Source organism: Triticum aestivum, chromosome 7A (genome assembly GCF_018294505.1).
Source record: "Triticum aestivum cultivar Chinese Spring chromosome 7A, IWGSC CS RefSeq v2.1, whole genome shotgun sequence".
Lineage (NCBI taxonomy): Eukaryota > Viridiplantae > Streptophyta > Magnoliopsida > Poales > Poaceae > Triticum > Triticum aestivum.
In genome coordinates, this window is record NC_057812.1 from 360107073 (window position 1) to 360179161 (window position 72089).

Genomic DNA, 72089 nt, shown 5'->3' on the forward strand with positions numbered 1-72089 from the left:
ATCTAGGGTTTGACGAGGGGGATCCGGATTTCGGGGAAGGGGTCTATATATAGGCATTGGAGGAGCTAGGAGAGTCCAAATGAGGTGTGGTTTTCGGCCACGCGATCGTGATCGAACGCTCTAGATGATGGAGCAGAGTTAGGTGGGTTTTGGGCCAAATAGGAGGGGTGTTGGGCTGCAACACACACGAGGCCTTTTCGGTCCCTCGGTTAACCGTATGAGTATCAAACGAAGTCCAAATGGTATGAAACTTGACAGGCGGTCTACCGGTAGTAAACTAAGGACGCTTGGCAAGTCTCGGTCCAATCCGGAAATGTTTAATCCCCACACACGAAAGAAAGCTAGAAATGATCACCGAAGGAGAACGAAGCGCCGGAATGCAAAACGGAGAAAGGGGAAAATGCTTGAATGCATGAGATGAACACGTATGCAAAAGCAATGCACATGATGACATGATATGAGATGCATGACAACAACAACAACACACGGAGATAAAACCAGAACCCAAGGAAATAAATATAACTTAACGCCGGAAACGGCAAGAGTTGGAGTACAAATTGGGAAAGTTACATCCGGGGTGTTACAACACTCTACCACTACGAAAAGATCTTGTCCCGAGATCTAGGACTGAAAGAACGCCGGGTACTCAGAATGGAGGTGATCCTCGCGTTCCCAGGTAGCGTCACGGTCGGAATGGTGTGACCACTTGACTTTGAGAAATTTGATTGACTTGTTGCGAGTCTTGTGTTCAGTCTCTTTGAGAATAGCAACTGGGTGCTCACGATAAGAGAGATCTTCTTGGAGCTCAATATCCTCGAAGTTGACGATGCGGTCAGGAGTCTTGAAGCACTTTCGAAGCTGAGAGACATGGAACACGTCATGAACATTTGCAAAGTTTGAAGGAAGCTCGAGTTGATAGGCGAGGTCACCTCTCTTGCTGAGAATCTTGAAAGGTCCCACGTATCTCGGGGCAAGCTTCCCTTTGATACCGAAGCGACGCGTACCTTTCATAGGAGAGGCGCGGCGGTAAACATGATCTCCGATCTCGAAAGCCAAATCACGGTGCTTACTATCATAGTAGCTCTTCTGGCGGGATTGGGCTCCTTTGAGGTTATCACGAATGACTTTGCACATTTCCTCTGCCTCTGTGATTAAGTCATTACCCAAAAGCTGACGTTCACCGGTTTCGGACCAGTTGAGAGGGGTACGGCACTTCCTGCCATACAGAATTTCAAATGGGGCCTTGCCCGAACTTGCTTGAAAACTGTTGTTGTAGGAGAATTCAGCATAAGGAAGACAATCCTCCCACTTCATGCCGAAGGAGATCACACAAGCCCTGAGCATATCTTCAAGAATCTGGTTGACACGCTCGACTTGACCGCTAGTTTGAGGATGGAAAGCTGTGCTGAAGCGGATGTTCGTGCCCATGGCCTTCTGAAAAGAATCCCAAAACTTTGAGGTAAAGATGATGCCACGGTCTGAAGAGATCACTTGTGGAATACCGTGCAGAGAGACAATACGAGAGGTATAGAGTTCCGCCAATTGAGCTGCAGTGATCGACTCTTTGATAGGCAGAAAGTGAGCCACTTTGGTGAGTTTGTCGATGACAACGAATATAGCATCATTGCCACGCTTGGACTTTGGGAACCCAGTCACGAAGTCCATTTCAATGTGGTCAAACTTCCATTCTGGAATGGCAAGAGGTTGGAGGATAACCGCTGGCCTTTGGTGTTCTGCCTTCACTCTTCTGCAGACATCACATTCATTCACGAATTGAGCGATCTCGCGCTTCATTCGAGTCCACCAATAAGCTTGCTTAAGGTCCTGATACATCTTCGTGCTCCCAGGGTGGATGGAGAGGAGAGAATTGTGAGCCTCGTTCATGATCACTTTACGGAGGTCACCTTTGGGTACAACAATATGATCCTCGAAGAAGAGAGTGTCCTTGTCATCAAGGCGGTAGCACTTGTACTTGGGCTGACTCTTGGCAATCCCAATCTTCACCTTTTTCACCATAGCATCAAGAAGCTGGGCTTGGCGAATCTGGTCTTCCAAGGTAGGAGAGACTTGAAGGTTGGCGAGGAAACCTTGAGGAACAACTTGCAGATTAAGTTTGCGGAAAGCTTCACAAAGCTCAGGTTGATAAGGCTTAAGAATCAGACTGTTACAATAAGCTTTCCTGCTCAAAGCGTCAGCAATCACATTGGCCTTGCCTGGAGTATACTCAATACTCGGATTATTCTCTTGAATCATTTCGACCCATCGAGTCTGTCTGAGGTTGAGATTAGGCTGAGTGAAGATGTACTTGAGACTCTTGTGATTAGTGAAAATGTCCACTTTTCTTCCCAATAGAAGATGTCTCCAAGTCAAAAGAGCATGCACAACTGCCGCCAACTCAAGATCATGAGTGGGGTAGTTCTTCTCATTAGGCTTCAACTGGCGAGACATATAAGCAACAACTTTCTTCTCTTGCATCAATACTGCGCCAAGACCTAGGAGAGAGGCATCACAAAAGACCTCGTACGACTTGGATTCATCAGGCGGAGTCAGAACTGGAGCAGTGATCAATTTCTCTTTCAAAGTGTTGAAAGCAATGTCACACTCCGGAGACCAAACGTACTTCACGTGCTTCTGAAGAAGATTTGAGAGAGGTTTCGCGATCTTAGAAAAGTTTTGAACGAATCTTCGTCAATAGCTTGCGAGACCGAGGAAGCTACGAAGTTGCTTCACATTCCGAGGAGGTTCCCAATTTACAATTGCAGACACCTTCTCAGGATTCACGGCAAAGCCCTTGGCGGAGATGATATGACCAAGATAAAGAACCTCATCAAGCCAAAATTCACACTTGGAGAACTTGGCGTAGAACTGATGTTCTCTGAGCTTATCGAGTACCAAACGCAAGTGCTTGGCATGATCTTCCTTATTCTTGGAGAAAACCAGAATGTCGTCGAGATAGACCAAAACGAAGTCATTGGTGTAGGCGTTGAAGATGAAATTCATCATGCAAGAGAACGTCGGAGGAGCGTTGACGAGAACAAAAGACATTACAGTGTATTCATATGAACCAAAGCTTGTCCTGAAAGCCGTCTTGGGAATATCTTGCTCACGGATTCGAATCTGATGATAGCCCATACGGAGATCAAGCTTGGAGAATACTTGAGCACCTTTGAGTTGTTCGAACAACTCATTGATGTTGGGAATTGGGTATTTGTTCTTTATGGTCTTCTCGTTCACTGGACGGTAATCAACACAAAGTCGGTCCGTTCCATCCTTCTTCTTCACAAAAAGAACACCACAACCCCACAGAGAAGAACTAGGCCGGATGAGACCCATTTTCTCTTGAATATCGAGTTGCTTCTTCAGCTCCTTCAACTCTTCAGGTCCGAGCTTGTAAGGACGTTTACAAACAGGTTCCGTAAGGCTCAATATCAATAACGAATTCAACTGGCCGGTGCGGAGGCATTCCTGGAAGCTCTTCTGGAAAGACGTCTTGATATTCGCAAACGACTGGAATATGAGAGATAGCATCCAATTCACCCTTCTCATTGAGAGAAAACAGACAAATGGTATTATCCCGAGCGGCAAAGACAATTACATCCTCAGACGAATGAGTCAATTGAATCTGCCTAGCTGCACAATCAAGCTGAGCCTTGTGCTTAGAAAGCCAATCCATTCCGAGAATAAGATCAATATCCGAGTTACCAAGGATCATTGGAGAAGCTAGAAACTTGAAATCACCCATCGAGATAGAAATATCCGAAACTTCATAGTTAGCAAGCAAGCATCTACCCGAAGAGACAACTGCTAATGGCTTATGCATAACTTGAGAAAACCACCCATGCTTAGATGTAAAAGGTCTCGAGATAAAACAATGCGATGCACCCATGTCAAAAAGAACTTTTGAAGGAACATCATTAATAGGAAGGTTACCCATGATCACATCTGACGAGTCCTCTGCCTGAGCTGCATTCACCATATTGACCTTGGCGTACTTGGGGTTATGCTTGACCACAGCTGTACTTGCTGATCTGACGGGAGGAGGAGGAGGAAGACGCCTTTGGTTGAAACACTTGTTGGCATAGTGACCCTTCTGTTGGCACTTGTTGCACGTGACCTCTGAAAGCGGACGGTGGTACGGAGCACTCGATCTTGGAGCTTGAGATGAAGTCTTGTTTTGAAAGCCAGGGTTGGGGGGGTGGGAAGAACCACTGCCACCTTTGCTCTTCTGCTGATACGGCTGACGGAACGGAGGAGGAGGAAGCCAATACTTCTGTTGCTTGGTCACTTGAGTAGAGGAAGAAGGAGTAGCATCTCTGACTCGCTTCTTGGAAGCATCACAGCTCAACTGAGCAGCCTCTTGCTTCAGTGCCATGTTGTAGAACTCATCGTACCTCAAGGGCTCGAAGAGAACAAGAGCTAGCTGAATTTCTTCTCTGAGACCACCCCTGAACTGGTATATCATGCTCTTCTCATCAGGGACATCCTTCTTGGTAAAGCGGGCGAGCTTCTGGAACAACTTGTTGTAGTCATAGACAGACAAAGAGCCTTGCTTCAGATTGCGGAATTCCTCACGCTTGCTTTCAACCACGCTCTGGGGAATATGATGAGCTCGGAAATCTCGACGGAAATCATCCCAAGTGATAACACGTCCACCTCTGGAGTCCTTGTACTGCTGAAACCATTCTGCAACTTGATATTTGAGTTGGAAGGAAGCAAACTTAACAAAGTCCTCAGGCCTGACGTTACTCCACTCGAAATGCTTGCACAGATCCACAAGCCAATCGTCAGCATCGGTTGCCTCAACACAATTGCTGAAAGTCTTTGGTCCGTTAGCAAGGAACTGGTTGAGTGTAGCAAAGTGATTCTGATTCTTGCCTTGATTCCCTTGGTTGCCTTGATTGCGCTCTTGAAGAATTTGCATGATCAACTATGTGTTTGCATTGGTTGCGGCCATCACAGCTTGCCATGCCTCTGGAGGAGGTGGAGGTGGTGGCAGATCAGGATTCGGAGTCGTGCGCGTTGGAGGAGCCATCCTGAAGAGGTTGACCACCATTAGCACATTGACAGACAATTATTGAAGCTGAATCCAACGGAATGAAAATTGCAACATATAGTCTTCACATTCGAACAAAATGAACGAATGCATTCCTCTTGAAATGGTCACATATCCATAAATTGAGAGGCCACGTAGAATTAAGGTAAATCAACAAGGTATGGATCAAGAACGAATAATCGGTAAGAAATCCCAATCTCAAACCAATATCCGTGGAAAAAGAACTAGAGCTACTAGAATTCCCACCTATGAAACTCCCGAACCTTTCCGGTTATGCAATCAGGTGTTGGGGATACAGGGGAAGCATAATATCTCACCCAAACTAGCAAATCCTACATCCAGCTGTATCCATCCTTCAACACATAACCAAGAAACCTTCGGAAACCATCTACCTCAACCTTAGAAAAGCATCCGTTATACGAGTTATGGCGATACTCTCGAACTCCCGCCCTAGTACTGGGTGGCGTCGAGGTTATCTCACCAACGAACTGCATAAAAGAGATTTTCGATGTCGGCGTACTAAACTCAGGTATTCCAGAACTGCAACGATAAAATTATGATGACAACACCTCAGAGCTCAACTCCCCAGGACACTTCCACTAAACCCCTGACAGGAGGCACCAAGCCAATGTTCTCATCATAAAACCATCGGAACGATTCCAAGATACCCGCGTGATCCTAAATTTTTTTTAGTGAAATTTGAGAAGAGAAGAGTCAAAACTCTACGTCAGGATGCCTTACCAGAGCGATGAGTAGACCGGGAAGTAAAAATAATTCCTAAACTCTCCGATATATAATTCCTAATTGACTCAAAACATTTTTTCTAGACACAACTCGGCCGCTAAAAACGATCAAGCAATGGGGCTCCTAAGGTCGGGGAAGGCTTTGATACCAACTTGTAACACCCTCGATGCGACTATATCTCCCACGTGTTGAGGCATGACTTAGAGGCATAATCGCATTGAAGGCATATGTCGCAAGTTAGGCAATCTTCACAACATCCCATGTAATATAAATCATAAAGGGGAGATTACATAGTTGGCTTACACTCGCCACGTCAATCAAGTACATAGATAACATTACATCATCCAAACACTCATGGCCCGACTGTGGCGCCAAAATAAAAGAGAACCCAACATGCAACAACGGCCCCAATCACCCCCAACTGGGCGCCACTACTGATCATTGGGAAAGGAAACATAGTAACGTTGAGAGTCTTCGTCGAACTCCCACTTGAGCTCATACGCGTCTCCTGGAGCGGAATCATCAGGCCCTGCATCTGGTATAATAGTAATCTGTGAGCCACAGGGACTCAGCAATCTCACACCCTCGCGATCAAGACTATTTAAGCTTTAGGTAAGGCAAGGTTAATATATGTGGAGCTGCAGCAAGCGACTAGCAAGTATGGTGGCTAACTTATTCGCAAAAGGGAGCGAGAAGAGGAGGCAAAGCGCGAGCGAGAAACTAGAGAACCATCTGCGCAAACATTACTCCAACACCGTGTCCACTTCCCGGACTCCGCTAAGAAGAGGCCATCACGGTAACACACTCAGTTGATTCATTTTAAATTAACTTAAGGTTAAAGTTATCTACAACCGGACATTAACAAATTCCCATCTGCCCATAACCGCGGGCACGGCTTTCGAAAGTTCAATCGCTGCAGGGGAGTCCCAACTTAGCCCATGACAAGCTCTCACGGTCAATGAAGGAATAGACCTCCTCCCAAGACATTCCGATCAGACTCGGTATCTCGGTTCTTCAAGACACTTCGATAGGTTAAAACAAGACCAGCAACACCGCCCGAATGTGCCGACAAATCTTGATAGGAGCTGCACATATCTCTTTCTCAGGGCACACTCAGATTGTCTAAACTTCCGGTAGGCCAGCCTAGAGTTGCCCCTGGTAGCCACCGGCGGCTGACAGTTTGACCAACACTCAGAGGAGCACTGGCCCGGGGGGGGGGGTAAAATAATGATGACCCTTGAGTCCGCAGAACCCAAGGGAAAGAAAAGGCTAGGTGGCAAATGGTAAAACCAAGGTTGGGCATTGCTGGAAAAGCTTTAATCAAGGCGAACTATCAAGGGGTTCCCATTATAACCCAACCGCGTAAGGAACGCAAAAACCAGGAACATAACACCGATATGACGGAGTCTAGGGTGGCAAGAGTGGAACAAAACACTAGGCAAGAGGCCGAGCCTTCCACCCTTTACCAAGTATATAGATGCATTAAGATAACATAGCAATATAATGATATCCCAACAAGTAAATAAAAGATGTTCCAACAAGGAACGGCCTTCAATCTTCACCTGCAACTAGCAACGCTATAAGAGGGGCTGAGCAAAGTGGTAACATAGCCAATCAACGGTTTGGTAGGACAATGGTGGGTTAGAGGTTTGACATGGCAATTTGGGAGGCTTGAAAGCAAGTGGTAGGCATCGTAGCAATGGCATAGCAAAAGAGCGAGCAAACTAGCATAGCAATGATAGTAGTGATTTCGAGGGTATGATCATCTTGTCTGCACAGTTGTCAAAGTTGACTGGATCCTCGAAAGCAAACTCAACGGACTCCTCGTTAGCGAACTCGTCTCCCGACTCTACCCAAACAAGACAAACAAGCAACAAGGATACAATCAACCACGTGCAAACTCAAACAACACAATGGAAAGATGATATGCTATGCGGGATGCAAAATGCAAGATATGACAGGAAATGCATGAATCTGGCCTCAACTTGGAAAACCAAGTGTGCCACTGGAAAGATGAGATGAAATCGCTTGAAAACGATATAAAGAACGCCGGAATCGGAGTTACGGTTTGGAAATGGCAAGCGATTCAAATATGACACCGGTCTGCGATTTACAGCAAGTAGGCATCTAAATGCAATGAAATGAACATGCTACAGCACCCAAACATGACAAAAAAATACATGGTAGGGATGCACACAAGATGCTTAACAAAAGTCTAGCACTGAGCTATGGCCAATTCATTCATTAACAGGTTCAAACAAGCATGGCAAAAATGCATATGACAAACAGATTTCAGACTTAGTGAAATTAACACTTGTCTGGAATTTCAGATCAGGTAGCCCTATTCGGAGCCACAAAACTACATGCTACAGGACGTAAACATGGAAAAGTAAAGCATGGCATGGAGCTACTCAAAGATCTTAACAAAAGTCCCTTAGTGACCTTGAGCCAAAAGGGATCAGAAAATACAATTGCAAGCATGTGAACATAGCAAAAACATAATCAGTTCACATACTTAGTGAAAACTGACACATGCTGAAATATAACTCAAGTAGGCATGTTTACGAGCACGATGCACTCACTATGGTGCAAGTCATGGCAAGAAAAGCATACACCCAGCAAGAAGGCACAAAAAGCAATCGAGACATGGCAAGAACAATGGCATAGCATGCACGGATCAACTACAACATCATCGGCAAAATTGCAAACAAGTTGACAATCTTCCCAGATTCACAAAGTAGCAAAAGTAGAGCTCGATTGACTCAAGCTAGGGTGCTCCATAATTGCAAAAAAAGACATCGATGGCTAGAGCACTACAATATTAACAAAAAATCCTTACTGATCATCCTCAAAAGAGGCACGGATCACTAGGAAACAACATGAACATATGGCATCATGAGCTAAACAGATCAAGGACTTGGTGGAATTGCTAAGTCCTTGAAAACAGAATTACTAAGTGCACCACTTTGCAAGCTTGCACTAGTCACCACACACATCCTAAAAATACATGGGTTGCACCTCTGGAAAGATGACAAAACCCTTAACAAAACACATGTAGAGCATCAGGGCATATCATGCACGCATTAATCATGGCAAAAATGACAAAACCTAAATGGAGTAGCAGATCTGACAATTATCTGAAGTAGCCCTCTTCTAATAGCATTTCGGGCATCAAGATGAGCTCGAATGAAAATGATGCAATGGAATGAAATGATGTACTCTCTGAGATGAACATTTTGATATGCTATATGCATGAATGGGAGCTACGGATGCAAAGTTACGGAGCTATGAACAGGGGCACTTGGACTGAAAATATCAGGGACAGAAAAAAACAACCCTCGGATCTAGGGTTTGACCGGCGCGCGAACTGAGGTGGGATCCGAGCTCGCCGGAGATGCCCTGTTCGCCGGAGTTGGAGGGGGTCACCGGACTTGGAGATGCCGCCGGATCCGGGAGGAGGACGGGGCGGCGCCGGGCGTCGGGGCGCGGGCGGGGCGAGGCGGCGACATCGGCGGAAGCGGTGGCCGGGCGAGGCGGCGGCGGCGGCGGCAGCTGGGCGAGGCGGCGGCGCGGGGCGAGGTGGCGGCGGCGGCAGCTGGGCGAGGCGGCGGCGCGGGGCGCGGCGCCAGGCGGCGGGCGGCTACGTGCCGCGGGGGCCGTCCCTGGGCCTTGCGGGCCGCGGCGGTGGAGGCGGTGGCTGCGCCACGTGGCAGCGCGTGGGTGGCGGGCGGCGGCGTGTCCGGCGCCGGCGGACAATGTCCGACGCACGCGAGGGGTGGATCTAGGGTTTGACGAGGGGGATCCGGATTTCGGGGAAGGGGTCTATATATAGGCATTGGAGGAGCTAGGAGAGTCCAAATGAGGTGCGGTTTTCGGCCACGCGATCGTGATCGAACGCTCTAGATGATGGAGCAGAGTTAGGTGGGTTTTGGGCCAAATTGGAGGGGTGTTGGGCTGCAACACACACGAGGCCTTTTCGGTCCCTCGGTTAACCGTATGAGTATCAAACGAAGTCCAAATGGTATGAAACTTGACAGGCGGTCTACCGGTAGTAAACTAAGGACGCTTGGCAAGTCTCGGTCCAATCCAGAAATGTTTAATCCCCACACACGAAAGAAAGCTAGAAATGATCACCGAAGGAGAACGAAGCGCCAGAATGCAAAACGGACAAAGGGGAAAATGCTCGAATGCATGAGATGAACACGTATGCAAAAGCAATGCACATGATGACATGATATGAGATGCATGACAATGACAACAACACACGGAGACAAAACCTGAACCCGAGGAAATAAATATAACTTAATGCCGGAAACGGCAAGAGTTGGAGTACAAATTGGGAAAGTTACATCCGGGGTGTTACAAAACTCCACCACTATGAAAAGATCTTGTCCCGAGATCTAGGACTGAAAGAACGCCGGATACTCAGAACGGAGGTGATCCCCGTGTTCCCAGGTAGCTTCACGGTCGGAATGGTGTGACCACTTGACTTTGAGAAATTTGATTGACTTGTTGCGAGTCTTGCGTTCAGTCTCTTTGAGAATAGCAACTGGGTGCTCACGATAAGAGAGATCTTCTTGGAGCTCAATGTCCTCGAAGTTGACGGTGCGGTCAGGAGTCTTGGAGCACTTTCGAAGCTGAGAGACATGGAACACGTCATGAACATTTGCAAAGTTTGAAGGAAGCTCGAGTTGATAGGCGAGGTCACCTCTCTTGCTAACAATCTTGAAAGGTCCCACGTCTCTCGGGGCAAGCTTCCCTTTGATACCGAAGCGACGAGTACCTTTCATAGGAGAGACACGGAGGTAAACATGATCTCCGATCTCGAAAGCCAAATCACGGTGCTTACTATCATAGTAGCTCTTCTGGCGGGATTGGACTGCTTTGAGGTTATCATGAATGACTTTGCACATTTCCTCTGCCTCTGTGATTAAGCCATTACCCAAAAGCTGACGTTCACCGGTTTCGGACCAGTTGAGAGGGGTACGACACTTCCTGCCATACAGAATTTCAAATGGGGCCTTGTACGAACTTGCTTGAAAACTGTTGTTGTAGGAGAATTCAGCATAAGGAAGACAATCCTCCCACTTCATGCCGAAGGAGATCACACAAGCCCTGAGCATATCTTCAAGAATCTGGTTAACACGCTCGACTTGACCGCTAGTTTGAGGATGGAAAGCTGTGCTGAAGCGGATGTTCATGCCTATGGCCTTCTAAAAAGAATCCCAAAACTTCGAGGTAAAGATGCTCCCACGGTTTGAAGAGATCACTTGTGGAATACCGTGCAGAGAGACAATACGAGAGGTATAGAGTTCCGCCAATTGACCTGCATTGATCGACTCTTTGATAGGCAGAAAGTGAGCCACTTTGGTGAGTTTGTCGATGACAACGAATATAGCATCATTGCCACGCTTGGACTTTGGGAACCCAGTCACGAAGTCCATTTCAATGTGGTCAAACTTCCATTCTGGAATGGCAAGAGGTTGGAGGAGACCCGCAGGCCTTTGGTGTTCTGCCTTCATTCTTCTGCAGACATCACATTCATTCACGAATTGAGCGATCTCGCGCTTCATTCGAGTCCACCAATAAGCTTGCTTAAGGTCCTGATACATCTTCGTGGTCCCAGGGTGGATGGAGAGGAGAGAATTGTGAGCCTCGTTCATGATCACTTTACGGAGGTCACCTTTGGGTACAACAATACGATCCTCGAAGAAGAGAGTGTCCTTGTCATCAAGGCGGTAGCACTTGTACTTGGGCTGACTCTTGGCAATTCCAATCTTCACCTTTTTCACCATAGCATCAAGAAGCTGGTCTTGGCGAATCTGGTCTTCCAAGGTAGGAGAGACTTGAAGGTTGGCGAGGAAACCTTGAGGAACAACTTGCAGATTAAGTTTGCGGAAAGCTTCACAAAGCTCAGGTTGATAAGGCTTATGAATTAGACTGTTACAATAAGCTTTCCTGCTCAAAGCGTCAGCAATCACATTGGCCTTGCCTGGAGTATACTCAATACTCGGATTATACTCTTGAATCATTTCGACCCATCGAGTCTGTCTGAGGTTGAGATTAGGCTGAGTGAAGATGTACTTGAGACTCTTGTGATTAGTGAAAATGTCCACTTTTCTTCCCAATAGAAGATGTCTCCAAGTCAAAAGAGCATGCACAAGTGCCGCCAACTCGAGATCATGAGTGGGGTAGTTCTTCTCATTAGGCTTCAACTGGCGAGATGTATAAGCAACAACTTTCTTCTCTTGCATCAATACTGCGCCAAGACCTAGGAGAGAGGCATCACAAAAGACCTCGTACGGCTTGGATTCATCAGGTGGAGTCAGAACTGGAGCAGTGATCAATTTCTCTTTCAAAGTGTTGAAAGCAATGTCACACTCCGGAGACCAAACGTACTTCACGTGCTTCTGAAGAAGATTTGAGAGAGGCTTCGCGATCTTAGAAAAGTTTTGAACGAATCTTCGGCAATAGCTTGCGAGACCGAGGAAGCTACGAAGTTGCTTCACGTTCTGAGGAGGTTCCCAATTCACAATTGCAGACACCTTCTCAGGATTCACGGCAATGCCCTTGGTGGAGATGATATGACCAAGATAAAGAACCTGATCAAGCCAAAATTCACACTTGGAGAACTTGGCGTAGAACTGATGTTCTCTGAGCTTATCGAGTACCAAACGCAAGTGCTTGGCATGATCTTCCTTATTCTTGGAGAAAACCAGAATGTCGTCGAGATAGACCAAAACGAAGTCTTTGGTGTAGGCGTTGAAGATGAAATTCATCATGCGAGAGAACGTTGGAGGAGCGTTGCCAAGAACAAAAGACATGATAGTGTATACATATGAACCAAAGCTTGTCCTGAAAGCCGTCTTGGGAATATCTTGCTCACGGATTCGAATCTGATGATAGCCCATACGGAGATCAAGCTTGGAGAATACTTGAGCACCTTTGAGTTGTTTGAACAGCTCATTGATGTTGGGAAGTGGGTATTTGTTCTTTATGGTCTTCTTGTTCACTTGACGGTAATCAACACAAAGTCGGTCTGGTCCATCCTTCTTCTTCACAAAAAGAACACCACAACCCCACGGAGAAGAACTAGGCCGGATGAGACCCATTTTCTCTTGAATATCGAGTTGCTTCTTCAGCTCCTTCAACTCTTCAGGTCCGAGCTTGTAAGGACGTTTACAAACAGGTTCCGTAAGGCTCAAGATCAATAACGAATTCAAATGGCCGGTGCGGAGGCATTCCTGGAAGCTCTTCTGGAAAGACGTCTTGATATTCGCAAATGACTGGAATCTGAGAGATAGCATCCAATTCACCCTTCTCGTTGAGAGAAAATAGACGAATTGCACTAGTCACCACACACATCCTAAAAATACATGGGTTGCACCTCTGGAAAGATGACAAAACCCTTAACAAAACACATGTAGAGCATCAGGGCATATCATGCACACATTAATCATGGCAAAAATGACAAAAACCTAAACGGAGTAGCAGATGTGACAATTATCTGAAGTAGCCCTCTTCTAACAGCATTTCGGGTATCAAGATGAGCTCAAATGAAAATGATGCAATGGAATGAAATGATGTACTCTCTGAGATGAACATTTTGATATGCTATATGCATGAATGGGAGCTACGGATGCAAAGTTACGGAGCTATGAACAGGGGCACTTGGACTGAAAATATCAGGGACATAGAAAAAAACAACCCTCAGATCTAGGGTTCGACCGGCGCGCGAACCAAGGTGGGATCCGAGCTCGCCGGAGATGCCCTGTTCGCCGGAGATGGAGGGGGTCGCCGGACTTGGAGATGCCGCCTGATCCGGGAGGAGGACGGGGCGGCGTTGGGCGTCGGGGTGTGGGCCGGGCGAGGCGGCGGCATCGGCAGAGGCGGCGGTCGGGCGAGGCGGCGGCGGCAGCTGGGCGAGGCGGCGGCGCGGGGCGCGACGCGAGGCGGCGGACGGCTACGGGCCGCGGGGGCCGTCCCTGGGCCTGGCGGGCCGCGGTGGTGGAGGCGGTGGCTTCGACACATGGCAGCGTGTGGGTGGCGGGCGGCGGCGTGTCCGGCGCCGGCGGACAATGTCCGGCGTGCGCGAGGGGTGGATCTAGGGTTTGACGAGGGGGATCCGGATTTCGGGGAAGGGGTCTATATATAGGCATTGGAGGAGCTAGGAGAGTCCAAATGAGGTGCAGTTTTCGGCCACGCGATCGTGATCGAACGCTCTAGATGATGGAGCAGAGTTAGGTGGGTTTTGGGCCAAATTGGAGGGGTGTTGGGCTGCAACACACACGAGGCCTTTTCGGTCCCTCGGTTAACTGTAGGAGTATCAAACGAAGTCTAAATGGTACGAAACTTGACAGGCGGTCTACCGGTAGTAAACCAAGGCCGCTTGGCAAGTCTCGGTCCAATCCGGAAATGTTTAATCCCCACACACGAAAGAAAGCTAGAAATGACCACCGAAGGAGAACGAAGCGCCGGAATGCAAAACGGACAACGAGGAAAATGCTCGAATGCATGAGATGAACACGTACGCAAAAGCAATGCACATGATGACATGATATGAGATGCATGACAACGATAACAACACACGGAGACAAAACCCGAACCCGAGGAAATAAATATAACTTAACGCCGGAAACGGCAAGAGTTGGAGTACAAATTGGGTAAGTTACATCCGGGGTGTTACACATGGCCTTGTCTCCGGCAAGATCCATCCGTCCCCGACGCCCTTGCCTGGATCCAGTCGTTCCCGCCGCCTAGTCCCCGCTGCCAGGGCCACACCAACCGCAAGCCATCGCTGGAACCTTCTCCATCGACTTCCGTTCGGCGCGCCGCCGCCGGGATCCGCTCCCACGCCTTGCCTGCTCGTCTCAGCCGCGTTGACCGTGCGTTCGCCCATTGCCTTGCTGGGCCGCTGCCAAGGCCCAATCTGTTTTCCCTAAGAGCCGGTCCCATCGTGCCCGCATGGACCGCATCCCGCAGCAAAGCCCAGCCGAAGCCAGCCAACCTCAGCCTCCGCCCTCACAAATGAGCCGAAGAACATGGGTGAGCTGCCCCAGTGCCTGCTTTGTTCGGCCCTATTCTAGATCCGGCATGTGTAGGTTTTGTTTAGGGTCTGTGATTTAGCTATTTTCCAGAGTTTACCAGTTTTACAGAAAAGCCCTTCTAGATCATGCATTTAATTACTCCACAACCATGCATCGGAATTAAACAAACTTAATATGTAAAGTGCTTAAAATTTTGTGTAGTTTAATAATTTCCAACTTTCATGCATGTTTAAAATGCGGTTTGTTTTAATTTGCTGAAATGCCATGTTAAAATGATTTAATTCATAACTAAATAACTGTAGCTCCAAACTTAATAAACTTTATATGGAAATGGGGTAGAAAAATGCCTAGTTTAACATGGTAGCACTACTTTGCATGTTTAACAACTCTAAAATATGCTTTAGGGCAGAATAGTACCAAATCTAATATATGCTCATGAGGATTTTTCTGGACTTGTTGCTTGTTGTTCCGGCCTCATTTAAACTTGCATAGATAGGTAGTTTTAATTTGCTTCACCCCTTGCCATGTTTAAGAACATTTAATATTGATGGGTACATAACCGAGAGAGAACTAAATAAGTCATGTGTGTCGGGGTATGGGGTCCTGACAAACCCTTAGGGTTCGAACACTGGGGTCCGCGCGAAGTCTTTCCCTTCAACCGATCTATGCTCTAGCTTGCTAGGATCTCGCGGACGAACTCGACGAACTCACAACACAGATGGACACAGGGTTTATACTGGTTCGGGCCACCATTGTGGTGTAATACCCTACTGCAGTGTGGTCGTGGTGGATTGCCTCTTGGGATGATGATGAACAATACAAGGGCAAAACGGCCTCCTGAGGCTAAGGCGTTCTTGCGCTCGGTGAGCTTGTGTGTGAGGTGGTCTCTCTCGAGCTAAGATGATATCGTCCTCTCTCTCACTCTGCTCCCATCCCCTCTCCATTGTGGTGGCTAGTCCTATTTATAGAGGCCCTGGTCCTCTTCCCAAATATCGAGCGGGAAGGAAGCCAACAATGGCGGGCTAATTTGAAGGGGGATAGCTAGTACAAGCTATCCTGACAAAAGTAGTCTTCGCCTTCACAAAGTTTTGGTGGTGACGCTGTTCTGGGCTCCACGGTGACCTTCGTCTTGCAGTCCATGGTCTTGGTCTTGTTGCACCGAAATGGCAACCTTTTCCTGAGGCCTCGGTACTCCACGGCTGCGCTTGCCCCCTTTGCACCAAAGAGGAAACAAGAATGCTGTGCGCGCTGGCGCCTGCCTGGTGTCGATCGTCACGGCTCATGTCACGAGAACCTCGTGAGGTTCGCCTCGCCTTGATATCTCTTCTCCTCGTGAGCCTGCCTAGCTAGGCCACTCCAAAGGAGGTCTTGCATCGTCTGCCTCGCGAGGCTTGGCCCCTCGCGAGGGTCTTGGGTGCTTTGTTGGTGAAGATGGGCCGTACGGCCTGCTGGGTCAGCCACGCCGCAGGCCGCAGGCAGGCAAGTCTGGGGACCCCCATTCCCAGAACACTGACAGTAGCCCCCGGGCCCAAGGTGGCGTGGGCTTGAATTCGCAGCGAAGACAAGGGTCGAGCTCGAAGCACCGCGGGCCCCAAAAGCCTGCGGACTTGGTTGACGCGTGCCGGTTGATTGGACGTGGGCGTCTCCGCTTCCCCACGTTGTTTCGGCAACTGCTTGACCTGACAAAAGGCTGGTGCGGGCGGCCCTTGCCTTCATTGCTTCTTCCTCGCCTTGCTCCAGATCGCCTTTCTTGCTCTTTGCCGCCGCTACCTACAGATCTGCTTCAGCCTTGCTCTGCATCTGCCGCCCATGATGCCTCGCAAGGTCAAGACTTCCTCGTCCCCAGCTTGGTACGAGCCCTCTTGAGGGAGTCCTAGATTAGGGGGTCTCGGGATAGCCGGACTATATCCTTTGGCCGGACTGTTGGACTATGAAGATACCATATTGAAGACTTCGTCTCGTGTCCGGATGGGACTCTACTTGGCGTGGAGGGCAAGTTAGGCAATACGGATATGTATATCTCCTCCTTTGAAACCGACCTTGTGTAACCCTAGCCCTTTCCGGTGTCTATATAAACCAGAGGGTTTTAGTCCGTAGGACAACATACAATCATACCATAGGGCTAGCTTCTAGGGTTTGGCCTCTCCGATCTCGTGGTAGATCAACTCTTGTAATACTCATATCATCAAGAATAAATCAAGCAGGACGTAGGGTTTTACCTCCATCAAGAGGGCCCGAACCTGGGTAAAACATCGTGTCCCCTGCCTCCTATTACCATCTGCCTTAGACGCACAGTTCGGGACCCCCTACCCGAGATCCGCCGGTTTTGACACCAACATTGGTGCTTTCATTGAGAGTTCCTCTATGTCGTCGCCGTTAGGCTTGATGGCTCCTATGATCATTGATAGCGATGCAGTCCAGGGTGAGACTTTTCTCCCCGCACAGATCTTTGTGTTCAGCGGCTTCGCACTGCGGGCCAACTCGCTTGGCCATCTAGAGCAGATCGAAAGTTACACCCCTAGCCACCAGGTCAGGTTTGGAAGCTTAAACTACATGGACGATATCCGCGGAGACTTGATCTTCGATGGATTCGAGCCCCTACCATGTGCGCCACGCGGCCACGATGAGTACGATTTAGCTCTACCATTGGACCGTATTCAGGAGATCACACTGGCAGCCGCTCTGACCCTCAATTCGGAGCCAGTTTCATCCGAGGGCGGGTGGATAGACACCGTCACGGAGGCCGTACCCTCTGCGGCGATCGAGCCGAATATCGACCTTACCCTTCACGAGAGCCGTGTTGCCAAACTGCCGAATCCTTCTCCGGCCACGGACTGCGAACCGCTTGCGCCCGCTCCTATCAAATTCAATTGGGCACCGATCATGGAGTTCACCTTCGCGGATATTTTTTAGCACTCGCCCTTCGGCGACATACTGAACTCATTAAGGTCTCTTTCCTTGTCAGGAGGATCCTGGCCGAACTACGTCCGGCAGGATTGGGATGCGGATGACGAAGAAATTCGCCGCCCACCCACCACCTACTTAGTAGCCATCATCGATGACTTAACCAACATGCTCGACTTCGACTCCGAAGACATCGACGGTATGGACGACGATGCGGGAGTCAAAGAGGAACCACTGCCCACAGGGCACTGGACAGCCACCTCATCATATGATATATACATGGTGGACACACCAAAAGAAGGCAATGGCGACGAGACAACGGAGGATGACCCCTCCAAGAAGCAATCCAAGCGCCGGCGTCAGCGGCGCCGCTCTAAGTCCCGCCAAGGCAAAAGTGGTGATACTGGTACTGGAGATAATAGCACTCCGGACAGTGCCGAAGACAACAACAATCCCCTCCAGTAAGATTTAGAGCAGGAGGATGGAGGAGCCAGCGCTCCTGAGAGAGCGGCAGATGGAGAGGCGGAGGATGATAATTACACACCCCCTCCGAAGACGAGGCAAGCCTCGGCGATGACGAATTCGCCGTGCCAAAGGATCCTGTCAAACAAGAGCGCTTCAAGCGCAGGCTTATGGCCATGGCAAATAGCCTTAAGAAAAAGCAGCAGCAGCTTCAAGCTGATCAAGATTTGCTAGCTGACAGATGGACTGAAGTCCTGGCGGCCGAAGAGTATAAACTCGAACGCCCCTCCAAGAGTTATCCAAAATGCAGGTTGCTACCCCGACTGGAGGAGGAAGCACCAAAACCCACATCCCCGGCGTATGACGCGGCTGATCGGCCACCTCGTGGCCGCGACAGAGAGACATTCCAGCCAAAAGCTCAGCCCGCACCCGGACGTCATTCAAATAAAAAGGCATGGGGAAATACGCCAGACCTGCGAGATGTATTGGAGGACAAAGAAAAACATGCAAGATCAATCTACGGATCACGAGGGCGCGCCACTATGCGATACGATAATCGTCACGCCGAATACAGTAAAAGTAAGTCCGGCCGGGCCGAACACAGCGGGCAAGACTCATTCGAGCTGCGTCGTGATATAGCACAGTACAGAGGCGCCACACACCCCTTATGCTTCACAGACGAAGTAATGGATCATCAAATCCCAGAGGGTTTCAAACCCGTAAATATAGAATCATACGACGACACAACAGATCCTGCGGTATGGATCGAGGATTTCCTCCTGCACATCCACATGGCCCGCGGTGATGACCTACACGCCATCAAATACCTCCCACTCAAACTCAAAGGACCAGCTCGGCATTGGCTCAACAGCTTGCCACCGGAGTCCATTGGCTGTTGGGAAGATCTGGAAGCCGCATTCCTCGACAACTTTCAGGGCACTTATGTGCGACCACCAGATGCCGATGACTTGAGCCACATAATTCAGTAGCCAGAGGAATCGGCCAGGCAAATCTGGACACGGTTCCTAACAAAGAAAAATCAAATCGTCGACTGTCCGGATGTAGAGGCCCTAGCAGCCTTCAAGCACAACATCCGCGACGAGTGGCTAGCCCGGCACCTTGATCAGGAAAAGCCGAAATCTATGGCAGCCCTCACGACACTCATGACCCGCTTTTGCGCGGGAGAAGACAACTGGCTGGCTCGCAGTAATAACATATCAAAGAACCATGGTACTTCAGATACCAAGGACGGCAATGGCAGGTCACGTCGCAACAAACATAAGCGCCGCATTAATAGCGACAATACCGAGGATACGACAGTCAATGCCGGATTCAAAGGCTCTAAACCCGGTCAGCGGAAAAAGCCATTCAAGAGAAGCACTCCGGGCCCGTCTAGTTTGGACCGTATACTCGATCGCTTGTGTCAAAATACACGGCACCCCCGACAAGCCAGCCAATCACACCAACAGGGATTGTTGGGTGTTCAAGCAGGCCGGCAAGCTAAATGCCGAAAACAAAGATAAGGGGTCACATAGCAATGACGAGGAGGAGCCCCGGCAACCGAACACCGGAGGATAGAAGAGGTTCCCCCCACAAGTGCGGATGGTGAACATGATATACGCAACCCACATCCCCAAGAGGGAGCGGAAGCGTGCGCTCCGGGACGTATATGCGTTGGAGCCAGTCGCCCCAAAGTTCAACCCATGGTCCTCCTGTCCGATCACCTTCGATCGCAGGGACCACCCCACTAGCATCTGTCATGGAGGATTCGCCACACTGGTCCTAGACCCAATCATTGACGGATTTCACCTCACTCGAGTCCTAATGGACGGCGGCAGCAGCCTGAACCTGCTTTATCAGGACAGTGCGCAAAATGGGTATAGACCCCTCAAGGATCAAACCCACTAAAACGACCTTTAAAGGCATCATACCAGGTGTAGAGGCCCATTGCACAGGCTCAGTCACACTGGAAGTGGTCTTCGGATCTCCGGATAACTTTCGAAGCGAAGAGTTAATCTTCGACATAGTCCCTTTTCGCAGTGGCTATCATGCACTGCTAGGGCGAACCACATTTGCAAGATTCAATGCGGTACCGCATTATGCATATCTCAAGCTCAAGATGCCGGGACCTCGGGGGGGGGGGGGGGGTCATCACAGTCAATAGAAACACAGAGCGCTCTCTCCACACGGAGGAGCACACTATGGCCCTTGCAGCAGAAGCGCAAAGCAGCCTCTTAAGGCAATCCACTAGTTCGGCGATTAAGGACCCGGACACCTTCAAGCGCGCCCAGAGTAATCGGCAACAGGACCGCCTGGCACGTCCCGAGCTCGCATAGCAATGCGGCCCCCGCCCCGGTCCCAGCCAAACGGCGAAAGCCATGCCACACGTACATAATTACCCATTAAAAATATCATGGGCACAGGCGGGGAGGGGGGCACGACGGCGGCACGCCCCAAGTCGCGGCTTAAACCGCAGTAGGGGCTTCCCCCTTTGTTATTTTTCTCTTTCAGGACTTTAATCTCTTGAAACCCTGTCTGGCAGTGTGATTGCCGAACACATGATGAAGCAACCAAGGAGGCAGAAAGCTACGTCGCACCATGAAACTCCCAGATAGATTACGATAACGAGTGAAATATTTTCTTTAATACTATTCCTCAGCTTGCCCTTGGAAGGGACATGTCAAACAGTCCTACTTTCTGCTTCTCGCACTACTTGTATTATTCTGCTTTAAATGCACCTTTTTGAATAAAAATGCATAGTATTAAGACTATTATTGCATTGTTCCTTTTTATATATATGTTCATTCATGACATCCAGCACCCGTACACTCTGGTACGGCCAATACGCTAGGGGCTTAAGCATACCCCATAATACAGCGTGAGAAGTCCGAACACTTTCGACAGCGCGGCACCCCAAACTTATAGCATTATATGCATCAGCTCCGAATCATGTCTTGGGTCAATAGTTGGGTTTGCACGGCTCCCATGTTTTGGTACCTTACGTTCCGCTATATCAGCTAAGGTAGCACTGGGAGAACTACTGCGATTGTGCCCCAATTCTGCTAGGCTAAGCACATCAGTAGAGAAAGCTAAAATTGACTGTCATGATAAGGCGAGAGACTAGTCACTGTTCGAGATGTTTTGAGTCCCTAAAGGCTTATGCCGCTTAGAGTGAGGAGTCGGCCCTGTCCACCTTAAGGAGTGTATCGCGCCCCGAATTCGGCCTTCCAAATACTAGGGGCTTCGCCGAAATTTAAAATTATAGAATTCTATGGCTAAGTGAGAGTGATAACGCATTATAGTCTGATTGCCTTGTTCGTTGTGCTGAGCACCTCCCTCGAAGGACCCAACAATGGGAACAAGAGTGCTCAGGTTTATCCCGAACACCCCAACACTCATGGCGTGGGGGCGGAAGCCGATGACTAGCCATCTCTCAGATTTGATAAACAGCCGAACAAAAGGTAATATTTTAAATTCAAACAAGCATTGCATAGACATATGAACAAGTTTTCATAAATACAGGATTACAGGAGCGAGTTCACTCGAATATTATATCTTTCATACACTCGTCCACTACAAGACGAGCACCCTTCAGGACACCCTCATAGTACATCTCGGGGTGGCGATGCTCCTTGCCCTCCGGCGGCCCTTCCTTAATCAGCTTCACGTCGTCCAGCTTGGCCCATTGCACCTTCACACGGGCGAAAGCTCGGTGTGCACCTTTGATGCAGGCGGACCGCTTGATGAATTCCAGCCATGGGCAGGCATCCACAAACCGCCTCACCAGGCCGAAGTAGCTGTTGGGAAGGGCGTCTCTAGGCCACATCTGGACTATAAAGCCCTTCATGGCCTGTTCGGCCGCCTTGCAACTCGACCAGTTGCTTCAGCTGGTCGCTCAGAGGCATCGGGTGTTTGGTCCCAGTATACTGAGACCAGAACAGCTTCTCCGTTGAGCTTCCCTCCTTGGCCTGGTAAAACTGTGCGACATCCGACACGCTGCGGGGAAAATCTATGAATGCTCATGGAGAGCTCCGGATTCAGGTAAGTAACAGGTAATTTACTTCCACATGCTTGCTTTGCATATAGAATGCCTTACCCGTCGCTATCTTCTTCATCGCATCAATCTCCTGGAGGGCCTTCTGTGCTTCGGCCTTGGCACTCTTGGCACCTTCACGGGCGGTGGCAAGCTCGGACTCTCGCGTCTTCAAGTCAAGCTCCAACGCCTCGTGCTTCATCATGAGAGCGTGGAGCTCTTGCTGCACCTCGCGCACCCGTGCCTCATGCCTTTCCCACTCGGTGCGCTCCTTGGCTGCTTCGTTTTCGGCCTTGGATAGCGCTTGCTTCAGGGTCGCCACCTCGGTCGTGGCCCCTGGCAAATTTATGATGATCCTGTCATTTTGCAATCGCATTCTTTTTATATATATCCATAGACTAGGTACTACTTACCTTTGTTCTCCTCGAGATGCCTCTTGGCAAGGCCGAGTTCTTTCTTGGACCCTTCGAGGTCCTGCTTCAGTGTGGCGACCTCCGCAGTCAGTGCGGCTAAGGCCAACAGCGAAGCCTGCATACGCATATAGACATACTTATATCAAGACTCCTGTGATATTGTTTGATCCTCTGTTTGGCTTTTCTTTGTGAACACCGAACAAAGCAACAGGGGCTACTGTCTATGCGGTAATATTTTTCCTATAAACTTACCTCAAAGCCTGTTAGATGGCTAGCACAGGATTCAGTCGATGGAAGCGGTGCGAAGCGCTCCCAGCAGACTGTCCGGTACCTCTAGATGGACAGAGGTCACCGGCACAAGCGTCTTGCCCCTTTTAGATGGAGGCCGCCTGCCTGAGTCCGGAACCACTAGGGGTTCCGGCGCGGTGTTCAGCTGAGGGACAAACTCGGAGCCCTCGGGAGCCTTGCTCCCTCTGCTCCCGGAGTCCGGAAGGTCACCTTGAGGCGCCTTCGGGACTGTCTCCCCTCGACCCGGTGCCTCTTGAGACAATACCTCAGCGTTGTACGTAGGGCAGGGGGAGGTGACGGTCAGAAGTGGATCGCTATCCGTATCCGACGAGCCCAGGGAGCCGTCCGACGATACGTCGATACGGGCTCGTGGCAGTCTGCATAATCATAATTCGGCGTTAGAAGAAATAGTGCGACAAATGAATGCTATGAGTTACTCTGGCATCCCAATACTTACGACTTTGCCAGGGGCTTGGCCCTGAGCAGCCACTCGTCTTCGCCTTCGATGGCGGTGGTTGAGTAGTCCGGATTGAGAGTGCTTCCCTTCTTGGACCCTTCGGCCCCCCGGTTGGGTCGGCCTTCCTTTTCTTGTCTCCCCTGACTGGAGGCATAATATCTTCGTCCTCCTCCTCGTCTTCGGGGGAGGAGTGCATCGCGGAGTTATCGGACGATGAGTCCGATAACACCTGGCATCGGGAACTCTTTCGTGTTCCCTTGGCCTTCTTGGTCTTCTCCGACACCTTGTAAGGAGCCGGATTCAGCATCTTTGTTAGGAGAGCATCCGCAGTGTCTTAGGGCAGAGGGGCCGGACAGTTAATCTGCCCCGACGTCTCCACCTAGTCCTGTCAAAGGCATGGAGCTCAGACCCCGCACATGATTAAGCTAGGGAAGATAAATATCCTATCGGATGTATAGAACTCACCGAATGCTCTCGACGCTTCGCGCTTAGCCCACGGTCCTCGGTGAGAGAGGGAGGGACCTCGGCACCCTTGAACAGCACCCTCCAGACGTCCTTGTGCGTCGTGTTGAAGAGCTCGCTTAGAGTCTGGTGCTGGGCCGGGTCGAACTCCCACAAGTTGAAATCCCGTTGTTGGCACGGGAGGATCCGGCGGATGAGCATGACCTGGACTATGTTGACAAGCTTGAGCTTCTTGCCTGCCATATTTCGGATACATTTCTGGAGTCCGTCCAGCTCCACCGATGGACCCCAGGACAGGCCCTTCTCTTTCCAGGAGGTGAGCCGCGTGGGGATTCCGGATCGAAACTTGGGGGCAGCCACCCATTTGGCGTCGCGCGGCTCGGTAATGTAGAACCACGCCGACTGCCACCCCTTTATGGTCTCCACGAAGGAGCCTTCAAGCCATATAATGTTGGCCATCTTTCCCACCATGGCTCCGTCGCATTCTGCTTGTTGGCCACCCACCACCTTCGGCTTGATAGTGAAGGTCTTTAACCACAGGCCGAAGTGGGGCCGAAGGCGGAGGAAAGCCTCACACACGACGATGAACGCCGAAATGTTGAGGACGAAGTTCGGGGCCAGATCATGGAAGTCCATCCCGTACTAGAACATGAGACCACAGAAGAATGGATGGAGGGGAAACCCCAGTCCGCGGAGGAAGTGGTGAAGGAAGACTACCCTCTCGTGAGGTTTAGGGGTAGGAACGATCTGCCCCATAGCGGGCAGCCGATGCACGATATTCGCGGCCAAGTATCCGGCACCGCGCAACTTCTTTATGTGACCCTCCGTAACGGAGGAAGCCATCCATTTGCCTCCCGCTCCGAACATGATTGGGGAAGGTTGAGGGGAGGATGTAGGCTTGGGCGTTGGAGCTCGAGAGCGCAAGAGTGTATGAGCAAGGAGGAAGAAGGCATGGGTAGAAAAAGGTTAAACCTTGTCCCTTTATAAGGGCGGCCTAAACTATCCGCCCCCACTAGCCTGGTAAAACTCTCTTATCCCCCAAGCGCCGTAATCGATGGCGCGGTTGGGTTACCCACGCCCGTATTGATGAGAATCTCGTAATAAGGGGGACACGATCTCTGCTTTGACAAGACGTGTCAAAAAACTGCCTCGCGTTATGTGTGGGGCTAGTTAAAGGAAACGGTTCAAATAATCGCCGGGCCATGGCATAATGCCGTGTTGCCAAAACAAGTCAGCAGATTAGATTTGTGGAAATATTATTCTCTCTATGGTGGTATGTGGAACTTATTTCGCAGGGTCGGACACTATCCTTGTATGCAAATTCTTCTGTGGTGTATTCGGAGGAGGAACCCGCCTTGCAATGCCAAAGACAATACTGCGCGCCGGACACATCGTCATTGAAGCCTGGTTCAGGGGCTACTGAGGGAGTCCTGGATTAGGGGGTCTCCGGACAGCCGGACTATATCCTTTGGCAGGACAGTTGGACTATGAAGATACCAGATTGAAGACTTCGTCTCGTGTCCGGATGGGACTCTACTTGGCGTGGAGGGCAAGTTAGGCAATACGGATATGTATATCTCCTCCTTTGAAACCGACCTTGTGTAACCCTAGCCCTTTCCGGTGTCTATATAAACCAGAGGGTTTTAGTCCGTAGGACAACATACAATCATACCATAGGGCTAGCTTCTAGGGTTTGGCCTCTCCGATCTCGTGGTAGATCAACTCTTGTAATACTCATATCATCAAGAATAAATCAAGCAGGACGTAGGGTTTTACCTCCATCAAGAGGGCCCGAACCTGGGTAAAACATCGTGTCCCCTGCCTCCTGTTACCATCCGCCTTAGACGCACAGTTCGGGTCCCCCTACCCGAGATCCGCCAGTTTTGACACCGACACCGCTCTTGAGGCGCCCACTATCACGGAGAAGAGCCTTGCCTCCGTGCGCCTGCTGACGGCAGTCGAGATCAATGAGTGGGGAAAGACGGAGCTCCGGCTTGCCTCCGACGAGCCGGAGCCTGAGGGGAGCACCTTCCTCCCCTTCTTTTTGAGCAGCGTTGCTGTCAGGTTGGTTCCTCCCTTCTCTGATTTCTTCTATGAAGTCCTCGACCACTATGGGCTGTAGGCGTTGCATCTCCAACCCAACTCTGTCCTTCTCCTATCCATCTTTGCCTACTACTGTGAGGCATATCTGGGTGTGATGCCTTCCGTGGCGCTCCTGCGCCACTTCTTCTTCCTTCGTGTCAGCGAGGGTCACATCTCTGGATGCGCCAACTTCGTCGTGTCCGGCAAGGCCAACTCTATCTCGAGCACCAGGAAGACGGCCGATAACATTTGATCCAAATGGGTCATGGTGGACACCAAGCTCGCCCATCCGTGCCTGGCATTGCCGACGGAGGCGCCCCGGCAAGGCAAGGAGTGGCCCAGGGTGGAGCTTGTCGATGATCGGGCATCGCCAGTGTTGGAGCAGATGATGGCTGACCTGAAGCCGGGCAATGCAAGGGCGGCCAAAATAACGGGAGCGATGCTCCTGAGGGAGTTCTTGACGCTGCGGGTCGCCCCACTCCCACCTGAGGCCGGGGGACCTACCTGACGACGAACTAGACGCCATCCTGTGCCTCATAGTTGGAGAGAACCAGGAGTACCCGCCTAGCGCCTTCATTCCCCTGTTCCAACGCAGGGACCGGGAGGAATTCGTCGCCTCCAGGCTATCGGGAGCTCCATCGACACAGAAGCCGGTGGAGGTGTCTTCTGGCGAGTCCCGCAGAAAGGGCGAGGAGGAGGAGGACTCTGAGGAGAACCCGGAAGAGGTGGAGGAGACCTCCCCTCCGAGCAAGGCCGAGATTCTCCGCGCCCTTCCTAATGATGCCGAGGCCAACGCCTACCAAGGAGGGAAGGAGCAACCGCTTGCCCCGACGAAGGGTAGGTCGTCGCTGGTGGATCGCGGTGCCGCCTCCACCCCAACACCTCCTGGGACTGGATCCGGTTCCGCCTCCGCACCGCATGGCGCCACCGGAGCCCGAGCGCCCGCCCCCAGGCCCCGAAGATGTCGGGCCTCAAGCTCCTCAAGCGAAAGGTGGAGTATCTTGCGGTGGACCGGTAGGTGTTTTGAACTTCGCTTGGTCCTCGCTGGTGCTTGTTTTTTCCTGACGCTCACCCTTGGTTGATCAGGCCGACATCTTCGGCGAAGAAGAGGAATGAAGGGAAGGCAGCTGTGCCTCCCTCCAGAGAGCCAAGGGGCAACATCGCCCGTGTCTCCCCAGCCTGGTCGTCTTCGCGGGGCCAAGAGGAGCATCGCCGCGTGGAGTCAGCCCCCACGGCCCCGACGGCTCCGAAGGTGCCAGTGCTTGGCACGGCTGATGAGGTCCCAGCTGGTCCGGAACCCGCGGTCTCCCAAGCCTTGGTGATGATGTCGCTTCCTTCCGCTGCTGCGTCTCCACTTCCTGAGCCTTCTGCTCCCGCCGCTGTCCTGGAGCATGCCCTTTCGGAGATGACCCAACTGCGGGCGGATCTCCTGAGCGCTGACCCGCGCTCGGTGGCCGGGCGTCTGGAGTTGGCCTCCGACTGGCTTCATTCCGACCTGGGGGTACGCAAGGCACTGGGCCAGGCCATTGCAGCTTCCGAGAGGGAGAAGCAAGGAGCCGCCAGCGCTGCAGCCTATCATGAGGAGGCGCTGAGGGACGCCAAGGCCGCCCGTGACCGCTGCCAAGTGCTGGAGGGCGAGTTGAGGAGCCTGCGCGACAAGCACGCTGAAGAGGCACGCCGCCATCAGTCAGAGGAGAAGGAGATGAAGGCCCAGGAGGAAGCCGTCAAGAACCGTGATGCTGAGCTGGCGGAGCTGGGGAAGGAGCATGCCGCCGAGCGCAACCGGCTGGAAGAGATGGAGCAGAAGATAGGGGCGAGGGAAGCCGATCTTGCCACTAAGGCGCGAGTCCTGGCCAAAGACTGTGTGGCCTTCGCCGATCTCGAGTAGAGATCTCGCGAGGTGCTGAAGACGCTGTACGAGCGTGGCCTGGAGAAGCCGCTGGACACTGACGAGGACGGCCCTGCCCAGCTGCTTCCTGTCGTGGTGAAGGCGCTTGAGGAGGTCGTTGAGGGCCTTGATCCCATGGCGGAGCCAGAAGCTCAGGTTCTGTCCGCCGCCACACTGACTCGCATCCTGAGCCATCTGCACCTCCGCGACCCCAACACCCGCCTTGACGAGCTGCTGGAGCCTGTAGCTGAAGACCTCTGCGAAGCCATCGCCGCAGCTGTTCAAGGTCACGTGGAGGCTTTGCTGGGGAAGTTCTGCATCTTTGTCTCCGATCCTCTGTCTGGTGATGGCGCGGATCCTGCGGCTGGTGGTGAAGGCGAGCACATCGTCGCCCGTGGGGAAGCACCTTCCGCAGGCGACGACGACATCCAGGGGTGACCTGCGGCTATTCTTCTCGTTCCATTCCTGCGACATACATCAGGCCTTGTGGAGGCGTTTAGACTTTCCATTTGATATTGTGAGAACAATGTGCTTGTAATATTTGCTTCGAGGTTTTGTGTTTTCCTTCCTATTTGCTTTGTTCTGCGTCGGCAGAGCCCGGCCCTGCGCATACCTCAACCGTCGTTGGGCCGACCGGAGACCAGGATGGACCAAGGAGTGAGGGGCTACGTGACCAGTTAGGCTCCCGAGTCGCGATGCTCTAGTCCCCCTTGACGTGCGAACAACATATAGCGAGAGTTCACGAAGATAGATTAATGTTCTACGTCGGCAGAGCCCAGGCCCGCGCATACCTCAACCACCGTTGGACCGACCGGAGACCAGGACGGGCCAAGGAGTGAGGGGCTACGTGACCAGTTAGGCTCCTGAGTCGCGATGCTCAGGAGTCCCCCTTGACGTTCAAACAATTTCCATACCTACCCTCGCCGAGGCCTCGGGAGGGGTGCGCGATGCCCAGGTCCGGGGGACCTGGTTGGGTGGCGTGTGCTTGGGCGTGACCCGAGCGCAGCCCCCGTGCCTAGCCCCCTCACGCGACTCTCCTGAGGGGAGGTGCCGTGGTGGGACTGGGCGTTGAGTTTTGGGCTCCCTAAGGTTGGTACGACCATGGGGTCGCCCTCAGTTGTTTATCACCAGCGTGGAGCATAGTGCTTCTGCTTGTGCACGGGCATATCCGCTCCTTGGCAGCGTCGACAGCCAGCATGGAGCATGGAGCTTCCACTTGGGCGTGGGATGGGGCCCCCCCTCCGGGAGGAGCCCCTGGGGCGTGTACAGCCCCGCCCTGACACGTGGCTTGCACGACAGGGCTGCGAGGTGTATCTGGGCACTTGTGAGCCATCGCGGGACTCACGAGGCCCTACCTCAAGGCGGGTTGTGCCTGGTCTTGATTCTTGGTGACTGTATGTCCTTGCGGGGTGGTTAGATGCAAGCACTCTACGTTCTTAGGTCCCGGCCCTCGAGCAAGCTCAGCCGCCGCGGGTATGCCAGGTCGCGATGCCGTGGTCTAGGCCAAGGGGTGAGGGCTGGAGAGCCAGTAAGAGCTCCCGAGTCGTGATGCTCAGGAGCCCCCTTTTAACGTGCAAGCAAATTGCATGGGGCGAACGGACCCGTGGCGGGCGGTGATCAAATAGGCGATAGCGGTTCGGCGGGTTAGGCATGAAGAGCAGATCGACTAGGATAAATGCAGGAAGATACATGCCACTAGGTCTGGCCCGAGCGGCGTGGGGATGATGCAGCCCGAGGGGCGCCCCCAGCAAGGTAAACTTAGGAACATAAGCAAAAGGGATACATGCCACAGGGACGGACCCACGTGGCCTGGGAATAGTGTAGCCCGAGGGGCGCTCCCAGCTTAAATGAACTTGGAAGATGTCACCTGGGTCTGTAGACGAAGTAGAGCTGGTGCAGCTGAAGCCACGCGTCGAAGGAATGACTCCTCATGAGCCACCGGGACCCTGAGCTTCGGGAGGCTCTGGGGGCTCAGGAGGTTCCCTGAAGGCCGCCGCCATCTCCTCCAGAACAGCATGGAACCTGGCCTCCTGAGCCGCCTAGACTTGCCGCATATTGCGCCGATGGGCCGACGCCACGCTCGGCAAGCCGAAGGGCATGCGAATGAAGCTGTGTGGTGGACCCTCACAGTGGCCCGTGCGTGATGGCCAGAAGCGTTCCTGAGATGCGGCCCTGTTGAGCCCGAGGATGTCGATGCAGGCGCGCAGCTCAGCACCCTCGCCTGGGTGGTGACCCACACTCTATGAGCGGCTGCCGCCACGCATGGTCTTGCGTCTTGTAGCTCTTGGGTGGTCTTGGTGATGAACTCCTGGGTGGTGGGCATTCCTTGCCCCATGCTATCCTGAGGAACACATGTCGCGAAGCACGCTTCCAAGTCGTGCCCAACCGCCTCCCTCATGAGATTGGCAAGGTTTGAGGCCCTTTAGAAGAGAGCCCCCGAGCCTTGCTTGAGGAGGGCGCCGGGCACGCTTTCCTATGCGGTGGAGGGACGCGCCCTTGGAGCGGGCGCTGATCCTGACGAGGCTCCTAATGCGATGCCATCTTCCTGGGGTCCTGCACGGCGCGGTAGCTTCTTCTTGGGGATGGTCTCCGGAGGGCCTTCACTTCTACTGTCAGGGTTGTCGATTGCCGCGGCTTGGAAGGCGCGCTCAAGGGAGCACACCGCATCCCTTTCTTCACATGGGACCGTGATGACCCCCCCGCTTCCTGGCATCTTAAGGACGTTGTAGCCGTGGTGAGTGACTACCATGAACTTGGCCAGGGCTGGATACCCGAGGATGGCATTGTACGGCATGCAGATGTGCGCGACGTCGAAGTCGATGAGCTCGGTGCCGTAAATCTTGCGCTCCCAGAAGGTGACAGGCAGGCGGACTTGCCCTATTGGTGTGGTGGAACCGTCAGTCACTCCTGAGAAAGGCTTGGTTGGCTGGAGCTGCTAATAAGGCACTTGGAGGTTGTTGAACGTGTCGGCAGATAGGACATTGATCCCTGCGCCGCCGTCGATGAGAGTCTTGGTGACTTGCACATTGCTGATGACTAGGGAGCACAGCATAGGGAGTGTGCCAGCGGTGGCTGCACACTTGAGCTGGTCGGCCGAGCTGAAGGTGCTGGCGTATTGGGACCACCGGAACGGGCGCGTGGCCTCGAGCTTGGGGAGCGCCGCATTTATTTCGCGAGTGAACTATTTGAAGATGCGCTGGGAGGCTGGGGCCTAAGCGCCGCCCAGGATGCAAGCGACTGCGCGCGGCTCCTAGAAGCCCCCAGCCCCCTCGTCCTAGTGGTGGTCGTCGTTCCTCCTTGGCGGAGGCAACGGGGGAAGACCAGCGTCGCCCTGGGGGAAATCCTCATGAGGCGGGTCCCTCCAGGTGCCCTCGCGAGGTTGGTCCTGCCAGCGGTCCTCACGAGGCCGGTCACGCCACTCTTGGCGCGGGCCACAGTCGTCCCAGCGTCTGCCTCCGCGTCCTCCTCCATGGCCGTAGCCCCGGTCGTTGCACTCGGGGCATCGGCCGAAGCGTCCTTCCCGAATAGCTCTGAGCTCTTGACAGTCGCTGGTGTTGTGGGTGTTCAGGTTGTGGAAGGCGCAGAATGGGTGGCCGTTCTTGGATGACTCGGGCTAATCTCTGCCTCGCTTGGTGTCGGGCTCTTCTGCGAGCACTACTGCCTCCTTGTGCTTCACGTCCTTGGCCTTGGCCCTCTTTTCCTCCACTCCTGCAGCTGGCAGCTCAAGGAGAGAGAGGCGCCCCTCCTCAGCTGTTGCGCACCTGGTTGCCAGATTGAACAGCTCCTGAGATGTGCAAAGCTCCTCATGGGTTGCCAGCTCTTCCTTCATCTTGACATCGCAGACGCCATCAGAAAACACGGAGATGATGGCCTTCTCCGTGACCTTGGGGATCTTGAGGCGGGTGCTGTTGAAGCGCTGGATGTACTTCTGGAGGGTCTCTCCTGGCTGTTGCTTGATGCGGCGTAGGTCGCCCGCAACCGGTGGGCGGTCACGAGTGCCCTCGAAGTTGGCGACGAAGCGGTCGCGCATCTCGTCCCAAGAGGAGATCGAGCCGTGCTGCAGGTTCAGGAGCCAGGAGCGGGACCCATCCTTGAGAGCCATGGGAAACTAGTTCGCCATGACTTTTTCGTCGCCGTTGGCTGCTTAGATGCTCAACTCATAGAGCTGCAGGAACTCCGTGGAGTCGGCGGTGCCGTCGTACCGAGGAGGCAGATCTGGCTTGAACTTGCCCGGCCAAGCAACACTGCGCGGCTCAGGGGTGAAGGCGCGGCAGCCTGCCATGGTTGCCGGGCCCGCTTCGAGGGCGGAGCTTGGTCTTGGCGAGGTCCGCGCTGTGCCACTGCAGGCAGCGTGCGATCTTGACGAGGTGGCGCGGGAAGCACCGGTGCAGCTTCACGCGGCCGCAGGATTTCTTGGCAGCTCCTTTCTTCACGCGCGGGCGCCGGGCGCGGCGGATCGCGCCGCGGAGGCGCGCGCCTTGGCGCCAAGGCACCGTCTTGGGGTCGAGGTGGTGGAGGCGCGCCACGAGCCCTGCTGCCCGTGGCCTGATGAGGGGGAGGCAGAGACGGCGCCAGGGAGCCCCCCGCGACACGGACGAGCTCGGCGACGCGGTTGAGCCACTCCTCATAGACGTCATCGACCGGGCGGTAACACAGGAGCTCGTTCGCCGCGATGAGCGCAGCCCGCGCCACCAGGGGAGCGCGGTGCACGTGGGATGAAGAGCCAGCAGGAGTGAGTGATGGAGTAGCGGTGCGGCCGTCTTGCCGCACCGAAGGATGTTCCGAGGATGCCTGCTGCTCGTTTCCCACCGGGCCGGTGGCTGCGTTTGCGGCGGGGGACGGAGAACGACGAGGCAGCCCGCTGACGGGAGCCGTCTGAGTGACACGGGCGGCGAGGGCGGCCCGACGCTCAGCTCGAGCGCGGCGAGCGTCCGACATGGAGACGACGGATCGACGGAGCGATGAACTGATGGAAGGGAAGCTACGGTGCACCCCTACCTGGCGCGCCAAATGTCAGGGTATGGGGTCCCGGCAAACCCTTAAGGTTCGAACACTGGGGTGCGCGCGAAGTCTTTCCCTTCAACCGATCTACGCTCTAGCTTGCTAGAATCTCGCGGACGAACTCGACGAACTCACAACACAGATGGACATAGTGTTTATACTCATTTGGGTCACCGTTGTGGTGTAATACCCTACTCCAGTGTGGTGGTGGTGGATTGCCTCTTGGGCAGATGATGAACAATACAAGGGCAGAACGGCCTCCTGAGGTTAAGGTGTTCTTGCGCTCGGTGAGCTTGTGTGTGAGGTGGTCTCTCTCGATCTAAGATGATATCATCCTCTCTCTCACTCTGCTCACATCCCCTCTCCACTGATAGAGGCTAAGGTGTCCCGATGTTTCGATGAGATGGTGGCTATCGTTTTCTGTGGGAGTCGACCTTGACGATCCGACTACGAACGTGCGAGACGTCGTGCCTTAGCAATCGCTAAACCAACTTCTGAGGGTTATTATCCACGCCGGAGCACGATCAACCTGACCACGAGGGTCTGTTTCCTGCGAGCAAACGAAGAACAAGCAAGAAACTGAGATTGCAATTGGGATATTGCGAATATAAGATGAAAGCTTTATTGATCAAGGTGGGGTTCTGTGACGTCTTGGTCTGGTCGTTGGACACAAACGAAGTACGCGAAGTTGCAGCTATGGCGAACTTTTAATCTAAACAAAACCCAAAGTCTAAACGACGCCCTAAGGGCTGTATATACGGAGGAAGAGGGGGGAATTTCGTGGCCCTTGAGGGTGGGGTCCGAAACCAACCCTAACTCTTGTTTCCCCACACATACGGACTCTAAAAATAGCCTATACTTAAGTATTTCGAAATTACATGGGCCTGGCCCATTAATAAGGTGACGCAGCACCTAGAATAGCCTATGGACGAATATTATGAAGTGGCATCTTGTATATTTCGTCCAAGGCTTCATGCACTCCTTATGGCGGCTTCAAAGTCCTGAAATCATCACTTGTAACTCCGTTCTTGATCCCCTTGCGCATGCCATCAACTCCATGCGTGTTCTTGCTCCAATGTTCATCCTTCTCCAAGCTAGGCCCTTCATTTGTAAGCAAAACAAATGTATCCAATTTAGGCAGCATCATAATCTCATGAACATTAGAATCATTACCAAGAAACGAAAGTACCTGGTAATTTAATTGGCGTGCGCGAGCTCTAGTAATTGGTCCAGTATATGTAACAGTAGGGGCTGTGGGTGTAACAATGGTATTGATGTCCTCATCATCCTCCCCTTCTTGAAATGAAGTCGTCCTCGACGGAAGCGCATCTTCCTCACCCAAATAAGGCTTCAAATCTGCAATGTTAAAAGTGGGACTAACCCCAAAATCTACAGGTAGCTCAAGTTTATATGCATTATCATTTATTTTCTCTAACACCTTAAAAGGACCATCAGCACGTGGCATTAGCTTTGATTTGCGCAGATTAGGAAATCTATCTTTACGCAAATGTAACCAAACAAGATCTCCAGGCGCAAACACAACATGTTTTCTACCCTTATCTCCAGCAAGTTTATATTTAGCATTCATACGCTCAATGTTTTCCTTAGTTAACTCATGCATTTTTAAAATCAATTCAGAACGTTCTTTAGCATCAAAATTAACCTTCTCTGAAGATGGAAGAGGCAACAAATCAATAGGTGCACGAGGTAGGAAACCATACACAATTTCAAAAGGGCACATCTTAGTAGTAGAATGCAATGAACGATTATAAGCAAATTCAATATGAGGCAAGCATTCTTCCCACATTTTCTTGTTATTCTTCAAAACAGCCCTAAGCATAGTAGACAATGTTCTATTGACTACTTCAGTTTGTCCATCAGTTTGGGGGTGACAAGTAGTACTAAAAAGCAGCTTAGTCCCCAACTTAGCCCATAAACATCTCCAAAAGTGGCTAAGAAATTTAGTATCACGATCTGAAACAATAGTATTTGGCACACCATGTAAGCGAATAATTTCACGAAAGAACAAATCAGCAACATTAACAGCATCATCGCTTTTATGACATGGTATAAAGTGTGCCATTTTCGAGAACCTATCCACGACAACAAATATGCTATCCCTCCCCTTCTTTGTTCGAGGTAAACCTAAAACAAAGTCCATAGATATATCCTCCCAAGGAACACTAGGTACAGGCAAAGGCATATATAAACCATGAGGATTGAGTCGTGACTTAGCTCTTTGACATGTAGTGCAGCGAGCAACAAAACGCTCAACATCCCGTCTCATCTTTGGCCAAAAGAAATGTGTAGCAAGTATATCCTCCGTCTTCTTGACGCCAAAGTGTCCCATTAATCCTCCTCCATGCGCCTCCTGCAACAACAAAAGACGAACGGAGCTAGCTGGAATGCATAGCTTGTTAGCACGAAACACAAATCCATCGTTAAGAACGAACTTGTTCCAAGTTCTCCCTTCCTTACAATTCTGCAATACATCTTTAAATTCAGCATCATGAACATATTGATCTTTGATGGTCTCCAAACCAAATATTTTAAAGTCAAGTTGTGAAAGCATAGTATAACGACGAGACAAGGCATCAGCAATAACATTTTCTTTACCCTTCTTGTGTTTAATGACATAAGGGAAAGTCTCAATGAATTCAACCCATTTAGCATGTCTACGGTTCAGTTTTGCTTGACTTTTAATGTGTTTCAAAGATTCATGATCAGAATGTATAACAAATTCCTTGGGCCATAAATAATGTTGCCATGTTTCTAAGGTCCGAACAAGAGCATATAATTCTTTATCATAAGTAGAATAGTTCAGACTAGGCCCACTCAATTTTTCAGAAAAGTATGCAACAGGTTTTCCATCTTGTAATAACACACCTCCTAATCCAATTCCACTAGCATCACATTCAAGCTCAAAAGTCTTATTGAAATTAGGAAGTTGGAGTAAAGGAGCATGTGTCAACTTATCTTTCAATACCGTGAAGGCTTCTTCCTGTGCGGTACCCCAAACAAAAGGCACATCCTTCTTTGTAAGCTCGTTGAGAGGTGCAGCAATGGTGCTGAAATCTCTCACAAAACGCCTATAGAAACCAGCGAGGCCAAGGAAACTCCTCACTTGTGTGACCGTTTTGGGCTGCGGCCAACTCTCAATAGCTTCAATCTTGGCTTTATCAACTTCAATTCCCTGTGGAGTAACAACATAGCCAAGAAAAGATACTCGGTCGGTGCAAAAGGTGCACTTTCCAAGGTTTCCAAACAAACGTGCATCACGTAGAGCAATAAAAACAGCACGTAAATGTTCCAAATGTTCCTCCAAAGATTTGCTATAAATCAATATGTCATCAAAGTAAACTACCACAAATCGTCCAATGAAAGCACGTAAAACTTCGTTCATTAACCTCATGAAAGTACTAGGTGCATTAGTTAACCCAAAAGGCATGACTAACCACTCATATAATCCAAACTTAGTTTTAAATGCTGTTTTCCATTCATCACCCAATTTCATACGAATTTGATGGTATCCACTACGCAAATCAACTTTGGAGAATATTGTAGAGCCACTCAATTCATCAAGCATATCATCTAGCCTAGGAATAGGATGACGATAACGAATAGTAATATTATTAATGCCTCTACAATCAACGCACATACGCGACGTACCATCCTTTTTCGGCACTAAAATGATAGGAACAGCACAAGGACTAAGGGATTCGCGTATATAACCTTTGTCGAGCAGTTCTTGTACTTGACGCATAATCTCCTTCGTCTCCTCTGGATTGGTACGGTATGGTGCACGGTTGGGTAGCGAAGCACCGGGAATTAAGTCAATTTGATGCTCAATCCCTCGAATAGGTGGTAATCCCGGTGGCACGTCTTGTGGAAAGACGTCAGCGAACTCCTGCAAAATGTTAGTGACAGCAGGGGGCAAAGAGGAAGGCACGTCCTCGAATGAAAATAATGCCTCTTTGCACACAAAAGCATAGCAAACAGATTTGCTAAAATCTAGCTCATCAATATCAGATTTGGTGGCAAGTAAACATGCACTTTTCAATTTAATTTCAGAAACAACAGTAGATGGTTTATTATTAGGCTTCATTTGGTGCTCAAATTCTTTTGCCACAATCTGATTTTCACTCTTATTTGTCTCCTGTTTTGCTTTATTAGCTCTATTAATATCATCTTTCAAAATGGAATCAGGAGTCATAGGAAGCAAAGTAATATTTTTATCGTTATGAACAAGAGTATACTGATTGTTTCTACCATGGTGTACAGAATTTTTATCAAATTGCCATGGTCTACCAAGTAATAAGGAACATGCTTGCATAGGTACCACATCACAATCAACATAATCAGCATATGTAGAGATACTAAAATGCACACGAACAGTACGTGTTACCTTAACCTTGCCGCTGTTGTTGAACCATTGGATGTAGTAAGGATGTGGATGTGGTCTTGTGGTGAGAGATAGCTTCTCCACCATCTCCATGCTAGCCAAGTTATTGCAGCTCCCTCCATCTATGATCACGCGAACAGAACGTTCCTTCACAACTCCCTTTGTATGGAACAAATTATGCCTCTGATTTTGCTCAGCTTGTGTAACCTGCACACTCAAAACACGTTGAGCAACTAAACATTCATACCTGTCAGCATCTTCAGGAGCCATGTATTGCGTCTCATGATCAGAATCGTCTCCACCGTGTTCTTCACGTGTAATAAGAGCCAAAGTCTCCTCATCATAGTCACTAGCGGACTCATACCCACCATCCTCAGTAACAATCATCACACGCTTAGATGGGCATTCTCTCGCATAATGACCTCCACCCTTGCAACGTCGACAAATAATATCATGTGTTTGCCCTGTTGATGCCATGGATGAAGAAGAGCTCTTTGCAGGCCCAGAAGGTGTGCTCTTGGCAGATAGTGGTGATTGTGCCTGCTTTATTGTATCACGGTTGGAGGTGGCAGCCGACGGAGGCGCCGGTGTAGCAGAACGTGTGGAAGTAGATGATGCACGTGGTGTCCATGATGAAGGTCGACCTGCAGAAAAGTTAGTCCGCGCCAATGCCTGTCGATCCTGCACTTCACGTTCAGCTTTACAAGCAAGATGGAATAAACGAGTGATATTAGTATACTCCTTATACTCTAGAATCGTCTGAATCTCTCTATTTAATCCACCCATAAAACGTGCAAGCATAGCTTCATTCTCCTCAACAATACCACATCTAATCATGCCAGTTTGTAATTCCTGATAATATTCTTCTACAGAATTTTTTCCCTGTCTTAAGCGCTGCAATTTTTGAAGTAATTCACGTTGATAATATGGTGGAACCCAACGAGTACGCATAGCAGTTTTCAAAGCAGCCCAAGTAGCCGGAATAGGATATAATCTACAATGCTCAGACCACCAAACACATGCAAAACTAGTGAATGCACAAACAGCAGCAGGAACACGTCTCTCCTCGGGATATTGTAAACATGTAAATCGTTGTTCAGTTTCTAACTCCCAAGTAAGATATATATCAGGAACATATCTACCCTCAAATGGTGGAATATTCAATTTTAGTTTAGGGAGATGGTCATGATCTCGTACCTGAGGGTGAGCCCTACCATTGCCATTATTTGCATGTGGACGACCTGGTGGTTGCTGTGCTGGTGGTGGCACGTAGTTCTGATTTTGATCAACCTCATCCTCATAATCTCCCACATAATCATCCTCCTCCACATCAGCAGTAGGAGCCACAGAAGTATCAACAGCAGCACCAGCAGTTTGGCCCGACTGAAGAGGGACACGGCTCGCTCGGCGGAGGGCTGTTTCCCGACGTGGAGGTAGTCGATGTTGTTGCTGTTGTTGCAGAGGTGCGGCAGGAGCAGCCGGTGGTGGTGGTGGAAAACGCGAAAGCAATTCAGCAAACTTGTTATCGAGCTTTGTTTCAAACGTCTTCTCCATGCCATCTATCTTCTCCATGGCCTCTTCAAATCTGTTTATCACATCTTGCACCTGTCCACTCATCATTTGCTGAAACGTATCATGAAGCTCCTTGTTCGTCAAGTTCTCCCAGTCAGTCTCGTCGGCTTGTGATCCTGGCATGGTTAGCAGCAATAGAAACACACAAGAATATGATCCTACAGACTACTAACAAGTGGTGGTGGTGGCGGGTGTCACAAATCCGTCAAGCAAATCTCAAATTCTTACCAGTTCTTACCCAGCAGCAGGCGGTGATCGGCAACCGTTGTAGTCAAAACTCTCAAAAGCTTGGATAGAGCGATTGCCAGGGAGAGTCAAACGCACGACGTAGATGTATGTGGAGCTGGGAAGGCTTATAGTATGGTAGCAAAAAGGGTCAGCAATAATCAATTCAGAGATGCAAAGTTGAATAAACGCTCAACGACGGTACTGTGCTGGTCCTAGGCTAGACCGTGCTAGAGACGCGAGCCTAGAACACTAACAAAATCACGGCGCTGCACGTAAATAAGGGAAAAGCACACTCTGGAACTCTTTTTTTTTCGCTCTTTTTTTTGCGCTCCTCTTTTTTTTGCGAAAAATCACTATAATGGCGAGTGTCTCAAAACTCTTCCCTCGTCAAACTGATAGGATGGGCACGAATTTTTTTTCACTTTTTTTTCGGAAATCAGGGCAGCGACGACGAAAAAGTGCGACAAAAAATCACTATGATGGCACGTGGCTCAAAAGACTCAGAAAAGCCTAAAAATAGGATAGGGAAAAAAATTGCCCGTGAAAATTTTGGCCTAAAAACTGCCCGGGGGTCTCCAGACTCTTTTTTTTTCGAGACCTACGCAGACAAGGAAACACGAATCAGAATTTAGATTGATCTCAAGAACAAACCTAATATGAGAAGAACTCGGATTGGTGGTGGATATATGGTTGTGGTATATGGCAGCGGTGGTGGTATATGGTAGCGGTGGTGGTATATGGATACAGATTGGTGGTGGTATATGGATACGGATTGGTGGTGGTATATGGATATGGATTCAGAGCGGTGGCGGATAAGCAAAAGTGGTAGATGGGCGATGATGATGGTGCGGCGGCGGCGTGACAACTTATGACCAGAACTCGAAACTCTAAAAGACTAGACTCTAAGACCAGCAACTTGACACGACGATGCAACCGCAAATTCAACAAAGCAAAAACCCTAAAAAGATTATGCAAAGGCTCAGATTGGTTCGGATATGATGAACTAACCCTAATTTTTTTTCTGGCTTTTTCGTGGACTGTAGGTATGAAGAACAGACTCGATCTAATCTACGAAAAACTGTAAAATCTCACCGAGCAACCTGGAAATCTGATACCACTTGATAGAGGCTAAGGTGTCCCGATGTTTCGATGAGATGGTGGCTATCGTTTTCTGTGGGAGTCGACCTTGACGATCCGACTACGAACGTGCGAGACGTCGCGCCTTAGCAATCGCTAAACCAACTTCCGAGGGTTATTGACCACGCCGGAGCACGATCAACCTGACCACGAGGGTCTGTTTCCTGCGAGCAAACGAAGAACAAGCAAGAAACTGAGATTGCAATCGGGATATTGCGAATATAAGATGAAAGCTTTATTGATCAAGGTGGGGTTCTGTGACGTCTTGGTCTGGTCGTTGGACACAAACGAAGTACGCGAAGTTGCAGCTATGGCGAACTTTTAATCTAAACAAAACCCAAAGTCTAAACGACGCCCTAAGGGCTGTATATATGGAGGAAGAGGGGGGAATTTCGTGGCCCTTGAGGGTGGGGTCCGAAACCAACCCTAACTCTTGTTTCCCCACACATACGGACTCTAAAAATAGCCTATACTTAAGTATTTCGAAATTACATGGGCCTGGCCCATTAATAAGGTGACGCAGCACCTAGAATAGCCTATGGACGAATATTATGAAGTGGCATCTTGTATATTTCGTCCAAGGTTTCATGCACTACTTATGGCGGCTTCAAAGTCCTGAAATCATCACTTGTAACTCCATTCTTGATCCCCTTGCGCATGCCATCAACTCCATGCGTGTTCTTGCTCCAATGTTCATCCTTCTCCAAGCTAGGCCCTTCATTCGTAAGCAAAACAAATGTATCCAATTTAGGCAACATCATAATCTCATGAACATTAGAATCATTACCAAGAAACGAAAGTACCTGGTAATTTAATTGGCTTGCGCGAGCTCTAGTAATTGGTCCAGTATATGTAACAGTAGGGGCTGTGGGTGTAACAATGGTATTGATGTCCTCATCATCCACTGTGGTGGCTAGTACTATTTATAGAGGCCCTAGTCCTCTTCCCAAATATCGAGCGGGAAGGGAGCCAGCAATGGCGGGCTAATTTGAAGGGGGACAACTAGTACAAGCTATCCTGACAAAAGTAGTCTTCGCCTGCACAAAGTTCTGGTGGTGACGCTGTTCTGGGCTCCACGGTGACCTCCATCTTGCAGTCCATGGTTTTGGTCTTGCTGCACCGAAATGGCAACCTTTGCCTGAGGCCTCGATACTCCGTGGCTGCGCTTGCCCCCTTTGCACCAAAGAGGAAACAAGGACGCTGTGCGCGTTGGCGCCCGCCTGGCGCCCGCCTGGTGTCGATCATCATGGCTCATGTCACGAGAGCCTCGGAGGTTCGCCTCGCCTTGATATCTCCGCTCCTCGTGAGCCTGCCTAGCTAGGCCACTCCAAAGGAGGTCTTGTCTCGTCCTCCTCGTGAGGCTTGGCCCCCCGCGAGGGTCTTGGGTGCTTTGTTGGTGAAGATGGGTCGTACGGCCTGCTGGCTCAGCCACGCCGCGGGCCGCAGGTAGGCAAGTCTGGGGACCCCCATTCCCAGAACGCCGACAATGTGGTGTTTCGTCAATATGCAACTCGTTGCATATTGAGCTCCACTTAATTTGTAGTATTGTTTGTTGAACTTTGCCATGCCCATTCCTCATTAAACCGGACATGCATCATACTTGGTTGTGCATCATGCCATGTTTATGTGATGGTTGTTTACTATGCTGCTTGCTTCTTTCCGGGTTGCTTCTCTCGTTAGCTTCAGTTGCGTTCCGGAGTTGTGAGGATCAGTTTGTCTACGTCCGTTTGTCTTCTTCATGGGCTCGTTCTTCTTCCTTGCGGGATCTTAGGCAAGATGATCATACCCTCGAAATCACTTCTATCTTTGCTTGCTAGTTGTTCGTTCTATCGCTATGTTGCGCTACCTACCACTTGTTTTATCATGCCTCCCATATTGCCATGTCAAGCCTCTAACCCATATTGCTATGTTACCGCTTTTTCTCAGCCCCTCTTATAGCATTTCTAGTTGCAGGTGAAGCTGAAGTTTGTTCCATGTTGGAACATGGATATGTTGGGATATCACAATATGTCTTATTTAATTAATGCATCTATATACTTGGTAAAGGGTGGAAGGCTTGGCCTTATGCCTGGTGTTTTGTTCCACTCTTGCCGCCCTAGTTTCCGTTATACCGGTGTTATGTTCCTTGATTTTGCGTTCCATACGCGGTTGGGTGTTATGGGGACCCCTTGACAGTTCGCTTTGAATAAAACTCCTCCAGCAAGGCCCTACCTTGGTTTTACATTTGCCTAACAACCTATTACCCTTCCCTTGGGTCAGCCAACCCCAGGGTCATCTTTATTTTAACCCCCCGGGCCAGTGCTTCTCTAAGTGTTGGTCGAACCAGATCCACTTGTGGCGCCACCTCGGGGAAACTTGAGGGCTGGTTTTAGCTGTACATAGTGTTCATCCGGTGTTGCCCTGAGAACGAGATATGTGCAGCTCCTATCGGGATGTCGGCGCATCGGGCGGTTTTGCTGGTCTTGTTTTACCATTGTTGAAATGTCTTGTAACTGGGATTCCGAGACTGACCGGGTCTTCCCGGGAGAAGGAATATCCTTCGTTGATCATGAGAGCTTGTGATGGGCTAAGTTGGGACACCCCTACAGGGTTTGAACTTTCGAAATCCATGCCCGCGGTTATGTGGCAAATGGTAATTTGTTAATGTACGTTTGTAGAGAACTTGACACTTGACTTACTTAAAATGCATCAACCACGTGTGTAGCCGTGATGGTCTCTTTCCGGCGTTGTCCGGGAAGTGAAGACGGTCTTGTGTTATGCTTGAACGTAAGTAGTTTCAAGATCACTTCTTGATCAGTTCTAGCTTCACGACCGTGCGCTGCTTCTCTTCTCGCTCTCTCTTGCGTATGTTAGCCACCATATATGTTTAGTGCTTCCTGCAGCTCCACCTCACTACCTTCCCTACCCATAAGCTTAAATAGTCTTGACCTCACTGGTGTGAGATTGCTGAGTCCTTGTGACTCACAGATACTTCCAAACAGTTGAAGGTGCCGAAGATATCAGTGCAGGTGACGCAACCCAGCTCAAGTGGGAGCTCGATGAAGATCTTGATCGTTGTTTTGTTTCGTTTTCTGTTGATCAGTAGTGGAGCCCAGTTGGGACGATCGGGGATCTAGCATTTGGGGTTTTCTTCTTTATTTTGGTTCCATAGTCGGACCTTGATTGTACTCTGGATGATGTATGTTTAATTTGTATTTGTGTGAAGTGGCGATTGTAAGCCAACTCTTTATCCCTTTCTTACTCTGTACATGGGATTGTGTGAAGATTACCCTTCTTGCGACAAACCTACCATGCGACTATGCCTCTAGGTCGTGCCTCGACACGTGGGAGATATAGCCGCATCGTGGGTGTTACAGTTACGTAGCCCAAAGGGCATGAATGTGTAGCAGTACACCCCGCACGGGGTCAGGAAGGCCGTCTTCTCGACATCTTGTACCGCCATCTTGATTTGGTGATACCCTGAGAATGCGTCCAAGAAGCACAACAGGTCGGACTCAGTGGTGGAGTCGACGATATGGTCGATGCGTGGTAGCAAAAAGGGGTCTTGAGGGCATGCTTTGTTAAGGTTGGTGAAGTCGATGCACATGCGCTCATTCCCCCCTTTCTTGGGCACGACGACTGGGTTTGCCAGCCACTCCCGGTACCGCACCTCGCGGATGACACCAGCTTCCTGCAGTTTGTGGGTCTCCTGGGATGAAGGACTGCTTCTCCGTGGACTCCCGCCGCGCCTTTTGCTTTACCGGGCGTACATTGGGGCACACATTCAGGTGATGCTCGATCACGCCCCTTGGGACTCCAGCCAGGTCCTTGGGCTCCCATGTGAACACCTCCTTGTTCTCGCGCAAGAAATCGACCAGTGCCTTTTCTTGGTCTGGGGTGAGGTTGGCTCCTATGGTGAAGGTGGCTCCTGATGCCCCATCTTGGATGACCGACACCTGCTTCGTCTCAGCCCGGCCTTGAGAGAGCAACTTCTTCTTTTTTGCTGGAGCAGCCCCCGGAGCCCCCGGGGTCCCTTCCTGCACTGGCCGCGTGGCAGCTGCTGTCCTGAAGGCGAGCTTGAGAGCCGCCAGCGCTTCCTTGGTGTCCCCAGCCACTGTGAGGATGCCGCTACTTCCTGGCATCTTCATGAGGTTGTTGGCGGGGTGGGTTGCCGCCATGAACTTGGCTAAGGCCGGGTACCTGAGGATGGCATTGTACGACAGGCCGATACGGGCGATGTCAAAGTCGATGAGCTCGGTTCAGTAGTTTTCGTGGGTGCCGAAAGTGACTGGGAGGCGGATCTGTCCCAGAGGGCTAGTGGAGGTGTTGACGACCCTAGAGAACGGCTTGCTGGGGCAGAGCCGACCGTGTGATATGTGAAGCAAGACAAAAGCTTCCATGGAGAGCATGTTGAGCCCGGCCCCACCGTCGATGAGAGTCTTGGTTACCGCCACATTACAAATGGTGGGGGTGCAGAGCATCGGGAGCGCACCTGTGCCCGCGGTGGTCACATGATGGTCTCTTGAGTTGAAGGTGAGGTCGACCTCAGGAGCTGCCCATCCTGGAGGAGCTCCCTGTTGCACGCACGCGACACCCGCTTGACGAAAGAACTACTTGATATGGCGGTCCGAGCGCGTTGCCTGAAAACCACCGAGGAGGGCTGTGACTGTGTGGGGCGCCGATGCCGCAAAGTGCGCGACGAAGAGGCCGCGTAGCTCCTCCCAGAAGGCCACAGAAGACTCCGGCAGGCTGAGAAGCCAGGTGCGCGGTACGCCAGCGAGGGCCACGGGTAACCAGTTTGCCATGACCTTGTCGTCGCCTCCTTCCACCCAGACAGCCTTCTTATACGCCTAGAGGAAGCCTGCCGGGTCCGCCGCGCCGTCGTACCGGGGCGGCAGGTCCGGCTTGAACTTGGGCGACCACCGCACTCGTCGCAAAGCAGGGGTGAAGGCTCGGAGGCCCTCGGTGCCTCCGTGGATGCCGGTCGATCCAGCCGGAGGGGCGGCGCCTGCCATGGAAGCCGAACGAAGGGACAAAGCGACCAGAGAGATGAAGCGGACAGAGGGGTGAAACTTCAATGCACCCCTACTTGGCTCGCCAAATGTTGGATTCGGGGTTCTGCAGACCCTTGTGAGGTTCGAACACTGGGGTGCGTGTGAAGAACTCCCTCTTCCCAACCTATCGGCTCAACGAATCCACAACCTAGCTCGACAAACCCGAGGGACAAGGGACATAGCAGTTTATCCTGGTTTGGGCCACCTTGCGGTGTAATACCCTACTCCAGCTTTGTTGTGGATTGCCTCTAGGGGCTGAGGATGAACTAGTACAGTCAACGAACATCCTTAGGAGTTGAGGTGTTCTTGAGCTCAATGAGCTAGCGAGGTGGTCAGGGTGGAATGGATCCCCCCTCTATGGTGGTGGCTAGGTCCTATATATAGTGGCCTTGGTCCTCTTTCCAAATGTAGGCGGGAAGGGATCCCACAACGACCAGATTTGAAGGGAGACAACTAGTACAAGCTATCCAGACAAGAGTAGTCTCCGCCTGCAAAGGCTTTGGTGGTGACGCTGCAGTAGGCTCCGCGATGACCTCCGTCTTGTCGTCTTGGCAGTCTTGGTCTTGTTGCACCAATATGGAAAACCTTTGCTTGATTCCTCGAGACTCCGCACCTGCGGTTGCCTCCTTGGCACCAAAGGGGAAGCTGGTACCCTGCGCCCGCTGGCGCCCGCTTGGCCTTGGTCGTCATGGCTCACATCATGTGAACCTCACGAGGTGCACCTTGCATGGATATCTCCGCTCCTCGAGAGCCATCCTAGTGAGGCCGCCCCTCAAGGAGGTCTTGGTGTCGTCCGCCTCGCGAGGCTTGGTCCGTCGTGAGGGTCTTGGGTTGTTGTTGATGAAGCTGGGCCGTACTGGGCCATCGATGGAGCCACGCCGTGGGCTGCAGGCAAGCAAGTGTGGGTACCCCCATTCCCAGGACGCCGGCAGAGACATTTGCTAATCTATGCAAGATCAATCTATAGCTCAATCCTGAGAACTGTGTGTTTGGCTTTCCAACTGTCAATCTTCTCAGGTTCTTTGTGTCTCAACATGGAATTGAAGCAAACCCTAAGAAGATCAAAGCAATTGAGCAGATGAAGCACCGAAGCGCGTCAAGGATGTGCGCCGCCTTGCCGGCTGCATTGCTGCATTGAGCAGGTTCATCTCGAAATCAGTTGAGCGCGCCTTGCCGTTTTTCAAATTTTTGAAAATGGTAGGTCCAATGAAATGGACTCTGGAAGTGAGGTCGCGTTGCAAGATTTTAAGAAGTACCTATCCTCTGCGCCAACACTAGTCACACCAAGGCCACAAGAGCAGTTGCTGTTGTACTTTGCGGCAACGATTCAAGTGGTCAGTGCTGCACTAGTGGCAGAGAGGGAAGCTGAAAATGAACAAGCAACAAATGCATATCCATCAAGAAACAAGCCAGAATCTTTTCTGGGAAGTCCTAGTGCCAACAAGTCAAGTGCGGATCAAGCGAATGCAATAAAATAGCAAGTTGTGCAAAAGAAAAAGTTGGTGCATTGGACACTTTATTTTGTAAGCTCTCTTCTCCAAGTGGCTAGGTCAAGATATTCTGGTGTGCAGAAACTCCTTTTTCGTCTTCTCATGGACTCAAGGAAGCCACACCACTACTTTCAAGCGCATCAGATTACTATCGTCACCTGCTTTCTGGTGCAAATGATCTTGAGAAATCCATATGCTACCGGTAGGATTGTTAAGTGGGCACTGGAACTGTCAAGCTTTGATCTCAAGTTCAAAAGTAGTTCAACAATTTAGAGCAGGGTCTTGGAAGAGTTAATTGCAAAACGGGCGCCAACAACAGACAAAGAAATTCCAGAGAATTCTCTCCCTGGCAAGGAAACAACTCAAGACTGGATTGTGTACTTTGACGGGATTTTTTGCTGCAAGGCGCCGGTGCTGGAGTGCTGTTTGTTGCACCAACCAAAGAGCGCCTCAAATATGTAATTCAGATGCATTTTCACAGGGAGAAAGCAACAAGCAACACTATTGAGTATGAAGGACTGCTTGCAGGTCTCAGGATCGTGGCAGACCTCAGAATCAGGAAGCTTATCACTAGTGGCAACTCGCAGTTGGTTGTGAAGAAAGTTAACAAAGATTGTTAGAGTCCATTGATGTAGGCATATGTTTATGTAGTGAGGAAATTGGAAGAGCACTATGATGAATTGCAAACAAAGCACATCCCTCGTGCGGAGAACGGCATAGAAGATGATCTGAAGCGTGCCACCCTTAAGTTACATATGGAACTAGGAACTTTTGTGCTCCATTTGACTCAGCTATTTGTAACACCATTAATAGGGCAGAACAAGAGAAGAAAGTTAAACAATGGGAAGTACTTTGCCGCTGAGCTCCCAAAAGATGCTGGCAAGGATGTTGCCAGGAACAACGACAAGCTTGCCGGTGAGCAGCAAGCTCCGACAGGAAACCAAGTCCTTGTCGTTGAAGCTAGCGCTCCCGCAACTGAAGATACACCTTTAGTACTTGTCGTCGAGCCACAAGCTCTGACATGGTCACATCAGATTTTCCTGTTCCTTCAAACAGGAGAACTTCTCGAAGAGCAAGAAGAAGCTAAAGAAGTATCCCGTCAATCTAGTATGTACTAGTTCGTGGACAACGTTCTGTACAAAAAGAGATCTAATGGGGTGGAATTGAAGTGCATTTGCCTAGAAGAAGGACATCAGCTATTGGCGGAGATATATGGAGGCATATGTGGCTCACACATAGGATTAAGAGCTCTTGTCGGCAAAGCATTCTGGCAAGGTTTCTATTGGCCCACTGCCCTCCAGGATGCAATTGAGCTAGTAACCAAGTGTGAAGCATGGCAGTTCCATTCAAAGAAATCCCATCAGCTAGCTCAAGCTCTTAATACAACCCCTCTCTCCTGGCCCTTCTTGGTTCGGGGGCTCGACATATTGGGACCCTTCCCTGGTGCTGTCGAGGGCTTTGAGTACTTGTATGTCACAGTCGACAAGTTCACAAAGTGGCCTGAGGTAGAGCCAGTGAGGAAGGTGATAGCACAATCAGCCGTCAAGTTCTTCGAAGGACTTGTTCGCCATTTTGGAGTGCCCAACAAGGTCATCACAGACAACAGCACATAGTTCACGAGCCACACATTCATGCAATACATGGAAGACCCTGGCAGCAAGATCTGTTTTGCATCAATTACTCATCCATGGAGCAACAGCCAGACCAAAAGGGAAAATGCTGAAGTGTTGCAAGGCCTCAAGACAAGAACTTTGTCGATGGAACAAACCCTGGGTCCGTGGCCCAGACTGTGCACATGCACAACGACGAGATTGAGGCACCTGCTTAAGTCAGAGATTAAAGGACCAAGAGATTTGAAGAACCAACAAACAGCTCACAGGGACCAAGATCGAGCCAGAGGAGAGAGATATCGGCAAGAGAAGGGCGTCCCTTGCCGGGCAGGTGAGCCCGGCAAGGGGCTAGGCCACCATGAGAAGCAGGCAACCAAGGCCCCGGCAAGGTCTGCCGGGGCTCGCGGGGGCAGAACCACCCCACCAACCACTCAAGCACGACCCGCGTCATTAATCAGTGCGGTGTCAAGCCGCAATATGATTAAGTGGCAGCCATTTCCTACAGAAGAAACCCACAAGTGACACCCATCTTGTGATGTGTCAAGAGAACAGCCGCGGAGCTAGCAAGATAGCCCGACATGCCTTGTCGGGCAACCAGTGATGTGACACTAAGCGATGCATTTAATGCACCCCGACAGCCCGCCGAGTTAGGTATGATAGCACTGTTTGCTATCATATCAGTGGATAATGACTATTTTGCAATTGTGGTGGCTCGTTAATCTATAAAAGGAGGCCCATGACACCCGTAGGAGAGGGTTAGAAAGTGGACAAACCCATACACGCGTAGTCACAACTACCCATAGGCAACCCCTGCCGGGCAAGTGTACTACGCCTCACCACCTCCATTCTGCCATAATCCACCAAAGCAGGAGTAGGGTTTTACGCCTCATGTCGGCCTAAACCTGGGTAAATTGCTTGTGTGCTCTTTGCCATGCTGCCGTGCGCTAGTCTGCTCTTTGTGCAACGCGACATCCCCCTGCCGAACCAGCAAGGGGCCTCCTGGTCCCATAGGTGGCCATGGATATCCTACGACATATTTGGCGCTAGGTAGGGGGCTCGCTTGCGCGGACCTTAAAGTGTGCACAGCGCGTCATCTTCATCACCATCTTCGTATTCGACGACGCCCACGACCATGTTGCCTAAGAAGAAGAAGTCTGTCCCTTCAGCGCATTCGTCCACCTCGAAGGCTCCGTCGCCCGCGGCCTCTAGTGCCTCGGAAGATATGGGGGCGAGCGAGGACGTGAACGCTGCTGGGGCGCGATTGGAATAGGTGGCGCCATTGTTGCTCCCCCCCCCCCCCCCCCGAGGACGACGCGGTGGCTAGAGATGTCGGAGGAGAACAACAACAACAACAACGCCTTGGCGGTCACGCTCCACAAGGTGCGGGCGAGGGGCTCACTCCGTCTGCACCCCTCCTCCCACTAATGGGCACAGCCGAGCAACGACGCTCGGTTCGGGGCGAGCCATCACCCTAGGGCCTCCCCCACTGCGGGAGCGACTGCGGCCCCTGCACCTCCTCCCGGACGAGCCAACCAGACGGCTGCTCCCGACAGAGCCGCTGACCCTCAAGCACCCCCGCCGCCCGACCCCGTGCTACCTCTTGAGCACTGCGTTGGTTTTCCCCGAAGAGGAAGGGATGATGCAGCAAAGTAGCGTAAGTATTTCCTTCAGTTTTTGAGAACCAAGGTATGAATCTAGTAGGAGGCTACGTGCGAGTCCCTTGTACCTGCACAAAACAAATAAATCCTCGCAACCAATGTGAATAGGGGTTGTCAATCCCTACACGACCACTTACGAGAGTGAGATCGGATAGATATGATAAGATAATACTTTTGGTATTTTTTTGATAAAGATGCAAAGTAAAATAAAGGCAAAGTAAAAAGTAAAGGAAATAACTAAGTAGTAGGAGATCAATATGATAAAGATAGACCCGGGGGCCATAGGTTTCACTAGTGGCTTCTCTCGAGAGCATAAGTATTCTACGATGGCTGAACAAATTACTATTGAGCAATTGACAGAATTGAGCATAGTTATGAGAATATCTAGGTATGATCATGTATATAGGCATCACGTCTGAGACAAGTAGACTGACTCCTGCCTGCATCTACTACTATTACTCCACTCATCGACCGCCACCCAGCATGCATCTAGAGTATTAAGTTAATGAAAACAGAGTAACGCCTTAAGCAAGATGACATGATGTAGAGGGATAAACTCATGCAATATGATGAAAACCCCATCTTGTTATCCTCGATGGCAACAATATAATACATGCCTTGCTGGCCCTACTATCATTAGGAAAGGACACCGCAAAATTGAACCCAAAGATAAGCACTTCTCCCATTGCAAGAAAGATCAATCTAGTAGGCCAAACCAAACTGATAATTCGAAGATATTTGCAAAGATAACCAATCATACATAAAAGAATTCAGAGAAGATTCAAATATTATTCATAGATAGACTTGATCATAAACCCACAATTCATCGGTCTCAACAAACTCACCGCAAAAAGAAGATTACATCGAATAGTTCTCCACAACAGAGGGGGAGAACATTGTATTGAGATCCAAAAAGAGAGAAGAAGCCATCTAGCTAATAGCTATGGACCCGTAGGTCTGAGATAAACTACTCACACTTCAGCGGAGAGGCTATGGTGTTGATGTAGAAGCCCTCCGTGATCGATGCACCCTCCGGCGGAGCTCCGGAACAGGCGCCAAGATGAGAACTCGTGGATACAGAAAGTTGCGGCGGTGGAATTAGGTTTTTGGCTCCGTATCTGGTCGTTTGGGGGTACATAGGTATATATAGGAGGAAGGAGTACGTCGGTGGAGCAACAGGGGGCCCACAAGGGTGGAGGGCGCACCTGGGGGGGGGGGGGGTAGGCGCCCCCCTACCTCGTGGCCTCCTCTCTTGTGTCTTGACGTAGGGTCCAAGTCTCCGGGGTCTTGTTTGTTGAGAAAATCATGTTCCCGAAGGTTTCATTCCGTTTGGACTCCATTTGATATTCCTTTTCTTCGAAACCCTAAAACAGGCAAAAAACAACAATTCTGGGTTGGGCCTCCGGTTAATAGGTTAGTCCCAAAAATAATATAAAAGTGGATAATAAAGCCCAATAATGTCCAAAACAGTAGATACTATAGCATGGAGCAATCAAAAATTATAGATACGTTGGAGATGTATCAAGCATCCCCAAGCTTAATTCCTGCTCGTCCTCGAGTAGGTAAATGATAAAAATAGAATTTTTGATGTGGAGTGCTACTTGGCATAATTTTAATGTAATTCTTCTAAATTGAGGTATGAATATTCAGATCCGAAAGACTCAAGACAAAAGTTTAATATTGACATAAAAATAATAATACTTCAAGCATACTAACAAAGAAATTATGTCTTCTCAAAATAACATGGCCAAAGAAAGTTATCCCTACAGAATCATATAGTCTGGCTATGCTCCATCTTCACCACATAAAATATTTAAATCATGCACAACCCCAATGACAAGCCAAGCAATTGTTTCATACTTTTGACATTCTCAAAACTTTTTCAATTTTTACGCAATACATGAGCGTGAGCCATGGACATAGCACTGTAGGTGGAATAGAACGGTGGTTGTGGAGAAAACAAAAAGGGGAAGATAGTCTCACCAGGCATATCAACGGGCTATGGAGATTCCCATCAATAGATATCAATGTGAGTGAGTAGGGATTGCCATGCAACGGATGAAAGCTCAAAAAGAAACTAAGTGGGTGTGCATCCAACTTGTTTGCTCATGAAGACCTAGGGCGAGTTGAGGAAGCCCATCATTGGAATATACAAGCCAAGTTCTATAATGAAAAATTCCCACTAGTATATGAAAGTGATAACATGAGAGACTCTCTACTATGAATATCATGGTGCTACTTTGAAGCACAAGTGTGGTAAAAGGATAGTAACATTGTCCCTTCTCTCTTTTTCTCTCATATATATATATATATATTATTTCGGCCTTTTCTCTCTTTTTTATGGCCTCTTTTCTTTCTCTTTTTTTTATTTTTTGTCCGGAGTCCCATCCCGACTTGTGGGGGAATCATAGTCTCCATCATCCTTTCCTCACTGGGACAATGCTCTAATAATGATGATCATCACACTTTTATTTTCTTACAACTCAACAATTACAACTTGATACTTAGAACAAAATATGACTCTATATGAATGCCTCCGACGGTGTACCGGGATGCAATGACTCATGAGTGACATGTATGAAAGAATTATGAATGGTGGCTTTGACATAAATACGATGTCAACTACATGATCATGCTAAGCAATATGACAATGATGGACTGTGTCATAATAAACGGAACGGTGGAAAGTTGCATGGCAATATATCGCGGAATGGCTATGGAAATTCTATAATAGGTAGGTATGGTGGCTGTTTTGAGGAAGGGTATATGGTGGGTGTATGATACCGGCGAAAGGTGCACGGTATTAGAGAGGCTAGCAAAGGTGGAAGGGTGAGAGTGCGTATAATCCATGGACTCAACATTAGTCATAAAGAACTCATATACTTATTGCAAAAATATACAAGTTACCAAAGCAAAGTATTACGCGCATGCTCCTAGGGGGATAGATTGGTAGGAAAAGACCATCGCTCATCCCCGACCGCCACTCATAAGGAAGACAATCAAAAAGTAAATCATGCTCCGACTTCATCACATAACAGTTCACCATACGTGCATGCTATAGGAATCACAAACTTTAACACAAGTATTCTTCAAATTCACAACTACTCTACTAGCACAACTTTAATATCACCATCTTCATATCTCAAAACAATTATCAAGCATCGAAGTTCTCATAGTATTCAACACACTCATAAGAAAGTTTTATTATTAATCTTGTATACCAAGCATATTAGGATTTTAAGAAAATTACCATGCTATTTAAGACTCTCAAAATAATCTTAAAGTAGAAAATCTTGTGAGCTCTCTTAGCGAAAGAAAACAAAAGACTACTTCAAGGTACTGTAATGAACTCATTATTTATTTATATTGGTGTTATACCTACTGTATTCCAACTTATCTATGGTTTATAAACTATTTTACTAGCCATAGATTCATCAAAATAAGCAAACAACACACGAAAAATAGAATCTGTCAAAAACAGGACAGTCTGTAGTAATCGGTTGCTAGCGCAAGATATGGAACCCCAAAAATTCTAAAATAAATTTCTGGACGTGAGGAATTTATCTGTTAATCATCTTCAAAAGGAATTAACTAAATATCACTCTCCGAATACAAATGACGGCAGTTCTCGTGAGCGCTAAAGTTTCTATTTTTTACAGCAAGTGTAACAAGACTTTCCCCAAGTCTTCCCAACGGTTCTACTTGGCACACACATTAATTAAACACAAAAAACACAACCAAAACAGAGGCTATATAAATTATTTGTTACTAAATAGGAGAAAAAAAGCAATGAATAAAAATAAAATTGGGTTGCCTCCCAACAAGCGCTATCGTTTAACGCCCTAGCTAGGCATAACAAGCAAGGATAGATCTAGGTATTGCCATCTTTGGTAGGCAATCCGTAAGTGGCTCTCATAATAGATTCATAAGTTAATTTAATTTTATTTCTAGGAAAGTGTTCCATGCCTTTCCTTAATGGAAATTGGAATCTAATATTTCCTTCCTTAATATCAATAATTGCACCAATCATTCTAAGGAAAGGTCTACCAAGAATAATAGGACATGAAGGATTGCAATCTATGTCAAGAACAATAAAATCTATGGGTACATAATTCCTATTTTCAACAATAAGAACATCATTAATTCTTCCCATAGGTTTCTTAATAGTGGAATCCGCAAGGTGCAAGTTTAGAGAGCAATCATCAAAATCACAGAAACCTAACAAATCACACAAAGTCTTTGGAATCGTGGAAACACTAGCACCCAAATCACATAAAGCATAGTATTCATGATCTTTAATTTTAATTTTAATAGTTGGTTCCCACTCATCATAAAGCTTTCTAGGGGTAGAAACTTCCAATTCAAGTTTTTCTTCATGAGATTGCATCAAGGCATGAACGATATGTTTAGTAAACGCTTTATTTTGACTATAAGCATGAGGAGAATTTAGCACAGATTGTAACAAGGAAATACAACCAATCAAAGAGCAATTTTCATAGTTAAATTCCTTGAAATCCATAATAGTGGGTTTAGCAACATCTAGGGTTTTAATTTCTTCAATCCCGCCTTTATCAATTTTAGCATCAAGATCAAATAATTCCGAATTCTTGGAACACCTTCTAGGTAAAGGTGGATCATATTCAGTCCCATCATTATCAAGATTAATATTGCAAAACAAATATTTAATAGGGGACACATCAATAACTTTTAGATCTTCATCTTTATTTTCATAGGAACTAGAAGAACACGCTCTTATAAATGCATCTTTCTTAGCACACATCCTAGCGGTTCTTTCTTTGCACTCATCAATGGAAATTCTCCTGGCTTTGAGAGACTCATTGACATCATGCTTAGGTGGAATATATATAAGTTTCAAAGAATCAACATCAAGAGTAATTCTATCAATGTTCCTAGCCAAATCATCAATCTTAAGCAATTTTTCTTCAATCAAAGCATTGAAATTCTTTTGCGAAGTAATAAATTCTTTAATATTAGATTTAAAATCAGAGGGCATCTTGTTATAATTTCAATAATAATTGTTGTAGGAATTACCATAATTATTAGAGGGATTACGAGGATAAGGCCTAGGATTGAAATTTCCTCTATACGCGTTGTTACCAAAATTGTTCCTACCAACAAAATTCACATCCATAGATTCATTATTGTTCTCAATCAAAGTAGACAAGGGCATATCATTAGGATCAGAAGAAACACTCTTATTAGCAAATAATTTCATAAGTTTATCCATCTTTCCACTCAAAACATTAATTTCTTCTATTGCGTGCACCTTTTTATTAGTAGATCTTTCAGTATGCCATTGAGAATAATTAACCATAATATTATCTAGGAGTTTAGTAGCTTATCCTAAAGCGACTTCCATAAAAGTGCCTCCCGCGGCCGAGTCTAAAAGATTTCTAGAAGCAAAATTCAATCTGGCATAATTTTTTTTGTATAATCATCCACAAATTTAAACCATGAGTAGGGCAATTACGTATCATTAGTTTCATTCTCTACCAAGCTTGTGCAACATGTTCATGATCAAGGTGCTTAAAATTCATAATATCATTTCTAAGAGAGATGGTCTTAGTGGGAGGAAAATACTTAGAGATAAAAGCATCTTTGCACTTATTCCATGAATCAATACTATTTTTAGGCAAAGACGAAAACCAATCTTTAGCACGATCTCTAAGCGAAAAAGGAAATGGCTTCAATTTAACAATATCATTATCCACATCTTCCTTCTTTTGCATGTCACACAAATCCTACACGGCCACTTACGAGAGTGAGATCTGATAGATATGATAAGATAATATTTTTGGTATTTTTGTGATAAATATGCAAAGTAAAATAAAGGCAAAGTAAAAAAGCAAAGGAAATAACTAAGTAGTAGGAGATCAATATGATAAAGATAGACCCGGGGACCATAGGTTTCACTAGTGGCTTCTCTCGAGAACATAAGTATTCTACGGTGGGTGAACAAATTACTGTTGAGAAATTGATAGAATTGATCATAGTTATGAGAATATCTAGGTATGATCATGTATATAGGCATCACGTCCGAGACAAGTAGACCGACTCCTGCCTGCATCTACTACTATTACTCCACTCATCAACCGCTATCCAGCATGCATCTAGAGTATTAAGTTAATGAAAACAGAGTAACACCTTAAGCAAGATGACATGATGTAGACGGATAAACTCATGCAATATGATGAAAAACCCATCTTGTTATCCTTGATGGCAACAGTACAATATGTGCCTTGCTGCCCCTACTGTCACTGGGAAAGGACACCGCAAGATTGAACCCAAAGCTAAGCACTTCTCCCATTGCAAGAAAGATCAATCTACTAGGCCAAACCAAACTGATAATTTGTCAGGACCCCGGTTCTAAGTCACACCGATCTAGCCTGTAACACCTCATATCACTTTGCGGCCTCACGCACGGTATGCCCGTGGTGTCGCCTTACCATGGCCCAGGACCGTTTGCGTCTTTTGGCTCACGTATATGATAGTGTCGCTAGCATCCATATGACAGAGAACCCGGGCCGACGTGACTAGTCGTGAACCCAAAGTGGCACTAACTTACGGGGACATGCATACATGAATCAACATCGAGCATGTCGGTCAGCAGCGTGCGAATCTGGGCTGTAGCACTGGGCTAACAGGACTCCGGGAACCCGGGCTGTAGCAGGCTAGGCAGGACTCCGGATGTCACCGCGTAACATTTCCCCGAAGGGACAGACACAGGAACGAAGTGAATCACATGCAGGCCAGTCTAAGTGTTCCTGAGCAATAGTGCTGGGCTAGCAGGACTCCGGTGAACTGGGCTGTAGCGGACTACTATGGCTCATGGAAGCACAAGACTACATTTCCCCATAAGAGAGGCTACCAAGGATGAACAACTAGGTTGTCGGATCCCACACATACCAAGCATTTCAATCATACACACAATATGCTCAATATGTGTAAATACAACATGGCATCACAACGTAACTCTACGACTCAAGTATTTATTCATTAGGCTCCGAAGAGCCAGATATTACAAACATGGGTCTCATGACCCAACATTCAGAGCATACAAGTCAAAGCACATGTGGAAGCTTAACTTGTCTGAGTACAGACAACTAAACATGAAGAAGGCTGAGGGGCCTGACTATCTACAAGACCCTCCCAAGGGTACAAGATCGTAGCTGAGGTAACAAGCTAAACGTCAAAGTCCAAGCAGAACTACTAGTGAGATTGACGTCTCTCTGCAAAACATAAATTAAGCAAATGTGAGTACAAATGTACTCAGCAAGACTTATATCAGAACTAACTACATATGCATCAGTATCAACAAAGGGGTGGTGGAGGTTAACTGCAGCAAGCCAGGTTTGACTCGGTGGCTATCCTAAACTACGACTATAAGTAACTCTTTTGAGGTGGCGTACACGAGTCCACAAATTCACCATACCAATACACCACTATGGATCCGCTCCCGTCTCCCTACGAGAAGGCCATCCATAGCACTCACGCTTATCTTGCGCATTTTAGAGTATCCACTTTCACTTGTCTATGAACTATGCAAGGGGTCCAAGTTTCCATATCCGAGGAATCCGGCTATTCGAATAGATAATGATAACCCTGCAGGGGTGTACTTCTTCACACGCGCTCTCGCCACTTACCACCATGTACACATCGTGTATCTCGGCAACCTTCAAGCGGAAGCCTGGCGAGGGAGTCGGCCACGACCTGACTAACCAACAAATCTATAGTCCAGGTTTATCGCCTATTCGGGTTCCATCCTCAAGGAGATCCGGCCGGGCTGTCGCTCACGGCCACAAACGATGTGAGTAGGGTTCCCAAGCCCAACATCCGGGTGCCACTTGGTACATCGTGCCACTGTGCCTAGTCTATCCCAAGCCCACCTGTACCGGGTGCCACTTAGCATACTACTAGCACTACCTACAAACACCAGAAACTAGTTGCAACTCCTGGACAGAGATCAGGTTGATTAATAAGTCGAGACGGGCACTTAAGCATTCCAATGTGTGGTAGTAACTGTTCATGGATCACAAACACAGAACTCAGTTCCTGAGGACGGTTTCAATGAGACAACCCACCATGTACTCCTACATGGCCTCTCACCGCTACCTTTACCAAATCATGTTCACACACTTAGCTCACACACAGTAGGACATGTTCATCACCATTCCAATTCATTCCCGATGAATCAGACCTGACTCAACTCTAAGCAATAGCAGGCATGACAAACAAGCATGAATGAGTAGGCACACCAGGGCTCAAACAACTCCTACTCATGCTAGTGGGTTTCATCTATTTACTGTGGCAATGACGGGTCATGCAAAGGAAAGGGGTTTAACTACCGCTGCATGTAACAGTTGAAACGTTGTTGTCCTAATGCAGTAAAAGAGAGCAGGAGCGAGAGAGTGGGATTGTATCGGAATGAACAAGGGGTTTTTGCTTGCCTGGCACTTCTGAAGATAGTATAGTTCTTCATCGGTGTCATCGATCTCATCGTCGGAACGTCGTCTACTGAGAGGGGATAATTAATGGCAAACAAGGAAGAACACAATCAATGTGATGCAACAATATGATGCATGATTATGACATGGCAATATGCTGTTGATTGAGCTAATGCAACTAGCAACAATTTAAATGGAGTTGGTTTGAACACTAGGTTCAAATTCAAACTCCATATGTGCTTTCTTAAATGCCATTAATTCAAATTGTCATATACAGTGGCTGTAAGCTGTTCAAACATGCATGAGAATGGTACAGATGGATAGATTGAATTTTTCTGATCATTTTTCATATATAAAATATTTCATTTCGAGCTACGGTTGATTTTCTATGAATTTTTGAAGTTTTAAACATTTTCTTGAATTTCCCGAGTAAGAATAAATCCACAAAAACCTATTACTGTGTCATGCTGACCTCAGCAGGTCAACAGCACCGTCCAGGTCAAACCTGACTAGTGGGGTCCACTGGTCAGTGAAACAGTGCGGGTTTGTGTCACTGACGGGTGGGGCCGGGTCAACACACACGTCAACAAGTCAATACTGTCGTGTGGGGTCGGTCAACGTGTGACGTGGCCAGGTCAAACTGACATGTGGGGCCCGTGGGGGGTTAGTTTAATCTAAACGCAAATAAAACCCGGGTTAGTTAGGGCGTGGGGCCCAGCTATCATTGTCATAGGGTTAGACTAATAACATAATTAGTACTAATATAATCTGCCATGTCAGCAGTTGACGCCGGCAACCACAGCAACGGCCGGAACTCGTCGGAGTTGCTTGGGAAGGTGGTACGAAGCACCGTTTCACACGTGGTTTGCGGCTGTGGCGAGCTGGAGGTGCGGCGCATCTAAAGGAGGCAGCGGCAGGTGCCGGGGTGCAGTGTAGCGACGGCAGCGACGGGCGGAGTGGCGGCCGGAGCTCGGGCGTTGATGATAACGACACCACGGAGCATGGGAGAAGGAACTGATGGTGGTGTTCGTCTCCTGGGAGGGTGCGGAGCTCATTGGCTGGCCCGGACGTAGGTTGCAACAGCTCTAGCCGTGGCGGCGCCATGGCCAGCGGTGGCGAGCTTGGGAGCTTGCAGAAACGGCAACTAGAGGATGTGCGAGGCCGGGGCGAGAGAGGGGTTTCGTTCGCGAGCTCACCACGGTACGATGGGAGTCGAAGAAGAGGCAGGGGAAGCATTGTGGCCGGCGAATTGGCGACGGCGATCGCCGGCGCCTGACGTTGAAGACGATGGCATGGAAGCGATGCAGAGCTTCCCGGCTCGCGTGGCTCGGCAATAAGGACGGGGCGTCATGGCGGTTCTTCCAGATGCGTCAAGCGGTCGAGGGGGAGGCATTGGCTATGCGAATGGCGGCGGTGGTCGGCGGCTATGTTCGGACGCGAGCAAGGGAGCAGAGGAGGTGGGGAACCAGAGAGCAAGGGGAAAGTGAGGGGAGGCGTTGGGCGTCTCCATGGCGTGGCTGGAAGCGGCGGGTCGTTGCGCTGGAGCAGGAGGTGGCATCGTCGGCCACGCTTGTGCAGGCACGCAGCTGCTTCTCCTCCTGGCAGGAGGAAGAAGACGGTGTTGCCCCTGTGGGCTGGGCTAGAACAGGATTTGGGCCAGGCAGGTAAGTCAGGTAAGGCCCTTTCCTTTGTCTGTTCTATTTCTTCTGTTTTGTTTCCTTTTATTTAAACTTGCCACTGTTTAAAATTTAGGACAAATCAAAACAATGCCAAAAATCCTCTAAGTATAACTTATGTTGCTCATTGGACATTTCCAAATGCACATAAATTATCACAGAGCATTTAAAAACATATCCATATATATTTGAATATATTTTCAAATTCAAATAGAATATTGTTTTAAATTCAGAGACCAAATAATTCCTTAAAAATGTTCCAAAATTTTGGTTTGGTATATAACCCTTGCCAAAATTCTTAAAACTATTTTTAGGAAATTTTGGATTCACTGAATGCAATTTAAAGGGTTCTTGCCCTTCTTTTAAAAGATCTTGAGGCTTTCAAATTCCCTCAATTCAAGTTTCTTCAATTTAAACATGATGCATGCTCACGGATGCAACTATTACACTCAGATATTCTAGGGCTATGACAACTCACCCCCACTAAACAAAAATCTCATCCCGAGATTCAAGACGTGAGGTAAGAACACAGAGGGGACACGGATCTGACACAGTCTTCACGATCCATTGCATTTCTGAAGATGTTGATTCGTTGCATCATATTGATCTTGACGTGTTTGCCTTCGAGATCCTTGTCCAACATGATGATGACAGAAATAAACTCTATAGAAATCGATCTCCTTAAAGATCAAGCAACTCACGATCAACTCACAGAATGAGGCGTTGAACATCTCTTGAGCTGAGGGGCAAAACACACCTTAAAAAGGACGGAAGAAACAATTGACGAGGGTTTCAAAGTAGCAAGGAAAAATTGCCATGGTTCCATAACAGGAAACCTCGGGGAGGGTGACTCATAGAATTATTCCCTTAAGTGGCAAAAAGAATTACTTTTGATGTAGAGATCATTGAAACTCTCTACACCAGCCTAAGGAAAATCACAATTGATCATTTGAATGAATTATAAGGAATGGCATACTCAGCTTGGAGAGGAAACTAGAGTTATAGGACAACTCGGCAACGGAAGGCACATTCCAAATGATATCGAGGATACAACCCAATGACTGAGCGTGCTCTCAAGAACTTGAGCATTTCCGTATTCATCAAGGTTTTACCAACATCTGTGCCTAGGATCCTGGCAACACATCATGCTACCATGATAAACGGTGATGGAGGATGCAGATGCAAAGGAGGCCATCACTTTCTCAGATTTTTCCTTAGCAATGCCAAATAAGCAAATCTGGATGATCGACCGAGAGACATTTAGCACTCCGCTTCTAACATTCTCCTTGATGTACTAGGTACCACGGTCAATGCTTAAAAGCATCAACATGGCCATCGAGCAAAGATCGGACTTCGGGAGCACAAAAATCCATAAGGAACAACTTGTGGAATAAGTCATACCAAATCCTCATGGAGAAGAAGGTCAAATTGCTCGTTCAAGATACTATAATAATAGATCTTCCGGCTAGGTGTGTTGTCCAGAACATCAACCTCGTCGGGACCTACATCATAGATCTTGGAAATGTTCCAGCCATCATATCTACCTGAGATTCAGATCTGGCTGGTAACAAGATTTTTCAGACAACATGTCTAGAAAAGAAAGGTTGCAACACAAGTCGTTGAGACAAAGTTGTGAGACTCTCGGGAGATGAACTATGATAGCAAGCTCCAAAGCATGAGCTGGTTCTGCTACACACATGTGAACATGTTGTCCAAGACAAGCATGACCACAGAGTAGTCTTACAATAAAACACTACCAAAGTTCAGGTGAGGAACCATCAACGAGGATATCGAAGTCCTTACACAAGTCCGGATTAGCTCTTAGGAAGGAACTTATTCTCCTTGAACAAATCAATTAGTGGCTTGGTGTGCTAGGGAATACATATGGAGTGGAGGTAATTAATCTACCAAACCATATAATACTTCGCACGTATGCATGATTGATTTGGGATGATTCCAGAGGAAACAAAACAAACCTTTCTCAATTCATGGCGGCAACTTACACCTAATGCACATGAACTTGTAGAAAGCCACTTCTTACACCAAAACATATACTTCATGAATGGGAGATGAAGAAATGCTTACAAAAGTTTCCAACACTAGCTTAGATGTTCAACATGAATCATGGACAAGATGAAATGTTGATGATGAGATCAACAACAATCATCGAGATTTCCATGAAGATGGAATTCCACAACTATGTGAACAAGGTTATAGCATTGGTCATACCCAAAAGATATAATGATGTATGCTCGAGGAAACAACCACGAGTAAGACAACATTACGAATATTGTTGGTTCTGATTTGATTTGAGGATAGCCCATACTTGAATCAAAGATTGGATAAGATGATAGGTCCATTAACTGATCACGAGGGTCAATCAATGAAAATACCATCTTCCTTCAACACACATACAAGATATCCCTTAAGATGAACTAAGTCGGACAAGCTTTTATCTTCCAACTCTCCAAGTCGTTGTTTAGCTTATCCAACTAGCTCAGGGGGTATCCAACACAGATTCTTGGAGAAGGGGTGGTTTGCAAGAAACCAACTTGATCATGAGCTCAACATAACAGTCAGGGGACAACCTGGTGATACTTCCGAGAAGATAATCAAAAAATCATGAACCACCGATATGTTATTAAGCTCGAGAACAATCTTGCTTTTCAGGGAAAGACAATATGATCAAATAAGCAAGGGGTTGGCACAGTCCCAACTCATTGATCGAAGTGTGCACCAGAAATATGGACTAGGTAGCACGATCAATCTTAGGATGATGATTCAATAACCGGCACGCTAAGAATGAGAGTATTGTCCATTTACTACCAAGCAATGGGGTTGCTAGGGGTATTGATTTCACACATCACAATTCACTTGTCGGTATTCCGATTAAAATAACACGGGGACCGAAGAATGAACGATGATGGCGAGAGGTATCACTATATCAATAGTTCATAGGAGGTGGTGCAATTCCCACGACATTCTTCATATAAATATGGTAATACCCTAAGGTAGAACAGATCAAAGGCTGGATTAGCAATTTGATCCGTGGAATACAATTGCTTTGACCCAATCCTAGATATGGATGAGGTACTGGAGTTTGTTTCTCCTAGTCATTCTGAATTAGAACGGTTTGATAGACCACATAATAATAGGCATCGATAACACGAATGGACAACTACTCTTGACCAACAATTGGCAGGCGAAGGTCAGTTATCAACTAAGACGGGACAACTCAAAGGGACATATATCTTTCTAAGTTGTGGATGCATAGCTTAGTATGTCGAGCAAAGCTCAACATTTCTTCCGGATAACCCATGCAGAAAGGTAGAGCTGGCAGATTCATAATATAGAATCAAGAACTCATCAAGAGCACTCTGGTTGTGATTGTTCGGTTCAACGAGAAACTTCTGCCATAAGTAGTTCATGGTATTTGGAAGAAGGAAATACCACGAACCTCGTGAACTATCGCAAAGGTTACTAATATCCTAAAGGAACTAGCAACACTATCAACATGAAGTAAGTAGGGTGAATCTCGGGTTCAGAAACCCAGTAATAGAATATCTACTACTAAGTAGCATCACGGGATGCTCTTGGGAATGGTGGCCAGAATCATCACACTGGGAATATAAAGCATGGCTAGATTATGGGTGGTTCTCTAAGATGCCTAGGGTCATAATAATGGCTCCAACATATATGTCGAGGCAATAAAGTACCTCAACTCACCGATTAGTGTGGTTGAACTGGCCCAAAGGGACACCAGGAACAAAAGAAGGGATTTGCAAATGCATCAGACTATTTAGAAACCTGGGATGACTCAGACAACATAAAGACTGTAAATGCTCAAAATGATTTGAGACATCCTGCAAAATGGTAGCATAACCACTCAACATCACAATATCAAAGTTCCGGGATCAACGGTCAACATACGGAAGTAGTAAGAACTGAACTGAGGCTTAAACCCAACAATCCTAGGCAACTACGGTTTAGTAACATGTCATCCTAAGAAATAGAAGAGAAGTCTAGTTCTTGACCCCTGTAGAAAAGAAGAGGTTGACTCAGAGCAGAAGGCCATAGGGTAAAGGAGTAAAAAGAGCCTTACGTTCCCTTTCGCAATCAATTCCCTTACATAACTAAAGCATTTCTAGACACGACTTTGACCAGTTTGGCTTGGTAATCCTACAGGCAGTCAGGCTCTGATACCAAAGCTGTCAGGACCCCGGTTCTAAGTCACACCGATCTAGCCTGTAACACCTCATAACACTTTGCGGCCTCACGCACGGTATTCCCACGGCGTCGCCTTACCATGGCCCGGGACCGTTGCGTCTTTTGGCTCACATATATGATAGTGTCGCTAGCATCCATATGACAGAGAACCCGGGCCGACGTGACTAGTCATGAACCCAAAGTGGCACTAACTTACGGGGACAGGCATACATGAATCAACATCGAGCATGTCGGTCAGCAGCGTGCGAATCCGGGCTGTAGCACTGGGCTAACAGGACTCCGGGAACCCGGGCTGTAGCAGGCTAGGAAGGACTCCGGATGTCACCGCGTGACATTTCCCCGAAGGGACAGACACAGGAACGAGGTGAATCACATGCCGGCCAGTCTAAGTGTTCCGGAGTAGTAGTGCTGGGCTAGCAGGACTCCGGTGAACTAGGCTGTAGCGGACTACTATGGCTCATGGAAGCACAAGACTACATTTCCCCATAAGAGAGGCTACCAAGGATGAACAACTAGGTTGTCGGATCCCACACATACCAAGCATTTCAATCATACACACAATTGCTCGATATGTGTAAATACAACATGGCATCACAACATAACTCTACGACTCAAGTATTTAATCATTAGGCTCTGAAGAGCCAGATATTACAAACATGGGTCTCATGACCCAACATTCAGAGCATACAAGTCAAAGCACATGCGGAAGCTTAACTTGTCTGAGTACAGACAACTAAAAATGAAGAAGGCTGAGGAGCCTGACTATCTACAAGACCCTCCCAAGGGTACAAGATCGTAGTTGAGGTAACAAGCTAAACGTCGAAGTCCAAGCGGAACTACTAGTGAGACTGACGTCTCTCTGCAAAACATAAATTAAGAAAACATGAGTACAAATGTACTCAGCAAGACTTATATCAGAACTAACTACATATGCATCAGTATCAACAAAGGGGTGGTGGAGTTTAACTGCAGCAAGCCACCTTTGACTCGGTGGCTATCCTGAACTACGACTACAAGTAACTCTTTTGAGCTGGCGCACACAAGTCCACAAATTCACCATACCAATACACCACTATGGATCCGCTCCCGTCTCCTTACGAGAAGGCCACCCATAGCACTCACGCTTATCTTGTGCATTTTAGAGTATCCACTTTCACTTGTCTATGAACTATGCAAGGGGTCCAAGTTTCCATATCCGAGGAATCCGGCTATTCGAATAGATAATGATAACCCTGCAGGGGTGTACTTCTTCACACACGCTCTCTCCACTTACCACCATGTACACATCGTGTATCTCGGCAACCTTCAAGTGGAAGCCTGGTGAGGGAGTCGGCCACGGCCTGACTAACCAACAAGTCTCTAGTCCAAGTTTATCGCCTATTCGGGTTCCATCCGCAAGGAGATCCGGCCGGGGTATCATTCACGGCCCCAAACAATGTGAGTAGGGTTCCCAAGCCCACCATCCGGGTGCCACTTGGTACACCGTGCCACTGTGCCTAGTCTGTCCCAAGCCCACCTGCACCGGGTGCCACTTAGTAGACTACTAGCACTACCTACAAACACCAGAAACTAGTTGCAAGTCCTGGACAGAGATCAGGTTGATTAATAAGTCGAGACGGGCACCTAAGCATTCCAATGTGTGGTAGTAACTGTTCATGGATCACAAACACAGAACTCAGTTCCTGAGGACGGTTTCAATGAGACAACCCACCATGTACTCCTACATGGCCTCTCACCGCTACCTTTACCAAATCGTGTTCACACACTTAGCTCACACACAGTAGGACATGTTCATCACCATTCCAATTCATTCCCGATGAATCAGACCTGACTCAACTCTAAGCAATAGCAGGCATGACAAACAAGCATGAATGAGTAGGCACACCAGGGCTCAAACAACTCCTACTGATGCTAGTGGGTTTCATCTATTTACTGTGGCAATGACGGGTCATGCAAAGGAAAGGGGTTCAACTACCGCAGCATGTAACAGTTGAAACGTTGTTGTCCTAATGCAGTAAAAGAGAGCAGGAGCGAGAGAGTGGGATTGTATGGAAATGAACAAGGGGTTTTTGCTTGCCTGTCACTTCTGAAGATAGTATAGTTCTTCACCGGTGTCATCGATCCCATCGTCGGAACGTCGTCTACTGAGAGGGGACAATTGCCAGCAAACAAGGAAGAACACAATCAATTCGATGCAACAATATGATGCATGATCATGACATGGCAATATGCTGTTGATTGAGCTAATGCAACTAGCAACAAGTTAAATGGAGTTGGTTTGAACACTAGGTTCCAATTCAAACTCCATATGTGCTTTCTTAAATGCCATTAATTCAAATTGTCATATATAGTGGCTGTAAGTTGTTCAACCATGCATGAGAATGGTACAGATGGATAGATTGAATTTTTCTGATCATTTTTCATATATAAAATATTTCATTTGGAGCTACAGTTGATTTTCTATGAATTTTTGAAGTTTTAAACATTTTCTAGAATTTCTTGAGTAAGAATAAATCTAGAAAAACCTATTACTGCGTCATGCTGACCTCAGCAGGCTAACAGTGCCGTCCATGTTAAACCTGACCAGTGGGGTCCACTGGTCAGTGAAATAGTGCGGGTTTGTGTCGCTGACGGGTGGCGCCGGGTCAATAGACATGTCAGCAAGTCAATACTGACGTGTGGGGTCGGTCAACGTGTGATGTGGCCAGGTCAAACTGACGTGTGGGGCCCGTGGGGGTTAGTTTAATCTAAACGCAAATAAAACCTGGGTTAGTTAGGGCATGGGGCCCAGCTATCATTGTCATAGGGTTAGACTAATAACATAATTAGTACTAATATAATTTGCCACATCAGCAGTTCGCTGGAGTTGCTCGGGACGGTGGTACGGAGCACCATTTCGCGCGTGGTTTGCGGCTACGGCAAGCTGGAGGTGCGACACATCTAAAGGAGGCAGCGACAGGTGCCGGGGTGCAGTGTAGCGGTGGTGGCGACGGGCGGAGCGGCGTCCGGAGCTCGGGCGTTAATGAGAATGACGCCACAGAGCATGGGAGAATGAACTCATGGTGGTGTTCGTATCCTGGGAGGGTGCAGAGCTCGTTGGCTGGCCCGGACGTAGGTTGCAGCAGCTCTAGCCGTGGCGGCGCCATGGCTAGTGGTGGCGAGCTCGGGGCGAGAGAGGGGTTTTGTTCGCGAGCTCACCACGATACGATGGGAGTCAAAGAAGAGGCAGGGGAAGTGCTGTGGCCGGCGAATCGGTGACGGCGATCGGCGGCACCCGACGTTGAAGACGATGGCGTGGAAGTGATGCAGAGCTTCCAGGCTCGCGTGGCTCGGCAATAAGGATGGGGCGTCATGGCGGTTCTTCCGGATGCGTCAAGCGGTCGAGGGGGAGGCATTGGCTATGCGAATGGCGGCGGCGGTCGGCGGCTGCGTTCGGACGCGAGCGAGGGAGCAGAGGAGGTGGGGAACCAGAGAGCAAGGGGAAAGTGAGGGGAGGCGTTGGGCGTCTCCGTGGCGTGCCTGGAAGCGCCGGGTTGTCGCGCTGGAGCAGGAGGTGGCGTTGTCGGCCGCACGTGTGCATGCACGCAGCTGCTTCTCCTCCTGGCAGGAGGAAGAAGACGGTGTTACCCCTGTGGGCTGGGCAAGAACAGGAGTTGGGCCGGATAGGTAAGTCAGGTAAGGCCCTTTCCTTTGTCTGTTCTATTTCTTCTGTTTTGTCTCCTTTTATTTAAACTTGCCACTGTTTAAAATTTAGGACAAATCAGAACAGTGCCAAATATCCTCTAAGTATAACTTATGTTGCTCATTGGACATTTCCAAATGCACATAAATTATCACAGAGCATTTAAAAACATATCCATATATATTTGAATATATTTTCAAATTCGAATAGAATATTGTTTTAAATTCAGAGACCACATAATTCTTTAAAAATGTTCCAAAATTTTGGTTTGGTATATAACCCTTGCCAAAATTCTCAAAACTATTTTTAGGAAATTTTGGATTCACTGAATGCAATTTAAAGGGTTCTGGCCCTTATTTTAAAAGATTTTGAGGCTTTCAAATTCCCTCAATTCAAGTTTCTTAAATTGAAACATGATGCATGCTCACGGATGCAACTATTACACTCAGATATTCTAGGGCCGTGACATAATTCGAAGAGACTTGCAAAGATAACCAATCATACATGAAAGAATTCAGAGAAGATTCAAATATTATTCCGAGATAGACTTGATCATAAACCCACAATTCATCGGTCTCAACAAACACACCGCAAAAAGAAGATTACATCGAATAGTTCTCCACAAGAGAGGGGGAGAACATTGTATTGAGATCCAGAAAGAGAGAAGAAGCCATCTAGCTAATAACTATGGACCCGTAGGTCTGAGGTAAACTACTCACACTGCATTGGAGAGGCTATGGTGTTTATGTAGAAGACCTCCGTGATCGATGCCCCCTCCGGCGGAGCTCTGGAACAGGCCCCAAGATGGGATCTCATGGATACAGAAAGTTGCGGCGGTGGAATTAGGTTTTTGGCTCTGTATCTAATCGTTTGGGGGTACGTAGGTATATATAGGAGGAAGGAGTACATCAGTGGAGCAACAGGGGGCCCACGAGGGTGGAGGGCGTGCCTGGGGGGGGGGGGGTAGGCGCGCCCCCTACCTCGTGGCCTCCTCTCTTGTGTCTTGACGTAGGGTCCAAGTCTCCCGGGTCTTGTTTGTTGAGAAAATCACGTTCCCGAAGGTTTCATTCCATTTGGACTTCCTTTGATATTCCTTTTCTTCGAAACCCTAAAACAGGCAAAAAACAACAATTCTGGGCTAGGCCTCCGGTTAATAGGTTAGTCCCAAAAATAATATAAAAGTGGATAATAAAGCCCAATAATGTCCAAAACAGTAGATAATATAGCATGGAGCAATCAAAAATTATAGATACGTTGGCGACGTATCACCCCGCTGCCCAGGTGGTCGTCCCACAGCTGCGTGGACGCAGCACCACAACCATCGTAGCCGCTGGCACCGTCAGGAGCCAGGCAATGGTGCAGTCGACATCATCAACATATATGCCGAGCACAGCCTCGGAGGCTATGGCGCTAGATCAGTTGCTACTGAGGTTCCCGCCAGTGGCCGAGCAGATGGATGAATGGCATGCCACCATCTAGGGCCTACTCGGTTTCGCCAAAGCTGGGGGCTCATGATGAGCTGGCCTGCCATGACCTCCCAAAGCGACAGCAACCGCTCGTACCGCTGGCCGAACGGAGGGGGCCGTCCCCACGGTGCAGTCCCCACCACGGCAGCCAATGCGGGCGCAGCAGAATCAAGACCCTGACGACGTCTTGATGGCCTCTTCTGACCTTCGAGCACGTCTAGGCCAACGTCGAGTGTCAGGACCCCGATCCTAAGTCACACCGATCTAGCATGTAATGCATCATATCACTTTGCGGCCTCACACACGGTATTCCCATGGGTGCCACCTTACCTGGCCCGGGACCATTTGCGCCTTTTGGCTCACGTATATGATAGTGTCGCTAGCATCCATATGACAGAGAACCCGGGCCGACATGACTAGTCATAAACCCAAGGTGGCACTAACTTACAGGGACAAGCATACATGACCCAGCAACGAACGTGCCGGTCATCAACGTATGAACCCAAGTCGTAGCAAGCTACAAGGACTTAAAGGAACAATGTGTGACATTTCCCCGAAGGGACAGACAAAGTAACGAAGAAGGACACATGCTGGCCAGCCTAAGTGTTCCGGAGCAGTAGCAAGCTACCATGGCTCAGTGTAAGCACTAGGATACATTTCCCCAAAAGAGAGGCTACCAAGAATAAACAACTAGGTTGTCGGATCCCACACATACGAAGCATTTCAAATCATACACAGAATATGCTCGATATGTGCAAATACAACATGGCATCACAACAAAACTCTATGACTCAAAGTATTTATTCCATAGGCTCCGAGGGTGTAACACCCACAATGCGGCTATATCTCCCACGCGTCGAGGCACGACTTAGAGGCATAGCCACATGGAAGTTTTGTCGCAAGAGGGGTAATCTTCACACAATCCCATGTACTGAATAAGAAAGGGATAAATAGTTGGCTTACAATCTCCACTTCACACAATACATAAATAATTCATACATCATCCAAATACACTCAAAGACCGACTACGGTCAAAACCGAATAAAAAGGAAGATAAACCCCAAATGCTAGATCCCCGATTGTCCCAATTGGGCTCCACTACTGATCATCAGGAAACAAAATGTAGTAACGACCCAGATCCTCGTCGAACTCCCACTTGAGTTCGGTAACATCACCTGCACTGGTATCCTCGGCACCTGCAACTGTTTGGAAGTATCCGTGAGTCACGAGGACTCAGCAATCTCACACCCGCGAGATCAAGACTATTTAAGCTTATGGGTAGGAAAAGGTAGTGAGGTGGAGCTACAGCAAGCACTAAGCATATATGGTGGCTAACATACGAAAGTAAGAGCGAGAAGAGAAGCAATGCAACGGTCGAGGAACTAGAAGTGATCAAGAAGTGATCCTGAAGCTACTTACGTTCAAGCATAACATGAGACTGTGTTCTCTTCCCGGACTCCATCGAAAAGAGACAATCATGGCTACACACACAATTGATTCATTTTAATTAAGTTAAATATCATGTTCTCTACAACTGGATATTAACGAATTCCCATCTGCCACATAACCAGGCGGCGATCTCGGTGATGGGTTAAGTTGGGACACCCCTGCAGGGTATAAACTTTTGAGAGCCATGCCCGCGGTTATGTGGCAGATGGGAATTTGTTAATATCCGGTTGTAGAGAACTTGACACTTAACTTAATTAAAATGAATCAACTGCGTGTGTAGCCGTGATGGTCTCTTTTCGGTGGAGTCCGGGAAGAGAACACGGTCTTGCGTTATGCTTGAACGTAAGTAGCTTCAGGATCACTTCTTGACCGCTTCTAGTTCCTCGATCGTTGCGTTTCTTATCTTATCGCTCTTTTTTGCGTATGTTAGCCACCATATATGCTCATTGCTTGCTGCAGCTCCACCTCACTACCTTTTCCTACCCATAAGCTTAAATAGTCTTGATCTCGCGGGTGTGAGATTGCCGAGTCCTCGTGACTCATGGGTACATCCAAATAGTTGCAGGTGCCGAGGATACCAGTGTAGGATGCTACCGAACTCAAGTGGGAGTTCGACGAGGATCTGAGTCGTTACTACGTTTCGTCTCCTGATGATCAGTAGTGGAGCCCAGTTGGGACGATCGGGGATTTAGCATTTGGGGTTTATCTTCCTTTTTATTCGGTTTTGACCGTAGTCGGTCTTTAAGTGTATTTGGATGATGTATGAATTATTTATGTATTGTGTGAAGTGGCAGTTGTAAGCCAACTCGTTATCCCTTTCTTATTCAGTACATGGGATTGTGTGAAGATTACCCCTCTTGTGACAAAACTACCATGCGGCTATGCCTCTAAGTCGTGCCCCGACATGTGGGAGATATATCCGCATTGTGGGTGTTACAAGTTGGTAATCAGAGCCATCCCCGACTGAGGAGCCCCTGCTCGATCGAATCACTGACGTTGTTGAATCTAGAACAAAATGTTTTGAGTCTTAGGATTATATATATCGGAGAGTAGGGTTCCTTTTACTCCTCAGTCCCTTCATCGCTCTGGTGAGACCTCCCGACGTAGAAGTTTTGACTCTTCTCTCCTCAAATTTCACGAATTCTTTTTAGGATCACACG